This window comes from Zalophus californianus, chromosome X, assembly GCF_009762305.2.
Source record: "Zalophus californianus isolate mZalCal1 chromosome X, mZalCal1.pri.v2, whole genome shotgun sequence".
In the NCBI taxonomy this organism is placed as follows: Eukaryota; Metazoa; Chordata; class Mammalia; order Carnivora; family Otariidae; genus Zalophus; species Zalophus californianus.
This window is the reverse complement of record NC_045612.1, coordinates 81,571,083-81,643,171: the sequence shown is the minus strand read 5'-3', so window position 1 is coordinate 81,643,171 and position 72,089 is coordinate 81,571,083. Positions and strand designations below refer to the sequence as shown.

The 72,089-nt window shown below is 42.0% G+C and overlaps 2 protein-coding genes across 4 annotated transcripts; one reads left to right on the top strand and one right to left on the bottom strand.

Moving 5' to 3' along the window:
• Positions 1-1,882: 1,882 nt before the first annotated feature.
• MAGEH1 (MAGE family member H1) lies at positions 1,883-3,307 on the top strand. The gene has a single exon (XM_027608253.2). It carries the CDS (start codon positions 2,136-2,138, stop codon positions 2,793-2,795), a length of 660 nt encoding a protein of 219 aa, XP_027464054.1. The 5' UTR covers positions 1,883-2,135; the 3' UTR covers positions 2,796-3,307.
• A 39,293-nt stretch (positions 3,308-42,600) lies between these two features.
• On the bottom strand, positions 42,601-46,337 carry USP51 (ubiquitin specific peptidase 51). 3 transcript variants are annotated; one of them, XM_027608408.2, is made up of 3 exons: positions 46,132-46,337; positions 45,446-45,669; positions 42,601-45,270 (listed from the first exon to the last, which is right to left on the bottom strand). In XM_027608408.2, the coding sequence occupies exon 3, from the start codon at positions 45,219-45,221 to the stop codon at positions 43,113-43,115; it is 2,109 nt and encodes a 702-aa protein (XP_027464209.1). In that variant the 5' UTR covers positions 45,222-45,270; positions 45,446-45,669; positions 46,132-46,337; the 3' UTR covers positions 42,601-43,112. The 3 variants fall into 3 exon arrangements, with proteins under 3 accessions (XP_027464209.1, XP_027464208.1, XP_027464210.1); XM_027608407.1 differs by lacking the exon at positions 46,132-46,337 and adding an exon at positions 45,842-46,107; XM_027608409.1 differs by lacking the exons at positions 45,446-45,669; positions 46,132-46,337 and adding an exon at positions 45,842-46,107.
• Positions 46,338-72,089: the final 25,752 nt, after the last annotated feature.

Genomic DNA, 72,089 nt, shown 5'->3' with positions numbered 1-72,089 from the left:
AAGAGAGAAAATGAAAAAAAACCCTGAACCTAGAGGAACCTGCTTTCATCCAGGATCACTGGCATGTACTGTTGGATATCCAGAGAGCCTGACAAAAGGCCTGGTAGACAAGGTTGGAGAGATTAGCCTTTTCCTGTTTGTTCAGAGAACAAATCACAGGACAGAGATGGTAAGTGAACTCATCAAAGTCAAAGAGCTTGTAAGCAACACGGGCTGGGCCAGAATTCATGTTCCAAGGTTTGAGTTCAATGCTCGTTACTCTATACCAGGCATCCCCTTTCTACACATGTATAGGACTGGACCTTGTTCGGTGCAATTCAGCTGGCAATCTGCTTTCCAAATGGGACACACTGTCCCATCCTGGCACTTATTCACTAGGTGTAGCCATATCCTGTTCCACAAACTCTATCGAGGTCTGGGAGACATCAAGAGGCTAGACAGAGCCCCTTCCCTCAATGGAATTACAATATGAGGTTCTGTCAAGCAAGCATTTAATCTCTTCCAGCCAAAAAGGTATAAAGTATTTGCTTGCTTTTAAAATGTTCAGCTAAACACATGTGCAAAATCTTTTCCATCATGTATTCCTTCAACATGCATTTATTAAATGCCATTCTCACACACTGCTTGAAACACCTAAGAGGCAAAGGCTGTGCTTCCTGTGTGATAAGTGCTTTTCATTTGTTATCTCATTTAATTCTCACAATCCTATGAGGACAGCACTTAATTAACCTCACATTATAGATGAGACCGAGGCTCAGAGAGGTGAAGTGACTTATGAAAATAGTATCTTTGGAATGACATAAGAAAGATACAGAGTGCTTGCTATAGAGACTCCTCCCTCAGGGGAGTGAACATGGACTCACTATTCATCCAGGAAGACAAGCTTCATGGAGGAAGAGGCTTGTGAGTCGGTAGACGGAATTTAGATAATTGGGGATGAGAGGAAAAGCAATTCAGACCAAGGAACTACTGAGCAAAGACCCAGAGTGGATAACCCAGAGCATTACATTTGGATTACCAAATGAATGAAAGAACCAAAATAAATCAGGCATTCAGGTGGACTGGAGCCTAGAAACCTCAGAGCCAACCTGCACTTCCACAACCTTCTCCCCATCCCCCTCTTCCACACAATCAGTCCCTAAAGCCTGTCCAGGATCACCCTTAGAATGCCTTTACGCCTCCCCATCCCCATAGAAACTGCCTTAAGGCTCACTTTCTTTTCCTCTTGCTTCTTATTTTAATTGCTTCCTAAGTGACCTGGGAGACACCAGTCTGTACAGCCTCTGTGAAGCTCTGCAAATGCAAGTCTGATCCAGTCAGTGACCTGCTTAATAATTCTGTGAATATAGAACATTTAAATATTCTGCACCTCTTGCACACTGTTCACTGCTTTTGCGGTCCCACTTCCCCTCATCACCCAGCAATTCAGCCATAGGCATCTTATCTGGGTCCTAGATGGGTCCACGAATCAATTAGTATACACATAAACTATTTCTGAGAACAGGGATGGTAAATTAATGTGCTGTGTAAGCCAAGACAGGAAAGGATAACTGAGATCACTGATAATCTCCACAAATACACTCCTCAACTCCATTCCCCCACACCCTCCACCACCACCCCTTGACACACATACATGTACATGCCGCATTCTGTGAGAATTCCTTCCCAATACACGCGAGCAAATGTACCAAACTGAAAAACACAGGAATCCTATGGTATTCATTTCTCCCGTGTATTCCCCTGCCCTTGCCAATCTCTAGCTGTCATCTCTGCCCTAGTCCCACCCCTGCCTTGTTGAGCTTCTTTTCCTATCTGACAGCGGAAATCTGGGTGGAGGAGACGCCCACTTCCTCTTTGGAGTTCGGAGTGCGTGGCAGAAAAGGCGGAGTCAGTTCTGCAGAGCATTCGCGCGCGCTTGCGGCGGGAGCGAGTGCAGATGGCGGTTGCTCATGCATTTCAGCTTCCCTGGGAGTGAGCTTTCTCGCTGAGAACGTCTGGTTTGTTGCTACAAAAACGATTGACATTGCTGGCTCCAGCGACAGCCGCTTCTTAAGGTAGAGGTAGTTGCGTTCTGCAGAAGTTGCAGGCATCTTTCCCTAGAATTGCAATAAGCTCAAGAGCCCATAGTAGGAGACATGCCTCGGGGTCGAAAGAGTCGGCGCCGCCGTAACGCAAGGGCCGCAGAAGAGAACCGCAACAACCGTAAGATCCAGGCCTCAGAGGCTTCTGAGACCCCGATGGCCTCATCTCTGGCCCCAAGCACCCCGGAGGACAACCTGAGTGGCCCTGAGGAAGACCCTAGCACTCCGGAGGAGGCCTCTACCACGCCTGAGGAAGCCTCCAACACTGCTCAAGTGCAAAAGCCCTCGGTAGCCCGGAGCAATTTTCAGGGCACCAAGAAAAGTCTCCTGATGTCCATATTAGCCCTCATCTTCATCATGGGCAACAGCGCCAAGGAGGCCCTGGTCTGGAAAGTGCTTGGGAAGTTGGGAATGCAGCCTGGCCGGCAGCACAGCATCTTTGGAGATCCAAAGAAGGTCGTCACAGAGGAGTTTGTGCGCAGAGGGTACCTGATTTATAAGCCGGTGCCGCGTAGCAGTCCCCTGGAGTATGAGTTCTTCTGGGGACCTAGAGCACACGTGGAATCCAGCAAGCTGAAAGTCATGCATTTTGTGGCAAGGGTGCGTAACCGATGCTCCAAGGACTGGCCATGTAATTATGATTGGGATTCTGAGGATGATGCAGAAGTTGAGGCTATCCTCAATTCAGGTGCTAAGGGTTACAGCGCACCTTAGGGAAATCTGGGGCAGACCCTTGAGGGGGGTTGGAAACAATATCAAAGTTACCCCAAGGAGTAGATTAGCTGGGTCCTGAGTTGAATATGATGGGAAAAGGGGGGCATTTGATATTTGTGATCAGTGCTAATTGTTTAACTGCAATATAGAGCGTTTGCTATGGATATTGTACGATTGTATACATTTTAATATAGTGCTGATTAAGGTCAAATTATGATTAAGATACGATTGCAGAAAATATTTTTTTCTTTTTTCTGTCATTGAGATTTAGTATAACAGTTTTGCTAACGTTGTAAAATGAGTCCATCATACTCTGTGATCTGATACATATTTTAAATACTCTATTCTTGAAAGTTTGAAATAACCAGTAATGTGAGAAAGGATAGGGGAATTCTTTTATGTCTGACCTTTCTGAAACCTTTGTTTCTGCTATTGTGTAAAGAAAACTGACAACTACCATGAATTTACTTAGTTACTGTGCAAGAAAAAAAATAAAAGCATAATGACAAGGACACCTTGTTCATTTATTGACCACCAATTATGTGTGAGGCATCAGTCTAGGTTCTGGGGATACTCCGTGGCACACAGCCCTCAGTTCTAAAGAATGTTCGAGATTACACAGGAGAGACAAATATGTAAACTGGCAGTGTGGTAAACGCTGTAATAGCGAGTGAGTATGGCGTGCCATAAAAATGTAGAAACACTTATGTGACCTGTCTTGGGGGTGGGACGGGAAAGAAGGGACATCACAGGATTCTATGAGAACCCAAGAGATGCTTAAATAAGTTTGGGGGAATTTGAAAGGGGCAGCAAAGCATTCTGGGAAAATACTGTGTATTAGGTATTTTTGGATACCTAACCGAGCTTGGAGGGAGGGGGCATTGGCAAAGGGAAGGGGTTATCATGGGGTACTGTAGAAATAGAAAATACACTTAAATCGGCTTGAGAGGAGGGCCGGGGAGAGAGGGGTGGTTGCAGTAAAAAGAACGTTGTGGGGTACTACAGAAATTAAAAAGATGGGGACTGTCAGAAAATTCTTGGTGAGATGACAACCTGAGGTCTGAAAATAATATTGAAGATGGGGAAGGGAGTGATTATGGAGGCAGTAAAGGCAGCGTGGACATTAGGGAAACAACAAATTCTCCACTGAACGATTAAGGTTATGTCAAGGGGAAAGCGGAGAAATAAGGCAGAGAAGAGGTGAGCAGAAGCTAGAGCCTCAAAGGGTGGAAGCTATGGCTGATTTTAATGAGAACAAAGATGGTTAATAATAATGATAATCCTGGAATAATAATAATTTAAAAAAGCAAAAAAGCAGAGCCTCTTGGATGAGTCAGAGAGAAGACTTGACCTGTGGCATCTCTGGAAGGTAACCTGGCACTTCTCTCAGAAACTACAGTTTGTTAAGGTGTGCCAATTGTTTTAAAAGTGTGTGTGGGGGGGGGAATGCATTTTGGGGTGGGAGGGGAGCAGAGCTAGCACTTTGACTCTCTCCTTCAGCCAGGGTAGGGAGTCCAGAGGGCTGCCTGGCATGGTGGCCCATGGTGCACAAGCATGTGGTATTATCAAGTTTCTGCCCACCTCCAGGAGCTTTCACACTTTCTCACCTCATTGTACCAAGGAGCTCAATGCCCTTCCAATCTACTCTATCACCAGGGAGTTCTGAATTCTCTATCTCACCCTACAGCAAATCTGGAGATGTAGGAGTCATCCTTCACATTCTTTTCAGCTATAGGCAAAGAACATGCATAAGATGTTCTGGCCACCCCCAAAGTCTACCACATCTACCCTTAAAACTAAACACTGTGTGAACTAAGTCCTCTAATAGGGAACCCCAAGGAGAGGTGCCTCACCTAGCTTTGTGCGGCTCAGAGGGAGCAGCTATCATACACAGGAGAGTGGCCAGGGTACCTTCTTTCTTTTGCCTCTGGTCAGTCTTATCCTGTCTCCAGCTGTGTGCAAGGTAAAGTCACTGGAGCCACGGTAGGCTAGCAAATGGCTTTCTGGCAAAGGCCCAGGGACCCATAGGCATCAGCCTGCAGACAAAGGAGGCTTCAAACAAAAGTGGGAAGTATGACACCTCAGCAGCTCCAAATTCATTCAGCAAACAAGAAAGGAGTGAGAACCTTCCATGATTCAGGCGGTGTGATAGAAACTGGGGCTGCAGAAAATGAAAAGGCATGTTTCTGGCCCCAGAGGAGCCCTATTTGTCAATGCCACTTCCAGAGGTAGATAAGGTATGAATCTGAGGTTCGGATTACTAAGTGACTTTCCTGTCTAGAGCCACAAGGGTGGCAAATGACAGATCTTAGGCAAGACCCCCACATCTGGTCCCTGCAAATCCAGAGTGGTTTTCCATAGGCCACCCTGCTGCCCATGTCTGCCTGCCGATGCACTCACAAGGTCTCTGTCTTCAAAAGAAACATGCAAAGTCCATGGGACAGGTCTCAGTAACCCCAAATGCATCCTCAAATCCTTTGCGGGACAAGGCTGACTTTAAATTCTCTCCCTTTTATAGAAAAGGGGCTCGTACAAATCAGTCAGCACCAAGTCAGTCAGCTAGTAAGTGGGAGAGCCTGCAGAGCAAAGATTTATTGAGCATCTCCTCTGTACCAGGGGCTTGCCACATATCTCTGCCAGGTCAGTAAGATTACCCCTGTTTTACAGGAAGCTCCAGCTAACTCAGGGGAAGAAATAATGTCCTTCCAAAACCTGTCTGAATCTATGTTTTCTTTGGCTCTGGTGAGGAATAATCATCCAATTGTCAAAAATGGTTATTTGCAAGTGTGGGCCAAGGAGCTTAATTCAGTCAGAGAATCAGTAGTACCCAGTATAAAGGGAGAAAGAGTGGGAGTATACTGCAAGCTGCACTGTAAAAGAGATGACTGCTGGAATCCTGAAGGCCTCAGGCAGGAGGCTCCACAGGGAGGCACAGAAGATTGGGTGACCTGCCTTAGTCCAGCAAGGAAGCAGTTAATGACCCAGACTCACTCATCCCTTGGCCTGGAGGTTTAGTGTATTTCCCACCCCTTTGCACGCCTCCCCCCCCACAACACACTACTTTGGTACTGCAAAGAGTTAATCCTCATTTGATTAGGTAAAAGCTGAGCAAGGGTGGGATTTCCGGTGGCTGTGAAATGAATGACAGGGCTGAGGGAGAGGCAGGGAAAGGAGCTTCTGGAAGGTGGTGAGAAAAAGAGAATATTCATTGTTTCATTTACATAAATTCTTTGAGCTTTGAGCAGTATCCAGAGGGGACACAAGCTGGGAACCTCTTGCTGTGTAAGTCAGCAACCTAAGCTGGCCCTGTCCCAGCAGAGTTTCCACACAGTGAGTGGAAAAGCTGCTGTTTTAGTTGCCAGAATGCCTCTGACGTGGATTGAGTTTCTGGGTCCTAGAATACTCCAGTTGTTTAGGGGGCTCAGGGATAGAGAGCTCAAAAGTCCCCAGTACATAGCAAGAGTGGCAGCTGCCATTTCCTGAGTGCCTAAATCATGCCAGGCACTTTGACAGTTGTTTTCATACATTGTCTCTAATGTTTGCAGCAGACTAGCAAGGTAGACCAAGTTTACAGAGGAGGAAACTCAGGGTCAGCTATCAGAAGCAAGTTGCTAGGATCACCTGATTGGTCAGTGACAGCCTTGGACATGAACCCAGGGCCAGGGCCAAGCAAGTCTGAAGCCCACACTATTATAGTAAAACAACAGACTGCATCACCAGGGTACCTGGGGCTCCACCTGGCCTTGGGGAAGTCCTCTGCCTTCAAACTCCACCACAACCCAAGGGTAAAAGTGAGAAGGAGCATGCTGGGGTGGGGTGAGGAGGCATGGGAGAATAAGGTTAATAAGGCATTTGGGGATTAGCTGTGGGTGTTCCTTCACTCTGAATTATTGTGGCCCCAATTGCTGGGCATCTTTCAGGGGCTGCTATGTGTAGAATGAATATTTCCTTTCAAGACAAATGTATCTTCTCCATCACAGCACATTGCTCAGAAATGTCACCACCCTGAACATACCATCAATCCTCAAATCCCAGGTCCTGGCTATCACACAGTGAACCAACCAAACAGCAACCTTTCTGGGCCTGCAACGTTGCTGGCTGATGCCGTTTCCAATCCGGAAGGTATGATGGGTCACCAGAACTCTACCTTGAGCAGAGTAGAGTGTCTGAGATAAGACACAAGCAGCAAACAGTTGGCTATCTGCCCGTTCAAGAAGACAGGCTGAAGGGGGCGGGGTCTTCCTTGGGCCCAGTGTTGTGGCCATGGCCCCAGCAGTCAGGCGCAGAGCAGACCATGACCATGGTGAAAGAGAGATATGGATTCTGCCTGGGTTCACATTCACCCCGTGAGGTGGGTAGGGGCCGGGATCCCTCCGTCTCCTTCCTTTGGCAGAAGCAAAGAATTCCAGTGTTCTGAAGGAAATGATTTTGAAAGCAGTGGTGGTGGTGAAGAAGGGTGATTGCTATGAAGATGTACTGAGACCTATATACAGGTTACTCCAGGGCTTGTGAGCCATGAAACAGTTAAACATCAAGGAGTTAATGGAATTTCTTTGAAAATCTGTGTGAGGACGCTTGCACAGAGGAAGGTCTCAACTCAGTCAGAGTTATATTAGAAGAACAGCTCTGGAGCAATCCAGGGCTTGCAGAACAGATTTTGGGAGGGAAAGTGGACTCTAGGTTCATACTGCTCATCACTCAGCAGACATAAAGCTCACACAGGGTGGTTTGGAGGGGAAGGTAGAGCCCATAAACAGCTGGTGAAAATCAGGCCCACTTCTATTCTCAGTTCCTTGTGACAAATGACACCCTTGCCGATGTTATCTCAAAGTGTGCAATGTATGAGAAGTGCCTGAAATCCCTCCTGTAACTATGACCAAGGAAGCCCTTGGATTCATTCTCGGCCTGTAAAGTTTCAAAAATAACCAGGCCTATGTTATTTTGGACGTTGTGATTATCTGACAATTCATCCATTCACTCGTTCGACACACATTTACAAAGGTCAGTTTGTGCTGGTCACTGTTCCAGTCACTTGGGGTACATGAACAAATCACAAGCTCCTTTGCAGGGAAAAAAAAAAAACCCAAACAAACAGAAAATAAAAGGTAAACCTTTTAAATAACAAATTAGGCAGTACCTTCGAAGGTGATACTTACTGTGGTCAGCAGGGGTGGAGGGGGCAGGGCTAAGCTCACACAGAACAGGGTAAAGGTGGATTGGAAATGCCAGGAAAGAAAGAGATCATTAAATTCTACTAAAGGGTAGGCTGGGTAGAAAGAAATGAAAAAGGTGAGGGTGTCCGCCTTGCTGATATATAAAGGAAGTATTGTTCCTGGCAGAAGGACCAGTTAGTGCAAAGGCTCCAAAGCCCAGGAGTGGCTAAGCACATTTGAGGAAGGGTGGACAGGCCAGTGTGGCTGCTGTGGAGTGAGCAAAAAGGACAAGAGTTGGAGACGAGGTCAGAGATTAACAGAAGCCCACATTACGTGGGGGCTAGTAGGCCATTTTAAGGAACTTGGCTCTTGTTTGCAGTAGAATGTGGGGGGGGGTGTGGAGAGGAAGGAGATAGTGAGGGACTGAGCAGAGGAGTGGCACCATCTGATTTATCTTTTGACTACTTACTATGTTAGGAATAGAGTGAAAACAGACAAGGATGGGAGCAGGAACACCTGGTAAGAAGTCAGGCTAGAGATGATGGTGGTTTGGATCATCTACAGGTAACAGTAGATATGGTGAGAACTGCTCAGTTTCTGGATACATTTTGAGGTTGATCTAACAGAATTCCCGATGGTTTGGATGTGGAGTGTCAGAGAGGAGTCAACACTGACTCCAGAGTTTGGGGGGGGGTTGTTTTGTTTTGTTTTGTTTTGGGGAGGTTTTGTTTTGTTTTTGTTTGTTTGTTTCCCGAGCAAAGAGTAGGATGGAACGGCTGCCAACTGATATGGGAACTGGCTGTAGTTGGAACAGGTTTTATAAGTGGGGGAGGGGATCAGGAACTCAGTTCTGGAAGTATTGAAGGAAGGTGTCTCTTTGACACTCAATGTGAGTTGAGTAGGCAGTTGTATAGAATTCAGTTGTATAGAAGTCAGGAATTTGGCTGAAAAGTTGAGCCTAAGATGTATAGAAGGCATTTATTTTTTATTTTTCTAAGATTTTATTTATTTATTTGAAACAGAGAGAGAATGAGAGAGAGCACATGAGAGGGGGGAGGGTCAGAGGGAGAAGCAGACTCCCTGCCGAGCAGGGAGCCCGATGCGGGGCTCGATGCAGGGCTCGATCCCGGGACTCCAGGATCATGACCTGAGCCGGAGGCAGTCGCTTAACCAACTGAGCCACCCAGGCGCCCTTAAAGAAGGCATTTAAAAGCCATGAGACTATATGGGATCTGTTAGGGAGTGAGTGCACATAAGGAAAAGCAGAAGATCATGGATAGAGACCTGTAGCATAAAGGGATCAGGGGGAAGAGGAGATGCCAACTGAGAAGACTGAGAACTTTCACCAGTGCTGTAGACCAAGAATGTAGTGTCCCAGGAGCCATGTGAAGCAAGGTGTATGAAAGGAGACTCAGTGGTCAACTATGCTCAAAGTGCTGAGATAACCAGGTGAGATAAGAGGAGAAGTGAGAATTGGCCATTGGATTTAGCAATGCATAGGCTTCTGATGACCTTGATGAGAACAGCTTCATTGGAGGGTTGGGTGATAGGGCCTGCTTTGGACAAGTTTAAGAGAGAATGGGAGGTGAGGAGTCTGTTAGTATACACAAGCCTTAAAAGGAGTTATGCTGCAAGGGGGAGCAAAGAAATTGGCCAGCATCTGCTGGGGGAAGAGAGAATCAAGAAAAGATGTACTTCAGACGGAAGAAATAGCAATGTGCTGAAGGGAAGTATGCAGCAGGGAGGAATGGAATCAACAGCACAAGGGAAGCAGACAGAATTGCTGGAGCATTAACTTTGAGTAGACAGGAGGGCACTTGGACCTTGCAAAAAGAGCAGGACTAGAGGATGCACAGGGAGTTGCAAATCATGTAGTTACCAGATTGGGTAGAGGTCAGCCAGGCTTTCTGTCCCCACTGAACTCCTCTAGCTGAGGTCAGGCACATGCTTATTTGTTGAGTCTCCATGTCTGCTGAGCATCTATTATGTACCACTTCAGAGCACCTTAGTAACATTTAATACTCCAAACAACTCAATAATGCGGGTTATATTGTGATCCCCATTTTATAAGTTAGAGATGTGCTGCACAAGCCGTTCAGATGGATTGGCCAAGGGTACTCAGCAAACAGTTGGAGGAGTAAAGTTTTGAACCCAAACAGTCTGACTCTCAAGGCAGTCTTATAACCATAGGCCCGAACCTGCTGGCAAGTCAGAGTGTGGAAGTACTTTTGCTTCCTCTTACATTGTTATGAAGCCTCCCCACTGAACGAACCACAGCTACTTGGAATGACCACATGAGAGCCACAGTCTGTAAGTGTGAGCACTTGCCCCAGTTTCCTATATGACACAGCTGGTGCTCTATTCAGTGCTGGCACTACATTCTAAGTCTGAGGCTGAGTAGCAGAGCCCCTGTGATCTTCACTTGCTTAAAACAGACCCCTCCTCTGAAGGCTGGCCCAGCTCCAAGTGGAACAGACATCCCAGAACCACAGAACTGACCTCTCCTTGACTTTTAGAACATCCTCACTACCTGAAGATCTGTTTTCCGACCAAGCCAGGAGAGTAGCTACCTGGGGACATTAACAACTCTGATCAAACTAAAAGGCCATTGTGCCATTCAGAACATTTGTGGGTATCCTTTAGGCTGTTGGTCACACACACACACACACACACACACACACACACACACACACGTACCCACACACAATCTGTTTGTTCTTGGTTGGGCTTCCTTCAGTTGGCTTCATTCTGAAGTCTTCCTACACCCTGCTAAACTTGTCTAGTAAATAATCCCATCTGATATGACCCGAAGGAATGAGCTTCACAATGATGTGAAACCCTATCTGTAGAGTAAGCCTGAGACTAGAAAAAGCTTTCACAGGATTGGGTCTCAGGTCACAAGGTCTAAGCCTATCCCGGGAAAAGAATAATCATATGGCTAATCTAAGCCATTGAGAATGAATTCAGACTCCATGAGAAAAAAAGAACAGAGGAAGAAGAGAGGGCAATGGGACCATCAGAGACCCAGATTTGGAGAGCAGCTTATTTTATAGATGAGTTCCTTCAGGGCACACACACACACACTCCAATAGCCCTGACCCAGAAATGGCAATCAAAGCCTTTAGGCACCCACCTCTCTGCAAATGAATATTTAGTATTGTTTTACTCTGTTTTCCCTTCAAACAGTGCTTCAGTTAACATGCTTGAAACTGTATCCTTCTTTTCCTCCAAGATGCTTCCCATCCCTGCTGCAGGGATTGCAATAAAAGCTGCCATTGAGTTGGTCCTCAGGCATCATTGGCCCATGTTGGTGGGTGGGGGGGGTGGTGGAGAGCAGCCACCAGGGTTAGGTAATCAGCATTTCTGAAGTCCTAGTAAGATAAACAAGTGCTGGACACCAGTGGATCAACAGTTGAGGTAAACTATGCAAGGCGAGTGGAAACATGCTGGCCCCAAACCCAAGGCTTCTACTTGAGGACCTAGTTGAAGCTTTCTAACTTGAATCAGCCTCCATGTACACCACCAAAAACATGAACAATGCCTCTTGCTTTATAGACATGCTGTGGAAAATAAATCACCTGATCTTCACAAAGCCCCTAGACTGCTGCTTCTCAAATTGTCTGTGGTGAGGGATGAGTATTTTGTTTTACCCCGAGTCAGTCACTCACGGATCAATACATTTGTATAACACAAGGAAAATAAGTGAATAGAAAGAAGAAAAATAGCAAAGACACACAAAATACAAGACCTGATTTTTGTTAACATCATAGAAACTCTCGCCATCATAAAATACAATGATGCTATAAGAACTTTCTAAACATGTACTTTCAAATTATGTACTTACCGTAGATCGGTAACACACTTTTGCAAAGCAGCAAGCGTCCGCGGACTACACATTCATCCCTTCAGCTCTGGCACAGTGCCTGGCCCATCAGACACATTCAATCGGTGGTTGCTATTGCAAGGGAATTATTACAAAATATGGTCCTTATCATGAAGGAGATTAAATAAAAAGAAATCACAAGTAAAAAGAAGAAATGCCAAGTGATTCGATTGCTGACGGAGTGTCAAGAGAGTTGTGTGCCCAAGAAGGAGTACAGGAGTTCAAAAAGAAGATATCACAGTGGTCAAGACTTCCGCTGGGTCTTGACGGTCAGGGAAGGATGGAACTTACTTTGTAGCTTTTTGTATTTTATGATTGTAGGAAAGCTTCATGGTCGTTGCACACATTTCTGCCAGTCCTGAAAGTATAAAGAGTTTGGGAAATATTTAGCCTTAACGCCACCATCCAGAAGTTAACTGTGCTAACATTTGTGGGTATACTTTCAGTGCATAGTCAGGAAGATGATACTGATGATAATAATAATAATAATGAATAGGATAAAAATTATAACTACAGATATAATATATATACATCTAATGCTATATACACATATTTATAAACATTTATACCAGTTTTCTGTATATCAGTACAAACAAGTACCATGACCCAGAGCCCTCTGTATTGTCACTGTTGACCCCATCATCCCTCTTGGCAAAGATTCCCACAGTTGTTGTGCCTGGGAGTCCCAGAAGGGTGACGTAAATTGCTATCAAGACCTGTCTGTTCACTATAGTCTCCAACAAGCAATCTTGAAGTCCTCTGAGAGAACTTCAGTATAGCCTCCGGGTAAGATGATTCCCCTCATGATGTTGACATTGCTCCCAGGCAGTTCGCACAGCTGCCAGGGCCCAGGTGCCGGAGCTGAGCTGCATTCTGTGTGGAGGTGCGTGATGTGGTCCTGTTCCCAACTCTGTATCAAATGTGGACTCTGAAGCAGCTCTGCCAAACCCACGCTGCCCTTCTCAGAATACCAGTCCCCCTCACCTCCTACCCTCCAATCAAGGTTATCTGAAACAGGTCCCCAATCTCCAACACAATGCACCTAGCAGTTGCAAACTCTAAAACCCTGATCTGGACAATTTATAGCATGCACACGCACACACACGCACGTGCATATACTCTTACACATACATAATTAATACATTGCTGAGGAGGAACTGCCTAGCTGGGGAGGGAACAGTTATCACAGCTGCCCCTCCCTTTGTGCACCCGAGGCATTTCAGAGGAGCTGGCTGTTCCAGAACTCTGGTCTCCCCACCCTTGTTGTGTAGGAATGAATCCCCTTGCTCCCCAGGTCATACAGGACACAATTAGTATTTTCCTTGAGGAATTGTACTAAGACCAAACAATAAGCAAAATAATACCCTCAAACATCAGGATAGAACTGCTCTTTGTCCCATGGCTGATCATCAGACTCAGTCCACATATCACCCTAGCCTGTCATCAGCCATCATCTGTGTCATCTCAGCCACACAGATCCGGGGCTTGGTTTGGTGCTAGTCCATGCAAGTGTGACCCTCAGGCTGAGGTAAGTGGAAAGAGGCACCACGGCCCAGCCTGCCAGGGGGTCTCCTTTCTCTGAGAACCTGTTTCCTTTTCTGCTGTCTGGCAGGGCCTACCCTCCCCCTATGCTCTTCTGCACCTTGCTACATACAGCACATCTTCCTGTTGTTTACTGCCCATGTCTGATCTTTCGTCTGGACTGAGCCCCTCACCCTCGTCCCTGAGACAGCTCACAGAAGCCGGGATACCATGGGCTGTTCTGCTACCCTCAAGTTTGCTCCTGACATGGTTGCTCTGTGCTCCCAGTCCTTGAAGTCTGTCTGACTACTCTTGTTTCTGTATGTTCCTCTGACCCTCCTGACCTTCCTGCTGTCCCCTCCCGTATTCAGCAGCCTCAGCTCTCATTCTCAGCTCATTGACTACTGACGAGTTCTGACAGACATGTCCTGGGTCTCAAAAGTGATAAAGTAAGCCTCCCTTCCCTCCAGCCGGTGACAACTCCACCTTCCCTCCCAAGTCATACGGAAACACAACAAACTCTCCCTAAAGGTACGCTCACATATTCCCATACCCACAGACAGCTGCCTCACACATGTTCAGACTCTCCTAGATGGGACATCATCCCAATCTTCACTTCTGAGTGTGTGCTTGTAGGCTTACATTCCCAGGCAGACAGACTCACACCCAGGTATACAGACATGATCAGGTGCCATACGTACACACTCGCCATATGCACAACCCATAAACACACCACATATACTTCCACACCCACAAACATATCTAAAAATGCACAGGAACCTTACAGTCACACATGCCACATGCAAGTACAGAAGCATATATATGTGCACATACAAGGAGAGAGAAAATCTCAGAGTGGGATATGACGCCCAGAAATACACATAAATGCGTGCACACACACACACACACACACACACACGCACCTAGAAACTAACACACATTACAAAAACAAGTATACTCACTGAGACAAACATACATGCACACATACATACACATGAGAAGAAGCAAGTTATGTCTACTAAAACTGTCCAAATTTCAAGAAAGAAAGTTAAAGAGGTATTTCTAAGCCTCTGGTTCTTCCCTCATCCCAGGCCTAGAATGCATAGATGTGAAGCTAATGATCTGACAGTCTCTATCTCTCTCTGTTTCTCTCTTTCTCTCTGTCTCTCTGTCTGTCTTTCTCACACACACACACACACACACACACACGCAAGCACACACAGGAACATGCAAGCGTGCTCTCTCTCACATATACAAACACGCACACACATGCCCTCTCACATATTCTCTCTCTTACACATACACACACACGCAGCCATGCAAGTGGGCTCTCACACACACAAACACGTACACACACACACACATGCTCTCTCTTTTTCTCACACATACACACACACATACACACTCACACATCTTCCACAGAAATGGTAGGGGGGAAAGTTGAGGGTGGGCAGCATGGTTCCAGGTCCTGAGCAATGGTTACTGTGAGTAGGTGGCACCTACATCTTCCCTAGAGCCCGGTTCACCAAGCCTGGTCAGCTTCAAAGGGCAGAGACATGGCAGCCTGCTTCTCAGCTCTTTCTGTTCACTGTTCCCTGCTTCTTCTCCCTGCTATGAGGCCTCCCTCTCCGCTGGCACGACCCTCTTGGAATGTAGCTATGAAGAGAAAGCAGATATACTTGCTGTTCTCTCCAATCACTAGTCTCAAGAATCTTGCCTCAGAAAGAAGAAGACAGAGTGCACGTGTGCAGAGGGTGATGAAGGAGTGCAAACAACCTGCATGCCAGGTCAGGGAATAGGAGATCAGCAGGCAAAAGCAGCAGGCAGGTATTTGGGAGGAAAAAGAGGAGTGGGAGAGGCATGGCAGTGGAATCCTACCCTGTGACCCAGAGCTGCCAACACAGCAAAGATTTCCTCAGAACTCCCAAGCGGTCTCCCAGCACCCCCTTTTACCCTCCAGCTCTGTAAAATCAGACTGATTCCCTGAGAAAGCCTCAGCCCATGGCATGATGACCTTTGACATGAGGGCTTGGGACATGTAACTAACAGATACACAGACTGAAAACCCTTAGAGAATGTCAGCAGCAGAGGGCCTCAACACAGGGCCCTGGTCATTGAACTCATGCTGTCCCCCATTCCCCTCACCATGTGGCTGATGCCCCCAAAGCCTTCCAGTCTCAGTCAGTAGACTCCCACAGGGCAGGGTACAAGAGCTCCAGCAGCCAGGAGTGGGGATGCTCAGGCCAGGGCCTGAGTTCCAAGGACCAGGAAGACTGTGACTCTCAATATTCTCCAGCCAGGCTTGTAATCAGGAACCATGTGCCTCTCTAGCCCTGGCAAGAACTGTGTGGGATCAGTGATGAGATTATGTGAGAATAAAATCAGCAATTAGACTTTGAAGAAAAAAAAAAAGGCCTCTGAATTGTCAGTTTTAAGAAAATTGTCAGAAGTGGGCATGCCAGGAAAGTAGAAGAAGCTATGTACCTAGAGCAGGAACCCAGTTAGACCACTATGCTAGGGTCTTCCTTGAAGTAGCTCACAGTCTATCTACACCAGCACCCATGTTCCCACATGTATACTGAAAACAGTTCCGTGAGTGCAGTTGTCACCAAAGTGGATCTAGGAAAGCGATGCGGGAACTAGTGGGATGTGCCATATTTACCACTCCAAGAACCCATGGACTGCAGTAGCCTTCCTCTTCCACTGTACCTTACTATGTCCTGCTTTGTTGCAGGGAGGACTCACCAGCCAAAAGTCATGTTCATGGCTTTTGGACACCAATAGTGGTAGCAAACCCAAGGGCTGTTGTGTCTCTCTGCTAAGGCAGAGAAGTCAAGAGTGGACTGGTTGCTGTGAGCTCCTTCCTCATATCTACCTCCCAACCCCACCCCAATTCTGGCAGACTATAGAGGATACTTATCTCTTAATAAGGATATGGATAAGAAATGATTATCTGTCCCTATCCCAGGCGATCAAGAGTGCGGACCTTGCTGCCAGTGAGGTCTCACGCATAGCAAAATTAAGCCTTGGGCGGGTCAGACGCTGTGATGCTTGGGAAGGGAGGATGTGGGCCATTCACCCTTGGACTGGTGGAGTCAACCAGCAGGCCATCAGGCATGGTGCTAAGTCCTTGGTCATGGGTGGGGACCCCCAGGGCTGTGGAAATATGACTCATTGCACTGAGGCAACTGCTTTTCATTCTTTGATAAACACTCTCTCTTTTGGTGACACACCCCACCCCAACTCACACCTCCCCCACAACACACACCCTGCCCTGCACATCCCGGTGTGTGATCATCCATTTTCTCAATCCTCAAGGGTTGGGGCTGCTCGTACTACATAAGCCCCTGGGGAAAGAATGGGATTTGGAATCAGAAGGTTTGACTTCCTCACTTTCACTGGGTTGTGTGACAGTGGACAAAGACTCATTTCTTTGAGTCTCAGCATCCTCAGTAGTAAAGTGGCTATTACAATGATAATACCTACTCAACAGGATGGTTAGGAAAATTAAATGAGGTACAGGGTACGCAACTGCTTTGTATAGTGCAAGGAGGGACTAAGCAGATATTATGATTCTTATCATTGTTAAACACAATAACAGATAGCAAAGTGTACTTATGAAGCTGGTCAAATTCCCACTAAGGTGGAAAAAACAAAACAAAACAAAAAAAACCCCAAAAAACAAAACTCTTCTGTCCTGTCTGATTTCTCTGGAAATTGCAGCAGTGTCTGTGGCCAGAGGTTTAGTCCAATTTCCCACTGTCATTTTACTGGAATGAAGAAAGCTCCATGGGATCAGGATTTTGTTTGTGTGTTTGCTCCATTTGCTGGTATATCCCAGGGGCTTGGAATGGTACCTTGTGCATATTAAGCATTCAAAAAATATTAGGTGTATGAGTGAATTAACCTTTTTGAGAGTCTAGTGGAAAATAATGTCAACAATAGTGTGATGAACACTTTCAAGTCAGTGAGGTACTCCCACAAAGAAATCAGCTGACATCAGAATATTATTTCACTCATCTTTAAATAAAAGACAGAATTACTTTAAAATATGAAGACCACTGAAGCTCAGGGGGGCCCGTGCAATGAATCATTAAGTTAAAGGTAAATTGTGCAATAGCAAAGCCAGAAAAGTTGTTAGGAAACTCTGAAGATGGTACCGGATTCTCCCCCAGTTCCCGGGGCAGATTTCTGAATGAGGAAGGAATGTAATTCATAGTTATAGCTCGTGCTAATTGAACATCTATTACATTCTGGGCATGTATTTATATTACCTATATCATATAATTTCCCCCTCACCACAACACTATGTGATAGGGTTTATAATCCTCCATTTTCCAAATGAGATATCTGGGATTCAGAGAGGTTAGGTAGCTTATACAGGGCCAAGCAAGGTTTCTACTAAGTGGCAGAATGAAGATTTGAAACCAGGTCTCTCCAAGTCCAAATTATGCACTTTGCTCTCAAATATTAAATGGCACTGCCCTCCATCATCTGTGAGCTGTTTCAAAATATTAATATGGGATATGCCAGTTTTTAGGTGATGTTTGAAACCCCTAGAGGGATATATAGGCACCATACATTGACAGGGAGGCACATTTACACAGACTGTCTGTTAACAGAATCTCAAATTTTAATACAGTATGCTCTGCTGTGCAGAGACAAAATGACTTATTTGTTTTCCATAACTAATCCTGCTTTTCCAGTACACACTCCAATGGATACTAAAGGTGGACAGGTAGACCACTTACATGTCATGATTAAAGATTCTTCAGGCTCTTCCAGTTGGGCTTCTTCATTTCAGGCAATTATTGAGTCAATTATAGCTTCTACTTACTTCTTCTCCTCTATAAAATGATGTTGTGGATTGAAGGACAGAGTATGGCTTAAGTGATGTCATGGTGGTGGCTGTACAGAGGTGCCCTCAGTCTGAGAGCTATTCTTTGGATTCTGATTATGTGGCAATGTGACTTGAATACTGCTTCCTTACTGGACTTTCCTCTTGCCAGACTTATGGATCCCCTTGCGATTTGGTTGCAACTCAAAGTTGACTCCAGTGTGGGTGCTCAGTATGACATTCGCTACAACAATGGTCTCTGATCATTTTTTTTTCATTACACACCGTGTACTAGGTTGAATAGCGTGCCCCCAAGATTCATGTCTACCTCAGATTGTGACTTTATTTGGAAACAGAGTCTTTGCAGATGTAATTAGTTAAGATAAGGCCATACTGGATTAGGGTGGACCTTAAACCCAGTATGAATGTTGTTTTCATAAAAAAAAAAAAAATAGAGAATACACAGAGACACAGACTCACATGGAGGAACCCACCATGCAAGGGTGGAGGCAGAGATTGGAGTGATGCATCTACAAGCCAAGGAAAAGCCAGGATTGCTGCAACCTTTCAGAGGCTAGGGAGAGGCAGGGAGGGATCCTTCCCTAGAGGCTTCAGAGGGAGCTTGGCCCTGCTGACACCTTGCCTGAGACTTGTACCTCCAGAACTGTGAGAGAATACATTTCTGTTGCTCTCAACTACACAATTTGTGGTAATTTGTTACAGCAGCTCCGAGAATCTAATACATGCACCAGTAATGAGATTTTGAGCACATACCTCCAACATGTGTGTTATTTATTAATTTACAGAGTATATACTGGCAACACTATATTAGTATGCAATGCTCATCATAAAACATATGTTAAAATTAGAAATTTAAAAAGATGTTATAAAAATAAATATGCGTAGAATTTCCAGTGTTTCCTTCCCATACCTCAATGCTCTTCTTACCCAACTCATGTGTACACACTCCACTTTGTAGACCAATGTGCTCCAAGATCCCTTCACCTCAGTTAGAGTCACTCTGATGTGTTCAACAACATTCAGCTGTCTTCTGTCCCCTTCCAGAAGGCTGGTGAAATAGTCTTAATCTCTTCCAAAGCAAATGGGAGCTGAGGAAGTTTTAGAAGTGTACACATGCGTCTGATCTCTCCATATCCACTCCGAGTGAAGTGTCTTCACAGACTACAATAAAGCTTTTGTCTTCCAACAGTCATACTGGCTCCAGTGTTGTTGGCACATGCTGCTTCTATATCCAGCTCTCCCACCCATCTAATACCACCACTTATGGGATTTTTCAGAAGATGATGTTAGGACACACATATCTAACTAATACTATTATATTCTCTCTCTCTCTCTCTCTCTGTCACTCTCTCTTTCCCTCCCTCCCTCCCTCCTTCCCTCCATCCTTACTTCCCTCTCTCCTTCACTCACCCCTCCTTCCCTCACTTCTTCTGAGAAAGAAACACTTTCATTTGCTTCTTCTTTCTAAGAGTCAGTGACCTAATTCTCCTATATCATACCATCCTTCTTCTCAAGGGGATATACACACTTTCCCCCACCCCAGGGCCATTATGACTATTGGAAAGTGAAAGCTTTATTGCCAAAATAATGAAAAATACTTACATTTATTGTTTCAAACTAGTATTGCAATTATACAACTTTGCTTCTGGAATTTATTCAATTCTGTGAGCAAAAGATGGTGAGACCATCATGCACACTACCCCTGGCCTCTGTCATCTCTACTGATCCTACTTAGATGAGAATTGTCAAGGTGGGACTGCTCCTTTCTTGAATATAAAACAAGAGGAGGGCGCCTGGGTGGCTCAGTTGGTTAAGCGACTGCCTTCGGCTCAGGTCATGATCCTGGAGTCCCGGGATCGAGTCCCACATCGGGCTCCCTGCTCAGCAGGGAGTCTGCTTCTCCCTCTGACCCTCTTCCCTCTCATGCTCTCTATCTCTCATTCTCTCTCTCTCAAATAAATAAATAAAATCTTTAAAAAAATGTAAAAAAAAATAAAATAAAACAAGAGGAAATGGCAGTTCACCCAGAGGTGAACATGATAGCTGATACACTAGTTTCCAATTTCTACTACTGTTCCTTGGAGAACCTAGTAAGAGCTGAATGGAGTGGGTCCAAGGGGCTTTTATTTCCTGGGAATATGCATGGACATGTTTAAGAATCTTCCCTTTTGGGTAGAGGAGAACAACCTTTCCAAGGGATCCTGCCAAGATTTACCACTCGTCTTCCAGTGTGCTAGTTGTAAGGACAGAAGGTAACTGACTGAGACAGTTCCCGGGACTGATGTGTATGTTTGCGGGTCGAAAATTGATGGGGAGAGATGAGCCCTAATTCCTATAAATGGAAGGTGGAATATGTACCCATTCCACAATGACAATAAAAACCAGGGCACGTGGTCTGACTAAGCGTCCTTTGTTTCTATTTACATCTCTATTTTTCCGCTATGAAAGTTATACATACTAAGCACATTAAAGCATTTTTTTTAATAGAAAAAAGAAGAAAGGAATGACCCAAAACATGCCCAGACCTGACCCTCTGACCCAAGGACCAGAAAAACTATGACTGCCATTATGCCCCAGCTGGGCTTTTAAACCAGGACCCCTTTGTTTTCCCAGTCCTGGCAAGAAAGTGAGCAGATTATACTTTCTTCAACAAATAAATGGCATGAACAAGATGAGGGGGAAATGTAAAACATTAAAAGACTAAGCCACATATCAACCATATGCAAAGTGTGGGACGTTTCAGACCCTAATTTGAGCAAACAAATTGTATAAATGCATAAATCATGTATAAATACAAGTCTGATGAGGCAATTGGGGAAATGGAAAAGTTATTGGGTAAGAGATGATGCTAAGTCAGTCTTGGTCATTTTCTTGGGTATGATGTTGTGCTGTGGTTCTGTTGAAACTGGTCCTCATCTATTAAGGAATATTTCTGGATAAAATGAGTTGATGTCCACATTTTCCTTAACAGCATTCCAGAGAAGCAAAACAAAACAACATTTTTTAAAAGTATGATGGGAGATAGATGAAACAAGAATTGAAGAAAGTTAATGATTGTTGAAGTTGATGACTCTTGAACTTAATGGGTACATGGAGTGCATTCTTTCTGCTATTATGTGTTTGCAATTTTCCATAATAAAAAGTTAAAAATAAAAAATGAAATGCTTGGATTACTGAGGGTAATGTGTGTGGGGGGGTAAGAGATGAGGGACAGAAAAAAATAAGAAATAGTCACATTTGTGGGCAATGAAATATGAAAAATGCCCATGAAATATCAGTCACATATTTACAGACTTTGTGGCAATTGCAGATTCTGGCAGATATAAGCCATCCTTAAACAAATGGTGCTGGGAATAGCTCTGCAATTCTAAACAATGGTTATTTACTCAGAGAAAGAACTTTGAAAGGAGGGGATGTCTTCTTGATTCCTTAAACACATTTTAATTTAGAGAAATCACTATTTTTCTGTTCTTATTGAAGGACATGTAAAGAAATTTTGTATGCAATAATACGCACTGCTGGTAAGAATACTGAGGGTGGTGTGTTTGAAATTTTCTTACGTAAAAGAAACCAGGTGACAGGAATTATTAACTCTCTTATATGTAAGCTTGGTAGAGAAAATAATTGAGGTGCAGAGAGGTTTTTAGGGGTTAGAACCAAGGGCACATCTCTTAACCAAAGTCAGCACCACCTGCAATGCAACAGCAATATAGCAAGGGAATCTTGCACTCTTTAAAACTGCCTAGGGGATCCTCTGTCTTTGGAGACCCATTACCCTGGGACAGGGGGTGGCAATCTTTCCATAGTTCTCCACCAAGTATCATACCTCTGTTCATTGCTGTGCTAGTGGTAGAACAGGGTGCTAACTGAGACAAGTTCCCAAATGTGTGTGTGTGTGTGTGTGTGTGTGTGTGTGTGTGTGTGTGTGTGTACATGGGATGGGTCCTCGCTGGAAAGGGGAGGTGAGCAGCTGTCCCATTCTACAGAAACTATATTTTAAAAACAAAAATAGAGAAATGTGCTTCGAAAAAAGTGTGTTATTATTTTCTTATCTTTTATTGAACATATAACATAGGCACATGACAACAATTTGTGGAAACAAAGAAAGAGAAAAGAAAGTCAAAAGTTATCTCATCACCACAAACCTCCACTGTCTGTACTGCGATAGATTTGCTCCCTTCTTGTAGTCTGTGCATATGCATGTTTTAGATGGCTAAGATCACACCATAAATAGGATTTTATGTCCTGACTTTTTTTGACTTGACTTTGATTTGTGAACATAGGCATATGACTCCGCATAAAGGTATAAAAATTGAATCACATTTGCCCACACTCTAATCAGACTGCGGTTTTCAAAATGACAAAATTAGATGTAATCAGACCTGTCCCTGAAAATCCAGAACATTTGATCTCCATAGGTCTGGTTGTCTCTGAAGGCAGACAGAAGGAGCCTCAAGTCTCATCTCACTGGCAAACTGTGAGATGGGGGCTGGCAGGAGGAGAGGAAAAGAGGATGGTCTGGGGTCACCACTTAATGCTGGAGTTACTTGCCCTTTTTAACCACCCAGCTCATACAGTGGGCCAACCCCTGCTCCTGGGCACTCAAGATCACAAAGAATGGAGCTGCAATAGATAAATCCTAATGGAGAATCAGGGAAGTGACTGAGAGCTGAAGAGCATCTATCCTGATTTCCAGAACCCTTTTCACCTCTAAATGAAAGCCTGCATGAGAAAGAAACCGTGAGACCACATACATGCAAAGATGATATTCAAAAATAATTTACAAACGGTACAGTCATTCAAATCAATACATGCATCAGTATAGAAATGGAAATTTTAAACATATTCCTTTTTTGGCCCTTGAATAAACTATTGATGATAAAACTTTTCAACACACAATAGAAGTTGTAGCTTGACAGCCAACTTCTATTAAAGTGTATAGACATTGCTTGATATGATTTCTAAGCATTTTTTGCAGCTCTGTCACTATAGGGAGCCTGTCGAGGTCCACATATTCTTCCTATTTTCATTATTTCAATGTCTAGTTTTTCAGAATGCTAATTCTCTCTGTTGGTTATTTGAAGTAAGGTGGTAAACATAAAGTTTATTGGGAAAAGACTTTCACATATTTACTTTACATCATTTTGTGGACCAGCCAGAGATCATTGAACATGATGACTTAGCACCAAAGTAAAACATTTGGGAAATTATCTGACAGGCCGGCTAAAATCTCGGACTTTCTCCCTAGCTTTAGACTGATAACGTCTTTCCAAATTCCAGCACATTTTCATCTGAATATTTTCTCATTAACTCCACTCTCTCAAGCACAGATAATAAAGTTTGGTAAATCACTTCCTATGGTGTTCCTTCCAAATTTCATATTTTAAACAAAATTACAGAGCTTTTCCGGTTGAAACAGTGGAAGGATAGGGGCGCCTGGTTGGCTCTGTCAGTAAAGCATGTGACTCTTGATCTCAGGGTCCTGAGGTCAAGTCCCACATTGGGTGTAGAGCTTACTTAAAGGGAAGAAGGACGGATGGAAGGAAGGATGGAAGGAAGGAAGGAAAGAAAGAACGAAAGAAAAGAAGCAAAGCAAAACGAGGCTGCTGAGAAACAGTGGAAGGGTGACCAACTGACCGGTTGGTTCAGGACTATCCCAGTTTTAGCACTAAAAACCTGGGTCCTGGAAAACCTCTCTCCAGGACATAAAAAGTCCTGTTTTCCACATTTGGATGCAAAAGGTTGGGGGAGAAAGTATAGAACTCTTACGGTGGCCCCCACAATTGGGGCTGAAGGTGACAGTGTTTTTAGTGTCAAATGGACATCACATGGATTACAGCCTTCCTTATTTGCTGTGGTTCTTTTGTCCCCTGACTGTTGATACTGACAACCATAATTTAGGGTTCACAACAATGATCATGCGTTTTGCATCACCTTGTGCGATGTTTCTTGAGAGTGCAGCTTAAGCATTTTGTAATCCTGAGCATTGAGTCCCTAGCCTGGCACTCAGGAACACTTAGGGAATGGCTAGTGAATAAATTTCCAGGCATTTGTCCCACTGATAGACACATAGATGTGTGAAATGATGCTGTACAAGTGTATTCTCCGCAGCATGATTGCAGTGACAGAAAGATGGAAATAACCAAAGTACCATAAAGAAAATTCACAACTTACACATTTTTTAAAATTATGAGTGTTTACAATCTGTGTTTATTTAGTTTGTTCACTAATTGTTGTTATTTTTATTGAGATAGTGTTAGTTTAACTTTCAACGTTGTGAATGCTGTGATCATGTTGTCTAAGAATGCAGATAATGAAAATGAGAATGATTACAATACCAATGCCAGAATGACCTGAAATAAGGCCTTTTGTATTATTTTAATGTCAGATTGAAGATTGCTCACCATTAGACTAGAGAAAGAATGACTAAAACAGAACATATTACACATATGGAGAAAGGAATTTTATGTCATCCATGGTGGACAAGGGGATGTGGAAGAAATTAAAATACTCCCCAAAATATAGTCAATAATATTGTAACAACTTTGGTATGGTGACAGTGACAGATGGTAACTAGAGTTATTGTTGTAACCATTTGATATAATATGTGTGTGTGTGTTTGTATAATCACTGTGTTGTACACATGAAACTAATACAATATTATGTCAATTATTTTTCAATATAAAGACTCTCCCAAAAGACAACAATGTCCACTTGTAAACAGAGGTTGCTGAGCTAGCCTGAGCATACTATTCTTAATCAACACACACTATTGTTTCCTTTCCATGATCTCTCTATAAAACTGAGTAAAGTTACATATTCAGATTCAGAGACTGTAACGAAAAGATCGGTGAACAAAAGAGGAACGTTTGATCATAGATGTTTTGAGTCCTTATAGTGGAGAGCTAATTCTGTCAGATCTTCCCATACTTTCTTAGTATGTCTCAATTTACAGCAACAACTAATAAAATGTTCCCCTTAGCTCTTATTTACTTTGATTTGAATAATGGAGTTTCACATAGTCTCCTTGAATCCTATGAAGATTTTAGTAAAATCACAGACAGATGTACAATGATTATTGATATATTGTCAAAATACAAACTAGATTTTGCTTATATATCTGCATATTACAAAGATAGGGAGAATGTAAAATTTCACAATTCTATTCAGTCTCCTAAATTCTTACCAAAGAAGGTAAAATGATCTTACTTGCTAAAATGTTCTGCACAATTTGTTCACAACACTGATAAAAAAAAAAGTGTGATTTGCTTACCTGCAACTTTGAAACTTACAAAATAAAATTTGTGGTAAATTTTTAATTTTCTCAAATCATGCAGAAGCATGTAATGAGATTTTAATGAGACACAGTTCTATAAGATGACTGTCATTGATGCCAACCATAGGAAAGATGCTAAAATGTCTACCTGCCCATAAAATCATATTTTCAAAGTTTGGAATAAGAAGAACATCCTTCTCATATTTGGAAATACACTGAAGATGAGAATGGAGAAAGGATTGCAATAAAGCAGAAATATGCTCTTTCTTCAAAAAAAATTTGAAGAGGTCATGAGGAGCCTAAAAAAGTATTGACTTACTGTACCTGATTTGTTCAATGTTATGTGTAGTTTGCAACAAAAACTCAATTAACTATAAAAATGACTTTTTTCCCCCAGAATAAGACTGCTTAAGAAGTCAAGAAATTTTTAAAAAGACACCAGCAAAGGGCAGCCAAGTTTAACAGAAATTTCTTGACTTCTTTACTGAAAATGTAATTTATATGGAATCCAACTTCAAATCTAAAAGTTCAAAATATCTTCAGAGCTTTAAAACATCTTTTCTGAGCAAAAATAATTTTACTTATGAAGACATTTAATGGATGTCAGAGTGTTTGGAAATTCTGGACATTTCAGACATGGGCAGCCTACAGGATAAACTTATTTATGTGAAAAACATGATTGACAGACAAAACAAGCCTAAAATATAAAGTGAATAGACATTTTTGGATACAGAAACCAATTTCTACAAATTAAAAATCTGCTCTTACTAGTAAGTAGAATCCTTGTTTAAATGGTTTTGTTGAGAGGATATTGATGCCATCACACTGGACTGACACACTAGGAATCAGTTTAATGGGGGCTTGGTAAGAGCAGAGTTGCAAGTCAAAGTAAATTTTAAGTTTCATTGTATGTTGTTTAACCACTACATAAAAGAGGGACAAAGAAAAGTATGTCCTGAAGGTTGTAGGCAGTTTAGGGAAAAATCAAATGAAAAGGAAACAGAATAAAAATACCATATTGTGGGACAGAAAGAAGCAAGTTAATTATTTGTTTTCACAAATTTAGGTAATATCTGTATAATTAGTCCTGCTTTGTTTGCATTCTCTTTCAATACAATCTAACACTTGGGGTGTCTGGGTGGCTCAGTCGTTAAGCATCTGCCTTTGGCTCAGGTCATGATCCCAGGTCCTGGGATCGAGCCCCGCATCGGGTTCCCTGCTCCGCAGGAATCCTGCTTCTCCCTCTCCTGCTCCCCCTGCTTGTGTTCCTGCTCTCGCTGTGTCTCTCTCTGTCAAATAAATAAATATAATATTTTTTAAAAATACAATCTAATACTTATGCATGTTAAGAATAAACAGTATAGCCAACAAATATAAAATATTCAATGAAGTTTTTATTTATTTTTGTTTGTTTCAAATTTTTATTTAAATTCTAGTTACTTAACATATAGTATAATACTGGTTTTAAGAGTAGAATTTAGTGATTCATCACTTACATACAACACCCAGTGCTCATCACAAGTGCCCTCCTTAATACTCATCACCCATTTAGTCCATCCGCCACCTGCCACCCCTCCATCAACCCTCAGTTTGTTCTCTATAATTAAGAGTCTGTTATGGTTTGCTTCTCTCTCTTTTTTTTCCCCTTCCCCTATGTTCATCTGTATTGTTTCTTAAATTCCACATATGAGTGAAATCATATGTTATCTGTGTTTGACTTAATTTGCTTAGCATAATACACTCTAGCTCCATCCACATCACTGCATATGCCAAGATTTAATTCTTTTTGATGGCTGAATATATATATATATATATATATATATATATATATATATATATATATATATATATACCACATGTTCTTTAACCATTCATCAGTCGATGGACATTTGGGCTCTTTCCATAATTTGGCTACTGTTGATAATGCTGCTATGAACATATAAACATCAGGGTGCATGTGCCCCTTTGAATCAGTATTTTTGTATCATTTGGGTAAATACCTAGCAGTGCAATTGCTGAATCATTGGGTAGTTCTATTTTTAAGTTTTTGAGGAACTTCCATACTATTTTACAGAGTGGCTGCACCAGTTTGCAATAAAGTTTTTTTTTTTTTAAGAGTTAAAATAAATTGCTATTTTAGAGGAAAGAACCATTATAAAAGTATCATTACATTTTTTATACATATTATGTAATTTTCCCTAGTATTAATTATTAATACTTGCCTTTGTTAACTAGTACTATTGTTGCTTGGTTTAAACAATAGCATTTCTGAAACAGAAAAAAACAAACAGAATAATATGCCACTGAAAGTTAACATCTATCTTTCATACCTTGTGTTAAAGTAATAACATACTGGGGGAAGAAAAGATGGCAGAGGAGTAGGGGACCCTATTCCAACTCCAATTCTGGTCCCCAGAATTGAGCTGGATATCTACCAGACCACTCTGAACACCCACGAAATCAGCCTGAGATGTAAGAAGATATATCTGGATCTCTACAAACAGGATATCACAGGCGGTTGGTCTTGAAGTATGAAGTGGGGAGCCCTGATTCCCCGAGCACATATTCAAAGATAAACAGAAGGGGGAGGGAGCCATGTGGATCCTGCACCACCACTGAGCGATAGCCTCCCATGCTGGGGACAGGGCAGAGACTCACATACTAGTAGCAGTGGGGAAAGGACTTTAGGGCAGTCCCCCGGACTGAAACCTGGAGCTGCAGGGCTATGCATGAGAACTGGGGGCAACTGGTGGTTTTAGAAGCACGGAGGGCAGAGAGGAGCCCCCGTGCCCCAAACAGGAGGTGAGGACTAGGAGCCCTGCTGAGGGGCCCAAAACCCAGAATGCAACAGTTTATAGCAGCACAGACAGAAACAGAGATAGTGTGGCCTGGAGAGCTCACTGAAGAACAGACTGCAATCTCTCTGCTCTGAGGCAGAGGGTTGGAAATTATTTCTTCAGCTCTGACTCTGGGAAGAGACGTGGGAAGCCAAGGAAAGACAACAGGGAAAGCCACCAGAGAACAAAAGCCCCCAAAATCCAGTTTTCACTGAGCCCATCCCCCCCACAGGGGACAGGGCAACTGTGCCCAAACAGGGTTGCCTGAGTAACATTGCTGCAGGCCCCTTCCACAGAAGACAGGCTGTGAGAACAAGAGGTGGACAACCTTAAGGTTCCTATTAAAAAAGTGCATCTTGCTTGGGTTGTAGTCAATAATTTGGACTCTGTACATTCCCTCAACAACCCCTGAACAGAATGACTAGGAGGAGGAACCCCCAAAATAGGAAAGACTCAGAGACTGTGACTTCTGCCACAGATTTTCAAATGGATACAGATAAAACCAAGATGTCAGAAAGGGAATTCAGGGTAGCAGTTGTGAAGACAATAGCTAGAATGGAGAAATCGATTAATGGCAACATAGAGTCTCTAAGGGCAGAAATGAATGCTGAACTGGCAGAACTTAAAAATGCTATCAGTGAGAACCAGTCTAATCTAGATAATCTAACAGCTGGGTAAGCAAGGCAGAAGAACGAATTAGTGATCTAGAAAACCAATTAATAGAAAAAAAAGGATAAAGTGGAGGCCAGGGAGAAACAACTCAAAATCCATGAAAAAGAATCAGAAAAATAAGTGACACCATGAAACATTCCGATGTCAGAATTATTGGGATCCCTGAGGGGGTGGAGAGAGAGGACTAGGAGATATATTTGAGCAAATCATAGCTGAGAACTTCCCTAATCTGGGGAATGAAACAAACATTTGTGTCTTAGAGGCAGAGAGGACCCCTCTCAAGAACAAAGAAAATAGGCCAATGCCCCGGCATGTAATAGTAAAACTCACGGATCTTAGAACCAAGGAAACCATCTTAAGGGCAGTTAGGGAGAAGAGAGTCCTTATATACAGAGAGAGGAACATGAGAATAAAGTCAGACCTATCCACAGAGACCCGGCAAGTCAGAAAGGGCTGAGAAGACATATTCAGGGTACTAAATGAGAAGAACATGCATTCAAGAATACTTTATCTGGCAAGGCTGTCATTTAGAATGGATGGAGAGATGCAGAGCTTCCAAGAATGGCAGAAACTGAAAGAATATGTGACCACTAAGCTGGCTCTGCAAGAAATATTAAGGGGGGTCCTATAAAAGGAGAAAGATCCCAAGAGTGATACAGAATGGAAATTTACAGAGACAACCTATAGAAACAAAGTCGTCACAGGCAACATGATGACAATAAATTCATATCTTTCAATAATCACTCTCAACGTGAATGGCCTCAATGCTCCCATAAAATGCCCCAGGGCTGCAGATGGGATAAAACAACAGGACCCATCCATATGCTGTCTATGGGAGACTCATTTTGAGCCTAAAGATATATCCAGACTGAAAATGAAGGGATGGAGATCCATCTTCCATGCCAACAGACCTCAAAAGAAAGATGGGGTAGCAATTCTTATACCAGACAAATTAGATTTTAAGCTAAAGCCTATAGTTAGAGACACAGAAGGACACTATATTATTCTTAAAAGGGCTATCCAACAAGAAGACCTAACAATTGTAAATATCTATGCCACCAACATGGGAGCAGCCATCTACATAAGCCAACTGTTCACCAAAATAAAGAGTCATATTGATAACAATACATTAATTGTAGGAGACCTCAATACTCCGCTCTCAGCAATAGACAGATCATCTAAGCAGAAAATCAACAAAGAAACAAGAGCTTTGAAAGACACACTGGACCAGATGGACCTCATAGATATATACAGAACATTCCGCCCTAAAACAACAGAATACTCATTCTTCTCAAGTGCACACAGATCTTTCTCCAAAATAGACCACCTACTGGGTCACAAATCAGGTCTCAACCAATACCAAAGGTTGAGATTATTCCCTGCATATTCTCAGATAGAATGCTTTAAAACTGGAACTCAATCACAAGAAAAATTTGGAAGAAATTCAAACACTTGGAAGCTAAAGACCACTCTGCTCAAGAATGTTTGGATCAACCAGGAAATCAAAGAAGAACTTAAACAATTCATGGTAACCAATGAGAATGAAAACACATCGGTCCAAAACCTATGGGTTACTGCAAAGGTGGTCCTAAGGGGGAAATACATAGCCATCTAAGCCACACTCAAAAAAATAGAAAAATCCTGAATTCACCAACTAACTTTATACCTTAAAGAACTGGAGAAAAAGAAAGAAATGATGCCTAAGCCACACATTAGAAGAGAAATAATTACGATTAGAGCAGAAATCAATGAATTAGAAACTAAAAACACAGTAGATCAGATCAACAAAACTAGAAGTTGGTTCTTTGAAAGAATTAATAAGATCGATAAACCACTGGCCAGACTTATCCAAAAGAAAAGAGAAAGGACCCAAATTAATAAAATTATGAATGAAAGGGGAGAGATCACGACTAACACCAAGGAAATAAAAACAATTATTAGAAGTTATTATCAACAACTATATGCCAATAAACTGAGCAATCTGGATGAAATGGATGCCTTCCTAGCAAGCTATAAACTGCCAAGACTGAAACAGGAAGAAATTGACAACCTGAATAGGCCAGTAACAGTAACGAGATTGAAGCAGTGATCAAAAACCTCCCAAAAAACGAGTCCAGGGCCTGATGGATTCTTGGGGAATTCTACCAAACATTCAAAGAAGAAATAATACCTAGTCTCCTGAAGGTGTTCCAAAAAATAGAAACAGAAGGAAAGTATCCATTCTATGAGGCCAGCATTACCTTAATCCCCAAACCAGGCAAAGACCCCACCAAAAGGGAGAATTTCAGACCGATATCCCTGATGAATATAGATTCCAAAATTCTCAACAACATCCTAGCTAATAGGATCCAGCAGTACATTAAAAGGATCATCTACCACGACCATGTGGGATTTATCCCCGGGATATAAGGGTGGTTCAACATTCGCAAATCAATCAGTGTGATAGAACACGTTAAGAGGAGGAGAAAGAAGAACCATATGGCCCTCTCAATTAATGCAGAAAAAGCATTTGACAAAATACAGCATCCTTTCCTGATTAAAACTCTTCAGAGTATAGGGATAGAGGGTACAATTCTCAAGTTCATAAAATCCACCTATGAAAAACCCACAGCGAATATCATCCTCAATGGGGAAAAGCTGAGAGCCTTTCCCTTAAGATCAGGAACACGTCAAGGTTTCCCACTCTCGCCACTGTTCAGCATAGTACTAGAAGTTCTAGCAACAGCAATCAGACAACAAAAAGAAATAAAAGGTATTCAAATTGGCAAAGAAGAAGTTAAACTCTTTCTTTTCACAGATGACATGTGGAAAACCGAAAAGACTCCACCCCCAAATTACTAGAACTCATACAGCAATTCAGTAATGTGGCAAGATACAAAATCAATGCACAGAAATCAGTTGCTTTCTTATACACTAACAATGCAACTGTAGAAAGAGAAATTAGAAAAATGATCCATTTACAATAGCACCAAAAACCATGAGATACCTCAGAACAAACCTAACCAAAGAGGTAAAGGATCTATACTCTAGAAACTACAGAACACTCATGAAAGAAATGGAAGAAGACACAAAAAGATGGAAAGACATTCCACGCTCATGGATCAGAAGAATAAACATTGTTAAAATGTCTATACTACCCAGAGCAATCTATACCTTCAACACCATCCTGATCAAAATTCTAATGACATTTTTCAATGTGCTGGAACAAACAATCCTAAAATTTGTATGGAATCAGAAAAGACCCCGAATCGCCAATGAAATGTTGAAAAAGAAAAACAAAGCTGGGGCATCACGTTGCCGGATTTCAAGCTATATTACAAAGCAGTGATCACCAAGACAGCATGGTACTGGCACAAAAACAGACACATAGACCAATGGAACAGAAAAGAGAGCCCAGATAAGGACCCTCAACTCTATGGTCAAATAATCTTCGATAAAGCAGGAAAAAAATATGCAATGGAAAAAGACAGTCTCTTCAATAAATGGTGCTAGGAAATTTAGACAGCCACATGCAGAAGAATGAAATTTGACCATTCTCTAACACCATACGCAAAGATAAACTCAAAATGGATGAAAGACCACAATGTGAGACAGGAATCCATCAAAATCCTAGAGGAGAACATAGGCAGTAACCTCTTTGACATCGGCCGCAGCAACTTCTTTCAAGATTCATCTCCAAAGGCTAATGAAACAAAAGCAAAAATGAACTTTTGGGACTTTATCAAGATAAAAACTTCTGCACAGCAAAGGAAACAGTCAACAAAACAAAGAGGCAACCCATAGAATGGAAGAAGATCTTTGTAAATGACACAATGGACAAAGTGCTGATTTCCAAGATCTATAAAGAACTTCTAAAACTCAACACCCAAAAAATAACTAATCAAGTCACAAAATGGCAGAAGACATGAACAGACACTTCTCCAAAGAATACATACAAATGCCTAACAGACATACGAAAAAATGTTCATCATCATTAGCCATCAGGGAAATTCAAATCAAAACCATAATGAGATACCATCTTACACCAGTTAGAATGGCAAAAATGGACAAGGCAAGAAACAACAAATGTTGGAGAGATTGTGGAGAAAAGGGAACCCTCTTATACTATTGGTGGGAATGCAAGTTGGTACAGCCAATTTTGAAAACAATGTGCATGTTCCTCAAAAAATTAAAAATAGAGCTACCCTTATGACCCAGCAATTGCACTTCTGGGTATTTACCCCAAAGACACAGATATAGTGAAAAGAAGGGCCAAATGCACCCCAATGTTCATAGCAGCAATGTCCGCAATAGCCAAACTGTGGAAAGAGCTGAGATGCCCTTCAACAGATGAATGGATAAGGAAGATGTGGTCCATATATACAATGAAATATTACTCAGCCATCAGAATGAATGAATATCCAACTTTTACATCGACATGGATGGGAGTGGAGGAGATTATGCTAAGCAAAATAAGTCAAGCAGAGAAAGTCAATTACCTTATGGTTTCACTTATTTGTGGAACATAAGGAATAGCATGTAGGACATTAGGAGAAGGAAGGTAAAAAAGGAAGAGGGGGAAATGGGACAGGGAGATGAAACATGAGAGACTCTGGACTCCAAGAAACAAACTGAGGGTTTTAGAGGGGAAGCGGGTAGGGGGATGGGTTAGTCCCCTGATGGGTATTAAGGAGGGCACGTACTGCATGGAGCACTGGGTGTTATACGAAAACAATGAACCATGGATCACTACATTAAAAACTAATGACGTATTTTATGGTGACTAACATAATAAAAAAATAAAATTTAAAAAAGGTAATAACATACATATGTATCATTATTTATTAAATTGTGCTTTTATAGCTCCTATGGTCATGTCCAAGGTTAGCAACCTAGGAAAACTGGTCACCCAAAAGTTTATTTTATGATTTGTAAGATTTTTTTAAAGTTGCCTTTTCATTTCAGAAGACAATTTTACAAGAAAGACTATGAGTCTATATTGTAAAGATATGCAAAAGATAATGAAGTTCCGTTAATATTTCATGGATAACAATTATGATTTTTTTATAATATTCTTCAAAATTCTGATATTTTCTGAGTACTTTTTCATCTATTCTTTGAACACTCAGATGAAGTATTTTTTGAAATTTCTATTATTTCAAATGCATGATTGTACAGATCTCATACATGATGATTATTTAATTTGTTCATGATTGATGACTGTAAATTTTACTTATCTGATCCACTAACATAACAGTGCATGACTGTCAAATATGAAATGTGTGTGTTTAGCAATTTCAACTTTTAGCTATAATTTCTGAGGACCATTTGCATCTAACATTTACATCATATGCAAAAAGAAAATAATTCTGGCTTGAGAGTGGGTTTTTGTGTCACATGGCTCCATTATCTATTAGCCTGTGACATTAACAAATGACTTCACCTCGCTTGTAAAATGGGGAAGATAACAGTAACCACTTCATCAAGCTACTTTTTCATTTAGTTAACAGATGATTTTGAAGGTTTGATATGTGTAAGGCTTTCTTCTAGACACCAAAGATATGGCAGTAAGCAAAAGGAAAACCTCCCTTCCCTTGGGCCACTTCGATTCTACTGAAGGATGCATGACACAAATGCATATTATAAAGTGGGTAATAAAGAAAAATAGAATACAAAAAAATCCAGGAAAAGGAAATTAGATTGAAAGGGTTTTGCTACCTTAGATGGGTGCTTACGGAAGCCCCTTCTGGGTGATATCTGAGCAGAAATATGAATGAAGAAAAGGCAAAATACGGGGGAAGACTGCTCCAGGGAGAGTAACATGTACAAAGACCCTGAGATAAAAATAAGCTTATGTTTTGAAAGGAGAACAGAGCTTACATATATTTCACCTTTACTATGTAGCAGGCTCTGTTCTGAGCACTTAATATTTATTATTCATTGAATTTTCTCCATAACTCTAAAAGTGAGGTGCTACTGTGATTATCAGCCTCATTTTATAGACAAGGAATTCAAGACAGAATGTGTTTAAGTAACCTGTTGATGTCACACAGCCAGTGATGGAAAGTCAGGATAAAAACCCAGGTTTGAATCCAGAGCCTGTAGTGTGACCTACCAAGCTACTCTTTTATGCCTATGGCAGCTTCCGTGTAACTGATGAAGGAAGAAAGGTCCAGAAAGGGGCCCACATTTGTGTGATGTGCCCACATTCACACAGCAAGTCAGGACAGATGTTGGGACCAGCATCCAATCTCAGTGCTAGAACTGAAGGCCTAGTCATTCCTTCCCAAAATGCTCACTGAGCCTCCTGTTATGCCAAATCCTATGCCAGGCACCAGGGACAGATGAATAAGGGCGACCCAGAGAGAAGAATTCCCTGATATCATGTCAGAAATGTAACTTATGCAGCATTACTCTAATTTTTGCGGTTAGTGTCTCTCCCCTGCTATGCCCTGTCTTTCCCCATACTATTCTTGTCTTTTCCTGGCCATCTCTGTCTGGTGACATATCTGTCTCCCCTGCTGAACTGTGAGCTCCTTGATGGTAGGGAGCAGGATTGTCTCAGTCAGTCCTCAGCCTAGCATCTAGTAGACATAAAGGGAACAGCTTTTGAATAAATTACCAGGTATTTGTTCCACTGATAGACGTATAGATGTGTGAAATGATATACAATATATTCTTTGCATCATTGATCACAATGACAAAAAATAAGAAATAACTGAAATATTTAAGGAACCGGTTAAAGCTATCAAGGCCAGAAATTTTATGCAGTCATTAAAATATAAGACAATTTTTATTTTTAAATAATTATTATGCTATATTTTATTTTTTCTTATAATTCCTGCTAAGTTGCCATGAGATTATAGTTAAGAACTGCTAATAGCTCATAGTGTTTTAAAGCTTATAAGGAACTTTGGGGACAATCCAAACAAACCATCTCTTTTCTTACTTGGGCAAAGTGAGTCAAAGATGATGTATAATTTGCACAAGAACACCTCTTTGGACTCCCAGGCAGTCATAATATGCCCTATATTTTGAGGACCAGGAAGCGTTGGTAATAGGGGAGCAGGTAAACATATAGGTGAGACTTTGGCTGCATTTGAGAGGCTTTTTTTCTCATACTTTTCAGCAAACTGTGCCTCTTCCACAAATAAATTTGCTTGTTTGATCCAGGCACTGATGCAATTCTTCAGTGGGGAGTGTGATCCAAGGCTTTGGGGCTAAATATCATTCTTTGAAGGCCTGGGTCTTCAGTGTGGGGATGAGCTGGAGGGTTTCTCCAGATTACTAGCATAAGAAGAGCCCTGAAAGACAAGCAGCTTCCCCAAAAGCTGTATTTCATTATGGATAAAGAATCAAGACCCCCCCCAAACAGGTAAATTAACAGATTTCTCATATCGCAAATAAGGCAATTATTAAGAATTACTCAACTTCCCCTGTTCCATCAACCTATTTAGGACTGGATGTTGCCCTGTATATCAGGTCATTCACCCAATACCAACCATATACCTCCACTCATTGCCAGGTCCAGTCACAATTTCTCTGCTGCCTGCTGCCTCCCTGAGACCAGAATTATGGACAGGTTTCCAGTGCCCTTGTTACACTTTTGTCTTTGAAAACAATTCTGTTGGCAACAGCTAGAGTCGCCTATTTACTGATCTCTCTGGGCACTGTTGTCTTTAGGGACCTAACCCAGCATAGGAGAATGTAGATTCTGAGATGGGATAGGCAATGGAGATAGAATATTTACAGAGAAACTTGACAGTCAGAAGGCCTGGTATGCAATAAGAAAATCCCAGGACCTCAGTTCTGCTCCTGGTTCTGCCACCAATCCCCTGTATGACCTTGAGCAAGTCATTCCATCTCTCTCCAAGCCAGTGTATCCTTAAAACAGTGAGAAACCTGACAGCTAAAGGCACTTTAGGGATCCTCCCAACTCTCAGATTCTAGAAGTCCATAAATTTCATGGATTCAGAGTATTACCTGGCTGTTATTCCAGTATAAGTAGAGGAATCAAATTAGTTCCTGGGTTGCAGCAAAACTTGATGGTTAAGGGCCTAGACTCAGTACTCTGTGTCCCAGTTCTCCTTCTTAATTACTATGTGATTTTGGGAAAGACATCTGAATTCTCATATTCCATTGTCAAGTAGAGCTGACAATAAGACAGACCCCATTGGAGTGACTATAGCACAGAAGAAAAACTCAGTGATGTAAGGAGAGATCTGGCCAAGGAGGATTTATATAAAGAAGTCTACTTAGGTGATGTCCTTTTTATATGTGTGAAAATGGACTTCCAGAGAGATAGCAGTTATCCTTTTCTAAAAATACCTTGGGGACAAAGGGACTATTTGGACACTGAAAAGTGGGGCTAAAAATATTTTTATCCAACTGTGTGCCCTGCTTTGTACTAAATGCCTTATAACAATGTTACATTTAGGCCTCCCCACAGAGGGCTGAGTACCAGGTTCTGTTACTGGCTCACTGTTACCTGTTAGTAAGTGGTAGATTTGGGATGTGATTTCAGTTTAAGTCTGTCTGGTCCCAAAGTTATTTTCTCTTCATGCCTAGGCCTACCTCATCATACCTCCCCCATCACAGAGAAATGGAAATTGCAGGTCAGTCAGTTTAATTCTGTATCAGAGGTATGGCATGAAAAAAAAAAGCTTTAAATGATGTTTGCAAGTAGACTACAGGTGTGTCTCTTTTTAAGTATAGCATTCTAAAAACAGATCAATTAGGGCACGATTAGATTCTTAATAAGGCATACAAAAAGGATTCTTTACACCTGTCCTTAAAAACACCAACTCCTCTGGTACATTTAAAATACAATACAGATTTCTAAAATTGTATTTTCTCTACCTCAGCTTCACTGGCTCTACCCCTAGCCTGAGTCCCTTTTTCAGATTTGCTATACCCTCCTGGTGTAAGAAAAAGGGAACTTACCCTGAGTGGTTGCCAACATGACAAAATCATGACCTGGATTTGCAGGGAAAGTTTTAACATCAAATATTCCGTTTGTTGTTCCACTGTCTTTAATTATCATATATCTCTTTAACAAATGGGATAAAATAGCAAAATAAAGAACTTAGTAAAAATAAGTCACTTTGTACTTAACCAAGAGTAGTTTTAATAGAGTCATATAGGCAGAAGTTATGTGGGGAACTAAAAGTGATGTAGGAGGTAAGTGGGAATGATGTAAGATAAACACATGTAGAAGAGCTTGACAGTGAAAGGAAGGACATAAATAATACCACAGACAGCAGTTATCATGTGAAGGTTATGAATTTTTGTTTTAAACATGAACCCCAAGTCAGGACCTTACAAAAGACTGGTCTCTTCTGTGACAATATACACTCTAGGAGGAAGCACTGGGAATTGAGGAACACTCCTTATATCTTATAGGAATGATGGGGAAAGTTTTTGAAGAACCATTGTAGAAAACCTAGGATATCTAATTGCTGAATATTATGTCTAGAGAAAACATGACAGTTGCTGGAATACTGGGGAAAGTGTGGGAGTAAGCCCTCTTGGCTTTCAGGAATGGGTCAGAGAAGGCTAGTGGTACAGCATCCAAAAGAAAGCAGGATTCCTTCTCTAAAAGTAGAGTGAAGGTGTGGAGGATAGATGGAGATAGAAGTGTGTTGATGTGGGTGGTATAGGTAAATCAGGCACTCTTACAAGTATTTTGACTTCAGAAGAAATAAGATAGGAAGTTAACTACTAAAGCTGAGTGTAGGATGGAATTCATTTTGTTTATTCATTTGTGCATTCATTCAGCTAGCCTATTAAGAATCTACCATATAGTGTGATTGGCCTGAGGGGTTTACAGACACATAGTTCCGGCCCTGGCCCAGAGTAGATATAATTGTATGTTTGGAAGGAATAAAGATAAGGAACTGAAAATAGTGTAGAAACAACAGAATTGGACATTGCAAGTCGGTATCAGACCACCTAGGAAATAGATCCTAATAGGCAAGTCCCTCTGCAATAGGCAGGTGGGAAGGATCTATGGTTGAGGAGCTGGCATTGTGGGCACTCTGGAAAGACCAGGGGGAAGGTCAGTGGTGAAGGTGATTAACAAAGTATTGGTCACAGTATTGAAGCTAGAAAGGAAACCTGGTGTAACTAGAGAGAGCTGATGGTTTCACAGACTGTAAAAAGGCAAGCATATGGCATTGAGTGAAGCTATATGTCTGGTAATGGAGTAGGATTTTGGCCTCATCCATTCTGGGTATCCTTAAGAAAGTCATTTAGCCTGATGTGACTATCCTAACCAGCTATTGCCACAGAGACATATTCACCTGGAGCATGGGTAATTTTGTGTTATCAGTTGATAGATTACTCTCCAAGTTCCAGGTTATCTGCATCCAGGTTTGTCAAAGGCTGTCTGCCTTCTGTGCCATTTTGGTCTATTGTGACTTCCATAGCAACATCAGGAAAAGCAAAACAAAAACATCTTTGAATTACCTGTACTGAATTATAATAGAATACACACAAGCTTTGGGGACCTGGGTTTGAATACTGGCCCCACTGCTTAAAACAGTAAAGTGAACTTAAGCAAACCACTTTTCCATTCTGAGTCTTACTTTCCCAATCTGTGAAATATGTTCAGGAATGATTGTCTTCCAGGATTGCTGTGCCAATTCAGTGAGATAATAGAGGTAAAGCAGTCACCATAGTGCCTGGCCTACCTATTCATGGTACTCATGAAACATGATTGCCTTATTCTCTTTAATTGGGAATACTCACATCATTGCTGTAAGGTTTGAAGCCTAGCACAGGTCAGTAGCTGAGCTAAAGACATGGAGGTACCCTCTCTGGTTTCTCAATCTTCTATGACAGAGTTCATTGAAGGTTACCATTCTCTTCCTTCTTCCTTCTCTCCGTTTGTGGCCCTAGGAACAGGATGCCCCCAACTAACCATATAGCATATCTAATGTGTTCAAAACACTTGGCTACAAGTGACAGGATCCCAACTCAAACTAGCTTAAGCAAAACAAAGGACTTTAATGGCTCGGATAGCTAGGAACTTTGGGACTTCAGGCATATCTGGATCCACAAGTTTCAAATTATGTTCTCCAGGCTCTTTCTCCCTATCTCTAATTCTACTTTTCTCCTCATGGTAAGAATATCAAACCCCTAAGATTCTCAGATTAATGTCATCCTAATCTAGAGACTTCAGCATGGAGGGGGAGCAAGACACTTCTTTCTCCCACTGTCTACATATATTCAATCTAGCAATGGACTCTGATTGGGCCTGCTTGGGTTCTATAGCCATCCTCAGAATTGCTCTTGTGGGGTGGGTGTGGGTGAAGGAGTGGAGGAATTGAGAACTCTTATCTGGCCTAGGCTGTGGGACATGGTCACTCTGGGGAAGAGTGAGAGGAGCACTGCAAGGTGGTCAATAGCCCCAGCAGAACCACAAGGAATGGGGGAAGGGCTAGAGTGCTAAGCAGACAACTACAGCTCCCCCACTAAATACAGTCACTGGACATCATTCCCCTGTCAGTCATGGTGTGCCATATGATATAAAACAGTGTGGAATGGTGAGGCACACAGTCTCCTGGGAAGGCAAACTAGTACAGTACACCATGGGGAGGTGTGGTACACAGTCATAAGATGAGAGACACTGTGGGGAGCTCAGGGACACTGGTGAGGAACAGCGTTGCTGCACACATACCAGAAAGCCCAGCCTCATCTTCAGCTTCTGCTCCCCCTCACCACCCAGTCTTTCATGACTACCAACTCTCACGCTTTGCTCTTTTCCTTGTGTTGTACCTTGTACTCTCTCCACACAACCTGGCTATTTCCTCACTGAGCACCTCCCTTCTTAAGCCATCCCCTGCAGCTGAGTAGCATTTCATACACTTCCTTTGGGGAAGATTCAACCCTGATCACACTGTATTATAGCACAGGACACTTATTGAGGGCTTGATGGATAAAATAAGTGAGATCATATTAATAGAGCAAATAACTGAACTCATCCTCATTCAACAAACATTTATTAACACAGAAATGAATAAGGCTTGGCCCCCTGTTCTCAGAATGCTTGGTGCAGAGGGGCAATCACAAAGCTCCAGTAGAATCACAGTAGAATATTACTGAGGTACAAAGTACTTTGAGGCACAGTGACAGGGATATAGGTGTGAGGAAGAAACAATTTTCCAACTTATACCTGCCTAGAGCATTCAGAAAAGTCTCCAGGGAAGTTATCTGTGAGTTGGGTCTTGAAGGAGGAATAGAAGCTACCAGGTAAACAGTCAAAGGAGCTCTACAGGATGGGATCAGAGATGGAGGTATGTAAGCGGTTCAGGGAACCAGGCATGAATGATGGAATAAGGAAAAAAGAGGGAGTAAAGGAATGAGTGAGACTGTCAAGCACAAACCCAAAGTTTTACTATATAAAGGTCTTGTTTCTCCATGGAGAGGGAAGTGGAAGAGAGGGTGGGATGTCCTCAGATATGGGTCCCTGCCACTTCCTTCAATCAGGCCATGGGGCTTGAACATCAAAGCCAGAACTTAAGTTGTAATCTAATACCCCTAAGCCACTAAATTGTTAAGAACCGCTTTTCAGTAGCAAAGAATTTATATGAATAATGCAGTTCTAAATGGGAGAGAGTCCCTACTATTTTCATCTTTCTCGGATGCAGTTGATTCTTCCTAAGAAACAGCTCTTTAGGAAATCAGATGGGGTGTGGAACTTGAAAAGGGAAGGTAGGCTAGAGTTCAGGCCTTGCACTGATCTCACAATTGAGTAGTAAAATGATGGTTGACTATTTTTTTCAAATTCTATTTATGTATCAAAATAAAACTCAAACAAATATTAACAAGCCTTTTTGTCTTGTTATTCCTATCTCCTTTTAGTTTTCATACCTGTATGAATTTTAATATGCTTAAATTTAAAAATAAAACTTTAAGTTTTTTAAAATATTAATATTTTTCTACTTGTTTTTAATTTAATTTTTTAATTTTTATTTAAATGTTTTTCTTTAAAAATTTTTATTTTTATCCTTCTTGTTTAAATATTTAGTTTTTATTTAAATCTCACAAATTGGATTTCCTTAAAGTTATTTATATATCTTAAAATTCTCTATTTTTCTCTTAACTTTTCCTTTTTAATTTTTTTAAATTAAAAAATTAAACAAATTGTGTCTGTCTTGAATTGTGCTAAATCTTTTTTCCTTTAAAACTTTTCTGTAAACTTAAATTTGAATTTTCATTCCATTCTGTATTTTTGGAAATTTTCTTAAACTGTTCATGAATTTTGCTAACCTCTCATTTTTCAATACATACATTTTATGGTCTAATTTAAAGAGTTATTTATATTAACATTTTATTTAAACTTTTAAGAGCTCCCCTCCCCTTTTAAAACTTTCTTTAACTTTTTTGTGAACTTTCATTTTTTATCTTTGTCCTTCTTTTATTCATTTTACCTTTTGTAAACTAAGAATTTCTAAAATTTATTTTAAGCCTTATTTTATTAATCATTTTGGAATTTTAAATTAAAAAACTTAAATTTTGAAACATTTCTTTTAAAAATATTTAACTTAATTTTTTTCAACATTTAAAACATTTTATTTTAAAATTAAAAAAACGTTTTTTTCTTTTTAAATGTTTTAAGGCTTTTTAAAATCTCTTTTACAATATTCTTTTTTCAAAATATTTGACTAATCAGTCACAGCTAGAACACTAATTGTGAAGTTTTTTGGTAATGTAGGAATACTCCCTGATTTCCCATGGTATTTTTGTAGAAACAAATGACATATAGCACTCGCAGAACATCTCCATTCCCACTCTTCCCACCTAAAGCATTCTGTTCATTTAATTATGCTTTATGTGACCATTTTCAACCTCTTCTCCCTCCTCCCATTTCTTAAGGCTGAATGGTCACTAGTTAGTATTTTCTTTTCCTCTTACAGACCCACAAGCCATGTAAAATAGGTTCTTCATATCAAGGTGCTACTTGTCATATAGGTGCTGTTGTCATTGTACATGCCAGGTAGGTTTTTGTGAAATTTCAAGAGGTGTTTATTGTTGTTTGGGTATTATCATCGTCCATTCCAGGGAAGTTTGTGTCACTTCTGGATCCTTGTATATTCATTTCTTTCACTTTTTTTCTGGTAAGTGGTCTTGCAAGACTAATCTTTCTCTAGACCCTGCTTGTGATAGAATAGTAAATACCCTTCACTGTAGAGTAAGTCCTCAATGGTAGCCTTGGTGATGATGGCATCATCACAGCTAAACCATTGGTCTTTTTGTTGTCGGATAAAGCTGGTGTAGTGTCCACTTTCCAAAGTTCCATGGTGATTAATCACTGCAAACAAGGAATACTTATTCTCATTGGATGTACAGTCTGTTGGTGGCTGGCCTTCTTTCATTCTGCTCTCCTTAGTGGAGGCCAAAAATGGAGTCATGTCCAGCTCCAAGGGAAAGGAGATAAAAGTATTAATCTTTCGCCTCTGTTTACCTACATGTTCAAATCGCTTGAGATGAAAACAGGCCACAATAGGTAATTTCTTCATTGTGAGTTGTTTGGTAGATTCCTGATAGCTTTGGCAACTACTACATTTGATTTTGGAACTGCTTCCTAGGTACTCTGGCCTTGTAAACCACTGTAGGCAGTCTGTGAGTGAGGGAATTCCTGGTATGTGGTCATCCCTACTCACTGTGCTGTCAGCTCTTTCTGGACTCTGGGAACTGAATGTGGCACAAGAGCCAGGCAAGTCCAAACTGATGTCCCAGCATGGGTCTATTGTGGTAGAGACACTATGGCAAGCTTGACATGTGACATCTGACTGCAAGCCACCTGTAAAGATTTGGTCTATGATGCAGTTACAGCAGTTGGGGTTACTGGCCTCCTGCGCAACACTATCATCTTTGCTGTGTCTATGCAGCACATCTAATATTGCAATGAGGAACTCATGGGCATCCTGCTGCCGGTACCCTGCTAAGTGTTCTGCATGAATCCATATTAGATGCAATAACTTATAGGGAATGTGAGGAGTTCGGCTCCCAGAGTACATAGCATGAAAAAGAGAAGACATTTCACAGACAAGACACAAGCTGGGGCTTGTCATTATACATTTATGCTTGTCAGAGAGAAAGAAATCTTTCAATAGAGGAATATGGGTAAGTGCCTGGACAATACAATTCATAAAGCATGTGTTCCCAAGATTGATAAGCCCTCTCAGGCCTACAGTATAGACTGACTTTTTTCTCCTCTTTTTCTTGGGTTTCACCAATTTTGGCTCCTGTTCCTTTGACTCACAGGTTGAATGCTTCTCTTCAACACCTGATGCCATACACTGCTGTTGAGAAACATCTGTTGAGGTGGAAGTTAGTAATTTCAAATTTTTCTCTTTTGTTTCTTTGGCAATTCGTTCCATGTCTTTGTCATATACATAATCCTTACACATAAAGCAATATATAACCCCATGATAGAGGTCTACAGCTAAATTGTGCTGTTTTGTTTCTGCATGTTTGTGAATATGTTTCTCAGTAAAGCAGCCAAAAAAGACACAGGAGAGACAAGAGTGGAGTCTGTTCATATGGGTACTACATACATGACAGATGCACGACTTTGCCTTATGTTTCCTAGTTTCTGGGGTCCCACTCCATATGAAACGCTGGTAAATCAACCTCAGGTTCTTCCGCCAGTTCTTAGCCACTTTAAAGCTCTCCACATGAGAGCAGCCTGTAGGTCCCTGATCAAATTCCACCTCCAGCAACCAGTCCGCTAAACCACCTCGATCCCCAGAGCCACCTAGGTCACTAAAACAGCTGTGCAGCATCTGGGGCCTAGACCCCGGCCTGGATCTACGCCGCGGTCTGCGCCAGGGCTGGGGTCGGGTCAGAGGCGGAGGGGGAGGATGGGATGGAGGCTGGGGCGGGGCCAAGAGGCCAGGAGGGCCTCGGGAGCGGGCCCGGGGCGGGGGCCGAGGGCGGGGCTTGCGGCGCGGGCAGAGGGGCGAGGAGCTGCTGTAACAGCGAGGGGGGGTTGAGGGGAGCACCTTCTTATCGTCGCCGCTGTCACTCCACGTCAAGTTCTCAGGAGCAGGCTTACGCTCTTGTAACGGCTCCAGCTTCATCTCCTCAGCTCCCTGGCCTGAACACGCCTTTGCCGCCCCCACCGCCTCCTCCTCCATTTCCCCCGCCTTTTCAGCCGCCTCCTCGGGAGAGGCTCCTCCCCCACCTCCCGAGCTCCAGCGGACCAAAGAGCCGGAGGGCGAGTCCCGAACTTGGGCCATCAGCTCACCGCCCGGCCTGAGAAGAAGGGCGTCTGGAATGGAGCTGCGACTGTAGATGGAATGAGACAGGGATTTCTGTGAATGATCTGGCCAGCGTCATGGCCGCGGTGCGCCATTAGCGCCCCCGGGACCCCTCCCACCTTGAGCTCAGCCAGAGGCCGCTGCGTGCTCCACCCCCTCCACTCTGGAGCTCCCGGAGCTGCTGTGGAGACCAAGGCGGTTACCTGGTTTAAAGGCGATCCGATCGTGCCAGGAGGGGGGCTGGGGTGGGGGAATAGGCGGACAGAGGGAGGAAAACGTGTGTGTGTGTGTGTGTGTGTGTGTGGTACGGCCTGAGCTTTAGGGTGAAGATAGAATCTTCTTTAAAAAAGGCGCCACCCTCTGCCTTTCCTGCGCCCTGCGCAGCCTCGCTTTAGTACAGCTTCCTCTGACGTTCTTTCCTTATATTCTAAAAAAAAACAAAACAAGAAAACAAAAACAAAAAGAAACACACAAAACAAAACCCCAAAACAAACAAGCAAAAATAACTGGGGCCAACATTTTACCTTAAAAATGGCTAAGGGGACCACCTATGGAAAATGGGCTCAGGGAAAGAAAGTGTCCTTCTGCTCCCACCTTACCTATGCTGCTGGGGCTGGGTGTGTTCCACCCTTGCCCCTACCTCCAAGCGCACTTTTGGTCAGCCAAGCTCTTGCGCCCTCTCATGCTCTTTTCGCGCTTGTGTTCCTTCTCACACTTCGTTTCTTGTTTCCTTCATTCCCTATTTCTCAGAGAATTCGGACTCCTTCTCATGCCCTCCACGCGTTCACCGCCCCTGTCTTAAGTGTGCGACCCCCAAAGTCTCTGCCCTTTCCCGCCTCCGTCCCCGCAACGGTCCCGGCCCCGCTGTTTGTTTAAAGGTCTGGGTTACCTTGGGCCACAGGCTCGTGATACAGAACGTCAGCAGCTGCTGCTGTACAGGCGCTCCTCAGCCAACGTTCTTTCCTGACCTCTCCTCAGGGCTGGTCACAAGGGGGCCGCCCCCTGGCCCCTCCCCTCTCGACGTGTGGCCCCCAGCCCCGGATTCTTCTCTCCTGCAGTCATGAATGTCACCGCTGTCCTGTTTGGTCAGACCTCTTCCTGAAACAGATTCTACTGGAGGTAACCACAGCGACAGATTCTAGAGAAAGCCCCTGAAATGGAGGTTCTGGTCTCACCTGGCTCCAGGCCAGCACTCCGCAGCGCGGGGGGGGGGGGGGGGGGAGATTCATTAGAGTGGGGGTTGGGTGGTTGCAAGGATGGCAACTCTCTGGCACAAATCCCTCGGACCCATCAAAATCTGATCTCTGGGAGTTGAGAGAGGAATATTATTCTGAAGTGTGGTGAGAGGAAGCATTAGTAAGGGCTTCAGACTCAGATAGGAGAGCCCAGGCACTCACTAGCTGTGTGAGCTCAGATCAAACACCTAACCTCCTTGAGCCTTAGCTGTGTCGTCTATTAAACAAAAGTAGGGATAATAATCCTAACCTGTTATGAACACTAAATCATAGTATATATAAAGGATCTTTGTGGCACCTGTTTCACATCTGTTTCTCAGTTCCCATCTTAAAATCTGCCTGTAGCACAATGCCTGATACTTACAGTAGAGAAAAAGAGAACACTTGTGTCTTTCCAAATTCTGAGTTATTGCTCAGTTCACCAGATTATCCCTCCTAAACAGTTCATGTTTGGGAACACCCACTCAACAAGTGTACATGGATCCCATAACTGTCTTACTGTGCTAGGTTGTGCTGTGAGAAATACAGAATAAATTTATTTGTGTCCTCCAGGAGTTCATAGCCCAGGAGATTTTTCCTTCTCTTTAACAGACACAGCATCCAAGGCCACAACCCCTGTAAAAGCTGCTATCTCTAGGGCTTCTTGCCCTTCCTGTCCAATCCCAAGGATATTCCTGCTCATCAGTGAAGATGTTTAATGCTACATTTAATCTCTCTGGAACAGTCGGGTACCTCCTTTCTAAACCTCAGGATTAAGATTCAGTTCTCTCAGGCTCAGGGGTGGTATCATAGGTTCCTTCCCAAAATGAATGTCAGCGATTTTAGGACATCAAAGAGATTCAATAATCTATATGAATTTTCAGAGCAAGCACAGATTATCATGATCTTGGAGAGAAAAACCACCATAACTGTCCTGTAGCCCAGAGTGACTATAGGTTGAGACAATTAAATGAGAGTTAGTCTTCAGATGAATGTTTGCAGGAATATTTGCCTGGGAGACAAGACAGCAATGCTCTTATACTTTCCCACCATTATTAGTTGTGTTTGTAAATTTAAGCAAGCTACATATCATTTTTACAGTTCAGTTTCCCTAAGTAAGAAAAGGTTTGGTTTGACCTGTTAGCAGTTCTTACCATGAACTTAGCAGAAATCCTAATGAGGTTTCCAGTTCAAAGATACTTGACCCCCAAGTCAGCTAATGACCATGTGGCTGACTGGAAAGGCCACTGCTACTCTCATGGCTTTAACTGCCATAACTTCACACCAGAGAGGGAAGGCTTACTGTTTTCAGGGTAGAATGTTCAGTTTCTCTGGATGTGACTAAGCTTTCATTAGAGGAGCCTCGGGAGTTGGGATGACCTATTTAAACCAATATGCCTTTTGGCAGATTAGTTTGTCTTCCTCTAGAGTTTCCAAAGGACTTTTAATTAAGTAATAATAATAGCAAGGATAGCAGAGTTTTCCAACACCATGGAACTTGGCTTTGTGTAATATTAGAGATTTTAACTTGGGATTTAGACAGATTGTACCAGAGTATGGAAGAGCACACATACAAGGAGGCAGTAGTTGAAAGAAGCAGAAATGGAGTCACCACTGAATACCCAGGAGGATTTTGAGGGAAGGCAGGGTCAAAGAGAGGAAATGGCATGCCCTCTTGCTGGTAAGTGGTTGAGTGGCACAGGGGAAGGTGAAGGCCTCTCATGGCTTGAGAGGAAGTCCCTCCTATCTCCCTCACTTCCCTCCATCTGAATTACCTTTTGTTTTGTGTGTCCTCCTTTGGCCAAAATCTGGAGTGGGATAAGGAGAGAGCTTAGTGGCCCTGTAAGTCCCAGCAGTGCCACCCTTACCTGAAAAACAGCCGGTCATTGCCTCCACAAACTAGCCTGTTCTACCCAGACCAAACCTTGTGATTCTAATCCACTTCCTGACAATATAGCCCTGAGGGATACAACAGGGAGAGGGGGCAGGTTATCAGGATTCCCTGAAAGTAACCCCAGAGGTTCTGCCCCAATTCCATCCCCAGAGTTGACTTTTGCCTGGACCCATCTCCAAGGATCTGGTCACCCTACTGATTTCCCCCTGTTTTATACCTAGCTCAAGTGTTCCCTCCTCCAGGAGGCCTTCTCTGATCCCCCAGATCTGGAGGGTGTCCCTCAGAATACAGCAGCCCTATACAGACAGGGCCCTGCTGGACCCAGCCTCTTATGTATGTATGTATGTATGTATGTATGTATGTATGTATGTATTGAGAGAGAGCATGAGAGAGCATGGAGAGAAGGGGGGAGGGGCAGAGGGAGAGAGAATCTTAAGTGCGCTCCACACTGGGCTTGGAGCCCAAAGTGGGGCTCAGAGCCCAATGCTAGGCTGGATCTCATGACCCTGAGGTCATGACCTGAGCTGAAATCAAGAGTTGGATGCTAAACCAACTGAGCCACCCAGGTGCCCCTGGACCCAGCCTCTCTCTCCCTCTCTTTTTTTTTAAGATTTTATTTATTTGACAGAGAGAGCACAAGCAGGGGGAGCAGCAGGCAGTGGGAGAGGGAGAAGCGGGCTCCCCCCCGCTGAGCAGGGAGCCCGATGCAGAGCTCAATCCCAGGACCCTGAGATCATGACCTGAGCCGAAGGCAGATGCTTAACGACTGAGCCACCCAGGCACCCTCTCTCTCTCTCTCTCTTTTTAAAAGATTTAATTTATTTATTAGAGAGAATGAGAGAGAGCATGAGATGGGGGAGGGTCAGAGGGAGAAGCAGGCTCCCCAATGTGGGCTCAATCCTGGGACTCTGGGATCATGACCTAAGCTGAAGGAAGACACTTAACCGACTGAGCCTCCCAGGTGCCCGGACCCAGACTCTCTTAAGAAGGGTCTTTTTGGGTCCTTCAGTTTGGACCCTGACCCAGCCCCCCTCACCCTCTCCTAACCCTGCCCCTTTGTTATAAAGACACCACCTGATAAGAAAGGTGTCCTGTGGAAGTATAGTTGGAAAACATGTTCAAATCTCAATCATGTAGAAGTACCTGGAGGGAAACCTCTTTGGAACTATTGACTAATTTATGAAGGAAATTTTTTTCTCTAGGTAAAGGCATTTGCTCAGCCATGGCTAAAAAAAGACTTGCTTATTTCTGGGTTAGCCGACGTAGATGGAAATGCTGACTGCTAGCTGTGTAACTACGGTGAGGCCCAATAGTTTCTTTTCTGACAATTAACCACCTAATGCTGGTGCTGAATGTTGATGCTGCTGGTATAGGGACCAGATTTTGAGAACCACTGTTGTGGGTTAATGTATAAAGAACAACAGGTCAAGGCCATTTGGCCTTAGTAGAAGAAACATAACTATCATAATTTCAAAATAGTGATGAGCATAAAGGATACTTGGAGAAATGTGAAACAAATGTAATGTGATATGAAAATCTTTATTGTCGACATTGTACTAATCATATTATTGTGGTTTTTTGCCTAGGTTAAATAATTGAAGGACATGTTCAAATTAAGTTAAAGGTAAGTGAAAATAAAGGCATAGGTCTTTTCCCTGTTCATATGCCCAGACCTCTCTGAATTCCATATCCTGACTGCTCTTGCTTCATAATGCCCTGAGTACTTTGTTTGTTTAGTGGGCAAATTTGTTACAAGCCAGTTATTAAGTGCATATTATGTGCTCTTCTCTCTACACCCATTAGAATGTATCCTATCACTTGTGGTACAAAGTAGGTATTGTTATCCACACCTTACAGATAAGAAAACTGAGGGATCATTTCACATTGACCCAAGATCACACAGATGAGAATAGGGACTGCTAGCCCTGGAGCCTCCAGAAATTTTGACACAGGGCTATATTCTCTCTCTGTATCATTTATTTGCTTCAGCTCTTTGTTTTGTTTGTTTGTTTGTTTGTTTAGTTTTTATTTGAATTCCAGGTAGTTAACATACAGTATAATACTGGTTTTAGATGTACAATTTAGTGATTTAACATAAAACTACCAGTGCTCATCACAAGTGCACTCCTTAATCCCCATGACCCATTTAACCCATCCACCACACACCTCCCCTCTAATAACCATCAGTTAAGAGTCTGTTTCTTGGTTTGCCTCCTCTTTTTCACCGTATGATCATTCGTTTTGTTTTGTAAATTCTACATATGAGTGAAATCATATGTTATTTGCTCTTTGGATGGTAGAATATAATTGGAGCATGTGGCTCAGTTCACTGTCTTTCCACACAATTCTTAGTAAATTACTGAGTATCTGTGTGAGGCAGTAAAGAAACCTCATTGACTAAAGAAGCCAACAGACTGCATGTTCCAGTAGGGGAGTGACAAAGGTGCTAGAGCTATACCTGGAGAGCCCCTCAGGTCTGACTATGAAAAGACTCTTAAACAGGGGTTTGCCTGGGGGCTCAGCAGAAGGGCATGAATGTGGAGTTGATATTCAAACAATACACAGATTAGATGTCATGCAAAACCCTGCTAAATGGGCATCCTATTGCAGTGGTATCTAAGAAACATTCATGGAGCTTATTGACTACAGATTTGACCTGTCTTCTGATAGCCAGTGCAGTTGTGCTTTCTGTTTTCTATGAAGTACTCAGTGCTTTAGAACAAGTCACTACTCCCCCATTATCCTTAAATTACATTATTGGTACTAGTACTGAATACATTAGCTTTTCTGTTGATTCTTTTTTCTTTTAACTTCTTAGTTCTTTTTGAAGTGGTCAACGGGTACAGTATTTTGATATCTAAAATGCTAAGATTTTTAAATTAAAAAATCAAAAACATACAGAATCAAGAGACCACCATTTTTTAATACTATTCCAACTTTGCTGTTAAATAAAAGAGTTGTGAGTCTTCTGAATCTCTGGGATGATAAAAGAGATATAAAAATGAATGGCTAAAAAAATGAACTGCTACCTGGCCCATCTTATAGAATTATAAGAAATGATAAAGTAGTCTATGTCATCTCTGAACAATATAAGAATCTGTAAAACATAAAACTATGTATCTGACATTAAAATCCACCAATTATATAATTTTGAGGAGTGATTTATTTAATTGATATTTTGAATAGATAATATGCACAAGGAAGAAAATTCAAAAAGTATAAAACTTTATATTATGAATGTTTCCCTCCTTCTCCTGACCTCAGCCTTAACCTTCATCCTGCCAGAGGCAACCACTATTCCTAGATTCATGTGTATCCTTAGAGAAATATTCTGTGGAAATACAAACCTAAATGGGTATGGTCTAGTTCATTTTTAACACAAATGACAGCAATAATATAAATATTGTACTTCCCAGTGTTCCTTAAACTAACAATATATCCTAGAAAGCATTCCAAACCAGAGCAAAGTGATTTACAAACTTGCAGTTGTATAGGATGTGTAAGTCTTGAGACCTAATGTACATGAAGAATATAGTTAATAATAGCATATGAAATACTAAAATATTGCTAACAGTAGATTTAAGTGTTCCCATCACACACAAAAAATGGTAACAATGTGAAGGAATAATGTGTTAATAAGTTTCATTGTAATAATCATCTCAATATGAATATGTATATCAAATAATCATGTCCTTCATATTAAATATATACAATATTTAACAATGTATTTTACTATTGCAGAATGAAAATTAGGGTTGTTATTGTTCATTTATTTTTATTTTTTTTAGAAAGGGATGGGTAGGGGCAGAGGGAGAGGGACAGAGAGAATATTAAGCTGCTCCACACCCAGCATGGAGTCCAACACAGGGCTCAATCCCACCACCCTGAAATCATGATCTGACTGAAATTAAGAGTTGGATGCCTAACCAACTGACCAACCCAGGCACCCTGAAAATTAGAGTTTTTAAAAATAAGAACATCAAGAGAAGACTTATTGGGCTCCTGGGTAGATTAGCCAGTTAAGCTTCCACTCCTGATTTTGGGTAAGGTCATGATCTCACGGTCATGTGATCAAACCCCATTGGGGGCTCTGTGCTCTGCTGGGAGTCTGCTTGAAATTCTTTACCTCTCCCTCTCTTTCTGTCCCGCCCCCACTTGCAAGCCCTTGCTATAAATTAATTAAGTAATTAATTAATCAAATCATTAAAAAAAGAGAGATGACTTATATTCCTATGGCTGCATAAAGTTTCTGACCTTGATAACTTTAACCAGTTCCTTTATGTTACAGTTATTGGTTATTTCCTTCTTTCTATCACTGCAATCATGCTGTGGAGAATACACATGTACAGCATCATTTCACACATCTATGTGTCTACCAGTGGGACAAATGCCTGGAGATTTATTCAGTAGCCATTTGCTGTTTCCTGAGTGCCAGGCTAGGGACTCAACGCTCAGGATTACAACATGCTTAAGTTGCACTCTCAAGTCACATTGCACAAGGTGATGGAAAACGCATGATCATTATTGTGAACCCCAAATTATGGTCGTCAATATCAACAGTCAGGGGACAAAAGAGCCACAGCAAAAAGGGAAAGCTGTAATCCATGTGATGTCCATTTGACTCTAAAAGCACTACACCTTCAGCCCCAATTGTGGGGGCCACCGTAAGAGTTCTATCCTTTCTCCCCCAACCTTTTTAAATTTCTTTTGCATAGTGTTTTCTTTTATATATATATATATATATATATAATTACCTTATGTTAATCACCATACATTATATTAGTTTTTGATGTAGTGTTCCATGATTCATTATTTGCATATAACACCCAGTGCTCCATGCAGTACATGCCCTCTTAAATACCCATCACCAGGCTAACCCACCCCCCCCACCTCCCTCCCCTCTAGAACCCTCAGTTTGTTCTGAGAGTCCATAGTCTCTCATGGTTCATCTCCCCCTATGATTTCTCCCCCTTCATTATTCCCTTCCTGCTATCTTCCTTTTCTTTTTTTTAACATATAATGTATTATTTGTTTCAAAGGTACAAGTCTGTGATTCAACAGTCTTCAACAATTCACAGTGCTTACCCATAGCACATACCCTCCAGAATGTCTATCACCCAGCCACCCCATCCCTCCCAAACCCCACCACTCCAGCAACCCTCAGTTTGTTTCCTGAGATTAAGAATTCCTCATATCACTGAGGTCATGTGAAACGTCTTTCTCTGATTGACTTATTTCGCTCAGCATAAGACCCTCCAGTTCCATCCACGTCATTGCAAATGGCAAGATTTCATTCCTTTTGATGGCTGCATAATATTCCAGTGTGTGTGTGTGTGTGTGTGTGTGTGTGTGTGTGTGTGTGTACACATATATATATACCACATCTTCTTTATCCATTCATCTGTCGATGGACATCTTGGCTCTTTCCATAGTTTGGCTATTGTGGACATTGCTGCAATAAACATCAGGGTGCACGTACCCATTCAGATCCCTACATTTGTATCTTTGGGGTAAATACCCAGTAGTACAATTGCTGGGTCATAGGGTAGCTCTATTTTCAACTTTCTGAGGAACCTCCATACTGTTTTCCAGAGTGGCTGCACCAGCTTGCATTCCCACCAACAGTGTAGGAGGGTTCCCCTTTCTCCACATCCCCGCCAACATCTGTCATTTCCTGACTTGTTAATTTTAGCCATTCTGACTGGTGTGAGGTGGTATCTCATTGAGGTTTTGGTTTGGATTTCCCTGATGCCGAACAATATTGAGCACACTTTCATGTGTCTGTTGGCCATTTGGATGTCTTCTTTGCAGGAATATCTGTTCATGTCTTCTGCCCATTTCTTGATTGGATCATTGGTTCTTTGGGTGTTGAGTTTAAGAAGTTCTTTATAGATTTTGGATACTAGCCCTTTATCTAACATGTCATTTGCAAATACCTTCTCCCATTCTGTCGGTTGTCTTTTGGTTTTGTTGACTGTTTCTTTTGCTGTACAAAAGCTTTTTATCTTGATGAAGTCCTAATAGTTCATTTTTGCCCTTACTTCCCTTGCCTTTGGCGATGTTTCTAGGAAGAAGTTGGCTGTGGCTGAGGTCGAAGAGGTGGCTGCCTGTGTTCTCCTTTAGGATTTTGATGGACTCCTCTCTCACATTTAGGTCTTTCAACCATTTTGAGTCTATTTTTGTGTGTGGTGTAAGGAAATGGTCTAGCTTCATTCTTCTGCATGTAACTGTCCAATTTTCCCAATACCATTTGTTGAAGAGACTGTCTTTTTTCCATTGGACATTCTTTTCTGCTTTGTCGAAGATTAGTTGGCCATAGAGTTGAGGGTCCATTTCTGGGCTCTCTATTCTGTTCCACTGATCTATGTGACTGTTTTAATGCCAGTACCATACTGTCTTGATGATGGCAGCTTTGTAATAGAGCTTGAAGTCCAGAATTGTGATGACACCAGCTTTGCTTTTTGTTTTCAACATTCCTCTGGCTGTTGGGGTCTTTTCTGGTTCCATACATATTTTAGGATTATTTGTTCCATTTCTTTGAAAAAAGTTGATTCTATTTTGATAGGGATTGCATTGAATGTGTAGATTGCTCTAGGTAGCATTGACATCTTCACAATATTTGTTCTTCCAATCCATGAGCATGGAACGTTTTTCCATTTCTTTGTGTCTTCCTCAATTTCCGTCATGAATATTTTATAGTTTTCTGAGAACAGATGCTTTGCCTCTTTGGTTACATTTATTCCTAGTTATCCTATGTTATTGGGTGCAATTGTAAATGGGATCAACTCCTTAATTTCTCTTTCTTTTATCTTGTTGTTGGTGTATAGGAATGCCACTGATTTTTGTGCATTGATTTTATATCCTGCCACTTTACTGAATTCCTGTATGAGTTCTAGCAGTTTTGAGGTGGAGTCTTTTGGGTTTTCCACATAAAGTATCATGTCATCGGCAAAGAGTGAGAGTTTGACTTCTTCTTTGCTGATTTGGATGCTTTTATTGTCTGATTGCTGTGGCTAGGACTTCTAATACTATGTTTAATAGCAGTGGTGACAGTGGACATCCCTGCTGTGTTCCTGACCTTATGGGGAAAACTCTCAGTTTTAACCATTGAGAATGATATTTGCCTGGGTTTTTTGTAGATGACTTTTATGATATTGAGGTATGTACCCTCTATCCCTATACTCTGAAGAGTTTTGATCAAGAAAAGATGCTGTACTTTGTCAAATGCTTTTTCTGCATCTATTGAGAGGATCATATGGTTCTTGTTCTTTCTTTTATTAATGTATTGTATCACATTGATTGATTTGCGGATATTGAACCAACCTTACATCCCAGGGATAAATCCCACTTGGTGGTGGTGAATAATCCTTTTAATATACTGTTGGATCCTATTGGCTAGTATTTTGGTGAGAATTTTTCGTCCATCTTCATCAAGGATATTGGTCTGTAATTCTCCTTTTTGATGGGGTCTTTGTCTCGTTTGGGGATCAAGGTAATGGTGGCCTCATAAAATGAGTTCAGAAGTTTTCCTTCCATTTCTATTCTTTTGAACAGTTTCAGAAGAATAGGTATTAATTCTTCTTTAAATGTTTGGTAGAATTCCCCTGGGAAGCCATCTGGCCCTGGACTTTTGTTTGTTGGGAGATTTTTGATGACTGCTTCAATTTCCTTAGTGGTTATAGGTTTGTTCAGGTTTTCTATTTCTTCTTGGTTCAGTTTTGGTAGTTTATACATCTCTAGGAATGCATCCGTTTCATCCAGATTATCTAATTTGCTGGCATATAGTTGCTCATAATATGTTGTTATAATTGTATTTCTTTGGTGTTGGTTGTGATCTCTCCTCTTTCATTCATGATTTTATTTATTTGGGTCATTTCTCTTTTCCTTTTGATAAGTCTGGCCAGGGGTTTATCAATCTTATTAATTCTTTCAAAGAACCACCTCCTAGTTTCGTTGATCTGTTGTACTGTTCTTTTGGTTTCTGCTTCATTGATTTCTGCTCTGATCTTTATTATTTCTCTTCTCCTGCTGGGTTTAGGCTTTATTTGCTGTTCTTTCTCCAGCTCCTTTACGTGTAGGGTTAGGTTGTATATTTGAGACCTTTCTTGTTTCTTGACAAAGGCTTGTATTGCTATATACTTTCCTCTTAGGACTGCCTTTGCTGCAACCCAAAAATTGTGAAAAGTTGTGTTTTCATGAATTTTTTAAATACTTCTTTAATTTCCTGCTTGACCCATTCATTCTTTAGTCGGATGCTCTTTAGCCTCCATGTATTTGAGTTCTTTCCAACTTTCCTCTTGTGATCGAGTTCTAGTTTCAAAGCATTGTGGTCCAAAAATATGCAGGGAATGATCCCAATCTTTTGGTACCAGTTGAGACCTGATTTGTGACATAGGATGTGATCTATTCTGGAGAGTGTTCCATGGGCACTAGAGAAGAATGTGTCTTCCATTGCTTTGGGATGGAATGTTCTGAATATATCTGTGAAGTCCACCTGGTGCAGTGTGTCATTTAAAACCTTTATTTCCTTGTTGATCTTTTGCTTAGATGATCTGTCCATTTCAGTGAGGGGTGCATTAAACTCCCCCACTATTATTGTATTGTTGTCAATGTGTTTCTTTGCTTTTGTTATTAATTGGGTTATATAATTGGCTGCTCCCATGTTAGGGGCATAGATAATTACAATTGTTAGATCTTCTTGTTGGATAGACCCTTTAAGTATGATATAGTGTCCTTCCTCATCTCTTATTATAGTCTTTGGTTTAAAATATAATTTGTCTGATCTAAGAATTGCCACCCCAGCTTTCTTTTGGTGTCCGTTAGCATGGTAAATGGTTTTCCACCCCCTCACTTTCAATCTGGGGGTGTCTTTGGGTCTAAAATGAGTCTCTGGAAGACAGCATATTGATGGGTCTTGTTTTTTTTTTATCCAATCTGATAGCCTGTGTCTTTTGAGTGGGGCATTTAGCCCATTTACATTCAGGGTAACTATTGAAAGATATGAATTTAGTGCCATTGTATTGCCTATAAGGTGACTGTTACTGTATATTGTCTGTTTTCCTTTCTGGTCTATGTTACTTTTAGTCTCTCTCTTTGCTTAGAGGACCCCTTTCAATATTTCTTGTAGGGCTGGTTTCATGTTTGCAAATTGCTTTAGTTTTTGTTTGTCCTGAAAGCTTTTTATCTCTCCTATTTTCAGTGACAGCCTAGCTGGATATAGTATTCTTGGCTGCATATTTTTCTCATTTAGTGCTCTGAATATATCATGCCAGTCCTTTCTGGCCTGCCAGGTCTCTGTGGATAGATCTGTTGCCAGTCTAATGTTTTTACCAATTTAGGTTACAGATCTCTTATCCTGAGCTGCTTTCAGAAAGGATTTTCTCTTTGTCTCTGAGACTTGTAGTTAGGTATTGACTATTTTTATTGATTTTGAGGGGGGTCCTCTAGGCCTCCTGGATTTTGATGCATTTCCTTCCCCAAATTAGGCAAGTTCTCTGCTCTAATTTGCTCCAGTATACTCTCTACCCTTCTCTCTCTCTTTCTTCTTCTTCTGGGATCCCAATTATTCTAATATTGTTTCATCTTATGGTATCACTTATGTCTCGAATTCTGCCCTCGTGATGCAGTAGTTGTTTATCTCTCTTTTTCTCAGCTTCTTTATTTTCCATCATTTGGTCTTCTATATCACTAATTTTCTCTTCTGCCTCATTTATCCTAGCAGTTAGAGCCTCCATTTTTTATTGCACCTCATTAATAGCCTTTTTGATTTTGACTTGGTTAGATTTCAGTTCTTTTATTTCTCCAGAGAGGGATTCTCTAATATCTTCCAAGCTTTTTTCAAGCCAAACTTGTATCTTTAAAATCATCATTCTGAACTCTAGTTCCGACATCTTACTAATGTCCATATTGATTAGGTCCCTGGCGGTCGGTACTGCCCCTTGTTCTTCTTTTTTTTTTTTTTTGAGGTGATTTTTTTCCATCTTGTCATTTTGTCCAGAGGAGAACAGATGAATGAGAGAACAAAATGCTAACAGGGTAACAATGACCCCAGAAAAATATACACTAAACAAATCAGAAGAGACCTGAAACTGGGCAAAAAGAAAGAGAAAGAAAGAAAAAGGGAAAAAAAAGAAAAAAGAAAAAGATAAAAACAAACAAAAAACCGAATATGTTCAAATATGATCAGGCTGGTGTATAGATCAGTGCCACACACTAGAATTTGGGCATATTTTGTCTGTTAGAAGAAAGTGCCTCCCAAAATTTTGAAGAAAGATACACTTATATATGTACAAAAATAAGAGTAATTATGATGAAGGGATGGAATATGACTGTAAAGATGAAAATTATAAAAGATTTTATAAAGGAATTGATAAGATAAGTTGGTTGAAAAAAGAAAGAAGATAATGTAAGAAAAATGGGAGAGAATGTGATAAGGCCGGAGACTAGAACAAGGCCATACAGTAGAGATTTAGGGTATATTTTGGTCTGTTAGAAGAAACTGTATCCCAAAATTTTAAAGAGAGTACAACTTATATATATATATATATATATATATATATATATATATATATATATACACACCAAAAATAAGGTTTACTACTATGAAGGGATAGAATATGACTCTAAAAATGAGAAATAAAATATTTTTTTTAAAAAAGGGATTGATAAGATGTTGGTTGAAAAAGAGAAAAAGAAAAATTCAAAAAAAAAGAAAAAAGAAAAAGAAAGTTAAAAAAATTCACTTTGAAAGACTAATGAATCATGGGAAAAAAGCCATGAAGTCTATGTGCAGTATTCCCCTAGTGCTGAAGTTCTGCTGTTTTCATTGATTGGTAAACTTGGTCTTGGCTGGATGTTCTTGCTGATATTCTGGGAAGGGGCCTGTTGCGGTGGTTCTCAAATGTCTTTGCCTGAGGCCAATTTCCCCCCCCTTGGCCGGGCTAAGTGATTTGCTCAGGTTTGCTCTCGAGAGCTTTTGTTTCCTGCAAGCTTTCCGGATAACTTTGGAGGACAAGAGTGAAAATGGCGGCCTCCCAATCTCTGCCCCGGAGATGCCAAGAACTCGGGACCCCACTCCTCAGTGAGCCCCGAGAGAAAAGCAGTCAAACACTCCCATCTCCCCAGTCTCCGGCCACACTCCATGCTCACCTGGCCTGTGACCGAGCATTTCTATCTCTGGCACCCAACCCTCTTTTGAGTCTCCAAACCCAACAAATCCCTGCAGTGCAATTCCACGCCACTCATCCTGGGAGAGGAAGGGGAGTCTCCCCAGATCTGCCACTCGTTGGTTCCCTGCTGGAAGAGCAGTGGCCAGACTGTGCCTCGGATCATGGTTTCTGGCAACCCTGAGCTGAGAGCCCACTTCTTGGCACTGTCTCTGCAGCCAACTTCCCCGCTCCAATACCTGGGAGCTCTGCTGCACTCAGGCACCCCTGGTCTTTCTGTGACCCTGAGGGTCCTGAGACCAAATCGTCCCAGAGAGGGTTCTACCCGCCCCCCCTTAGCGACTGGAGTGACGTCCCTCAGCAGAGCTGACTTCTAAAAGTTCCAATTTTGTGCTCTGCTGCTCTATCACTTGCCAGTAGTGGCTGATGGAGGCCCCCTCCCCCGACATCTATCTTCCCAAATATCGCCTTGGATTCACTTCTTTGCACGTCCTACCTTCTGGAAAGTGGTTGCTTTTCTATTCAGAGAGTTGCTGCTAATCATTCCTTTGATCTCCTGTTGAGTTCGTACGTGTTCAGAATGGTTTGATCCCTATCTAGCTGAATTCCTGGGACCAGGAAAATTTAGGTCTCCTACTCCTCCACCATCTTGCTCCTCTCCCCCAACCTTTTGTATCCAAATGTAAAAAAAAAAAAAAACAGGACTTTTTATGTCCAGGAAGAGGTTTTCCAGGACACAGGGTTTTTACTGCTAAAACTGGGATAGTCCTGAGCCAACCGGTCAGTTGGTCACCCTTCCACTGTTTCTCAGCAGCCTCGCTTTGCTTCACTTCTTTTCTTTTCGATCTTTCTTTCCTTCCTTCCTTCCTTCCTTCTTTCCTTCCTTCCGTCCTTCCTTCCTTCCTTCCTTCCATCCTTCCTTCCTTCCTTCCTTCCGTCCTTCCTCCCTTTAAGTAAGCTCTACACCCAATGTGGGACTCGACCTCAGGACCCTGAGATCAAGAGTCACATGCTTTACTGACAGAGTGAACCAGCGCCCATACCCTTCCACTGTTTCAACCGGAAAAGCTCTGTAATTTTGTTTAAAATATGAAATTTGGAAGGAACACCATAGGAAGTGATTTACCAAACTTTATTATCTGTGCTTGAGAGAGTGGAGTTAATGAGAAAATATTCAGATGAAAATGTGCTGGAATTTGGAAAGACGTTATCAGTCTAAAGCTAGGGAGAAAGTCCGAGATTTTAGCCGGCCTGTCAGATAATTTCCCAAATGTTTTACTTTGGTGCTAAGTCATCATGTTCAATGATCTCTGGCTGGTCCACAAAATGATGTAAAGTAAATATGTGAAAGTCTTTTCCCAATAAACTTTATGTTTACCACCTTACTTCAAATAACCAACAGAGAGAATTAGCATTCTGAAAAACTAGACATTGAAATAATGAAAATAGGAAGAATATGTGGACCTCGACAGGCTCCCTATAGTGACAGAGCTGCAAAAAATGCTTAGAAATCATATCAAGCAATGTCTATACACTTTAATAGAAGTTGGCTGTCAAGCTACAACTTCTATTGTGTGTTGAAAAGTTTTATCATCAATAGTTTATTCAAGGGCCAAAAAAGGAATATGTTTAAAATTTCCATTTCTATACTGATGCATGTATTGATTTGAATGACTGTACCGTTTGTAAATTATTTTTGAATATCATCTTTGCATGTATGTGGTCTCACGGTTTCTTTCTCATGCAGGCTTTCATTTAGAGGTGAAAAGGGTTCTGGAAATCAGGATAGATGCTCTTCAGCTCTCAGTCACTTCCCTGATTCTCCATTAGGATTTATCTATTGCAGCTCCATTCTTTGTGATCTTGAGTGCCCAGGAGCAGGGGTTGGCCCACTGTATGAGCTGGGTGGTTAAAAAGGGCAAGTAACTCCAGCATTAAGTGGTGACCCCAGACCATCCTCTTTTCCTCTCCTCCTGCCAGCCCCCATCTCACAGTTTGCCAGTGAGATGAGACTTGAGGCTCCTTCTGTCTGCCTTCAGAGACAACCAGACCTATGGAGATCAAATGTTCTGGATTTTCAGGGACAGGTCTGATTACATCTAATTTTGTCATTTTGAAAACCGCAGTCTGATTAGAGTGTGGGCAAATGTGATTCAATTTTTATACCTTTATGCGGAGTCATATGCCTATGTTCACAAATCAAAGTCAAGTCAAAAAAAGTCAGGACATAAAATCCTATTTATGGTGTGATCTTAGCCATCTAAAACATGCATATGCACAGACTACAAGAAGGGAGCAAATCTATCGCAGTACAGACAGTGGAGGTTTGTGGTGATGAGATAACTTTTGACTTTCTTTTCTCTTTCTTTGTTTCCACAAATTGTTGTCATGTGCCTATGTTATATGTTCAATAAAAGATAAGAAAATAATAACACACTTTTTTCGAAGCACATTTCTCTATTTTTGTTTTTAAAATATAGTTTCTGTAGAATGGGACAGCTGCTCACCTCCCCTTTCCAGCGAGGACCCATCCCATGTACACACACACACACACACACACACACACACACACACACACATTTGGGAACTTGTCTCAGTTAGCACCCTGTTCTACCACTAGCACAGCAATGAACAGAGGTATGATACTTGGTGGAGAACTATGGAAAGATTGCCACCCCCTGTCCCAGGGTAATGGGTCTCCAGAGACAGAGGATCCCCTAGGCAGTTTTAAAGAGTGCAAGATTCCCTTGCTATATTGCTGTTGCATTGCAGGTGGTGCTGACTTTGGTTAAGAGATGTGCCCTTGGTTCTAACCCCTAAAAACCTCTCTGCACCTCAATTATTTTCTCTACCAAGCTTACATATAAGAGAGTTAATAATTCCTGTCACCTGGTTTCTTTTACGTAAGAAAATTTCAAACACACCACCCTCAGTATTCTTACCAGCAGTGCGTATTATTGCATACAAAATTTCTTTACATGTCCTTCAATAAGAACAGAAAAATAGTGATTTCTCTAAATTAAAATGTGTTTAAGGAATCAAGAAGACATCCCCTCCTTTCAAAGTTCTTTCTCTGAGTAAATAACCATTGTTTAGAATTGCAGAGCTATTCCCAGCACCATTTGTTTAAGGATGGCTTATATCTGCCAGAATCTGCAATTGCCACAAAGTCTGTAAATATGTGACTGATATTTCATGGGCATTTTTCATATTTCATTGCCCACAAATGTGACTATTTCTTATTTTTTTCTGTCCCTCATCTCTTACCCCCCCACACACATTACCCTCAGTAATCCAAGCATTTCATTTTTTATTTTTAACTTTTTATTATGGAAAATTGCAAACACATAATAGCAGAAAGAATGCACTCCATGTACCCATTAAGTTCAAGAGTCATCAACTTCAACAATCATTAACTTTCTTCAATTCTTGTTTCATCTATCTCCCATCATACTTTTAAAAAATGTTGTTTTGTTTTGCTTCTCTGGAATGCTGTTAAGGAAAATGTGGACATCAACTCATTTTATCCAGAAATATTCCTTAATAGATGAGGACCAGTTTCAACAGAACCACAGCACAACATCATACCCAAGAAAATGACCAAGACTGACTTAGCATCATCTCTTACCCAATAACTTTTCCATTTCCCCAATTGCCTCATCAGACTTGTATTTATACATGATTTATGCATTTATACAATTTGTTTGCTCAAATTAGGGTCTGAAACGTCCCACACTTTGCATATGGTTGATATGTGGCTTAGTCTTTTAATGTTTTACATTTCCCCCTCATCTTGTTCATGCCATTTATTTGTTGAAGAAAGTATAATCTGCTCACTTTCTTGCCAGGACTGGGAAAACAAAGGGGTCCTGGTTTAAAAGCCCAGCTGGGGCATAATGGCAGTCATAGTTTTTCTGGTCCTTGGGTCAGAGGGTCAGGTCTGGGCATGTTTTGGGTCATTCCTTTCTTCTTTTTTCTATTAAAAAAAAATGCTTTAATGTGCTTAGTATGTATAACTTTCATAGCGGAAAAATAGAGATGTAAATAGAAACAAAGGACGCTTAGTCAGACCACGTGCCCTGGTTTTTATTGTCATTGTGGAATGGGTACATATTCCACCTTCCATTTATAGGAATTAGGGCTCATCTCTCCCCATCAATTTTCGACCCGCAAACATACACATCAGTCCCGGGAACTGTCTCAGTCAGTTACCTTCTGTCCTTACAACTAGCACACTGGAAGACGAGTGGTAAATCTTGGCAGGATCCCTTGGAAAGGTTGTTCTCCTCTACCCAAAAGGGAAGATTCTTAAACATGTCCATGCATATTCCCAGGAAATAAAAGCCCCTTGGACCCACTCCATTCAGCTCTTACTAGGTTCTCCAAGGAACAGTAGTAGAAATTGGAAACTAGTGTATCAGCTATCATGTTCACCTCTGGGTGAACTGCCATTTCCTCTTGTTTTATTTTATTTTTTTTTACATTTTTTTAAAGATTTTATTTATTTATTTGAGAGAGAGAGAATGAGAGATAGAGAGCATGGGAGGGAAGAGGGTCAGAGGGAGAAGCAGACTCCCTGCTGAGCAGGGAGCCCGATGTGGGACTCGATCCCGGGACTCCAGGATCATGACCTGAGCCGAAGGCAGTCGCTTAACCAACTGAGCCACCCAGGCGCCCTCCTCTTGTTTTATATTCAAGAAAGGAGCAGTCCCACCTTGACAATTCTCATCTAAGTAGGATCAGTAGAGATGACAGAGGCCAGGGGTAGTGTGCATGATGGTCTCACCATCTTTTGCTCACAGAATTGAATAAATTCCAGAAGCAAAGTTGTATAATTGCAATACTAGTTTGAAACAATAAATGTAAGTATTTTTCATTATTTTGGCAATAAAGCTTTCACTTTCCAATAGTCATAATGGCCCTGGGGTGGGGGAAAGTGTGTATATCCCCTTGAGAAGAAGGATGGTATGATATAGGAGAATTAGGTCACTGACTCTTAGAAAGAAGAAGCAAATGAAAGTGTTTCTTTCTCAGAAGAAGTGAGGGAAGGAGGGGTGAGTGAAGGAGAGAGGGAAGTAAGGATGGAGGGAAGGAGGGAGGGAGGGAGGGAAAGAGAGAGTGACAGAGAGAGAGAGAGAGAGAGAATATAATAGTATTAGTTAGATATGTGTGTCCTAACATCATCTTCTGAAAAATCCCATAAGTGGTGGTATTAGATGGGTGGGAGAGCTGGATATAGAAGCAGCATGTGCCAACAACACTGGAGCCAGTATGACTGTTGGAAGACAAAAGCTTTATTGTAGTCTGTGAAGACACTTCACTCGGAGTGGATATGGAGAGATCAGACGCATGTGTACACTTCTAAAACTTCCTCAGCTCCCATTTGCTTTGGAAGAGATTAAGACTATTTCACCAGCCTTCTGGAAGGGGACAGAAGACAGCTGAATGTTGTTGAACACATCAGAGTGACTCTAACTGAGGTGAAGGGATCTTGGAGCACATTGGTCTACAAAGTGGAGTGTGTACACATGAGTTGGGTAAGAAGAGCATTGAGGTATGGGAAGGAAACACTGGAAATTCTACGCATATTTATTTTTATAACATCTTTTTAAATTTCTAATTTTAACATATGTTTTATGATGAGCATTGCATACTAATATAGTGTTGCCAGTATATACTCTGTAAATTAATAAATAACACACATGTTGGAGGTATGTGCTCAAAATCTCATTACTGGTGCATGTATTAGATTCTCGGAGCTGCTGTAACAAATTACCACAAATTGTGTAGTTGAGAGCAACAGAAATGTATTCTCTCACAGTTCTGGAGGTACAAGTCTCAGGCAAGGTGTCAGCAGGGCCAAGCTCCCTCTGAAGCCTCTAGGGAAGGATCCCTCCCTGCCTCTCCCTAGCCTCTGAAAGGTTGCAGCAATCCTGGCTTTTCCTTGGCTTGTAGATGCATCACTCCAATCTCTGCCTCCACCCTTGCATGGTGGGTTCCTCCATGTGAGTCTGTGTCTCTGTGTATTCTCTATTTTTTTTTTTTATGAAAACAACATTCATACTGGGTTTAAGGTCCACCCTAATCCAGTATGGCCTTATCTTAACTAATTACATCTGCAAAGACTCTGTTTCCAAATAAAGTCACAATCTGAGGTAGACATGAATCTTGGGGGCACGCTATTCAACCTAGTACACGGTGTGTAATGAAAAAAAAATGATCAGAGACCATTGTTGTAGCGAATGTCATACTGAGCACCCACACTGGAGTCAACTTTGAGTTGCAACCAAATCGCAAGGGGATCCATAAGTCTGGCAAGAGGAAAGTCCAGTAAGGAAGCAGTATTCAAGTCACATTGCCACATAATCAGAATCCAAAGAATAGCTCTCAGACTGAGGGCACCTCTGTACAGCCACCACCATGACATCACTTAAGCCATACTCTGTCCTTCAATCCACAACATCATTTTATAGAGGAGAAGAAGTAAGTAGAAGCTATAATTGACTCAATAATTGCCTGAAATGAAGAAGCCCAACTGGAAGAGCCTGAAGAATCTTTAATCATGACATGTAAGTGGTCTACCTGTCCACCTTTAGTATCCATTGGAGTGTGTACTGGAAAAGCAGGATTAGTTATGGAAAACAAATAAGTCATTTTGTCTCTGCACAGCAGAGCATACTGTATTAAAATTTGAGATTCTGTTAACAGACAGTCTGTGTAAATGTGCCTCCCTGTCAATGTATGGTGCCTATATATCCCTCTAGGGGTTTCAAACATCACCTAAAAACTGGCATATCCCATATTAATATTTTGAAACAGCTCACAGATGATGGAGGGCAGTGCCATTTAATATTTGAGAGCAAAGTGCATAATTTGGACTTGGAGAGACCTGGTTTCAAATCTTCATTCTGCCACTTAGTAGAAACCTTGCTTGGCCCTGTATAAGCTACCTAACCTCTCTGAATCCCAGATATCTCATTTGGAAAATGGAGGATTATAAACCCTATCACATAGTGTTGTGGTGAGGGGGAAATTATATGATATAGGTAATATAAATACATGCCCAGAATGTAATAGATGTTCAATTAGCACGAGCTATAACTATGAATTACATTCCTTCCTCATTCAGAAATCTGCCCCGGGAACTGGGGGAGAATCCGGTACCATCTTCAGAGTTTCCTAACAACTTTTCTGGCTTTGCTATTGCACAATTTACCTTTAACTTAATGATTCATTGCACGGGCCCCCCTGAGCTTCAGTGGTCTTCATATTTTAAAGTAATTCTGTCTTTTATTTAAAGATGAGTGAAATAATATTCTGATGTCAGCTGATTTCTTTGTGGGAGTACCTCACTGACTTGAAAGTGTTCATCACACTATTGTTGACATTATTTTCCACTAGACTCTCAAAAAGGTTAATTCACTCATACACCTAATATTTTTTGAATGCTTAATATGCACAAGGTACCATTCCAAGCCCCTGGGATATACCAGCAAATGGAGCAAACACACAAACAAAATCCTGATCCCATGGAGCTTTCTTCATTCCAGTAAAATGACAGTGGGAAATTGGACTAAACCTCTGGCCACAGACACTGCTGCAATTTCCAGAGAAATCAGACAGGACAGAAGAGTTTTGTTTTTTGGGGTTTTTTTTGTTTTGTTTTGTTTTTTCCACCTTAGTGGGAATTTGACCAGCTTCATAAGTACACTTTGCTATCTGTTATTGTGTTTAACAATGATAAGAATCATAATATCTGCTTAGTCCCTCCTTGCACTATACAAAGCAGTTGCGTACCCTGTACCTCATTTAATTTTCCTAACCATCCTGTTGAGTAGGTATTATCATTGTAATAGCCACTTTACTACTGAGGATGCTGAGACTCAAAGAAATGAGTCTTTGTCCACTGTCACACAACCCAGTGAAAGTGAGGAAGTCAAACCTTCTGATTCCAAATCCCATTCTTTCCCCAGGGGCTTATGTAGTACGAGCAGCCCCAACCCTTGAGGATTGAGAAAATGGATGATCACACACCGGGATGTGCAGGGCAGGGTGTGTGTTGTGGGGGAGGTGTGAGTTGGGGTGGGGTGTGTCACCAAAAGAGAGAGTGTTTATCAAAGAATGAAAAGCAGTTGCCTCAGTGCAATGAGTCATATTTCCACAGCCCTGGGGGTCCCCACCCATGACCAAGGACTTAGCACCATGCCTGATGGCCTGCTGGTTGACTCCACCAGTCCAAGGGTGAATGGCCCACATCCTCCCTTCCCAAGCATCACAGCGTCTGACCCGCCCAAGGCTTAATTTTGCTATGCGTGAGACCTCACTGGCAGCAAGGTCCGCACTCTTGATCGCCTGGGATAGGGACAGATAATCATTTCTTATCCATATCCTTATTAAGAGATAAGTATCCTCTATAGTCTGCCAGAATTGGGGTGGGGTTGGGAGGTAGATATGAGGAAGGAGCTCACAGCAACCAGTCCACTCTTGACTTCTCTGCCTTAGCAGAGAGACACAACAGCCCTTGGGTTTGCTACCACTATTGGTGTCCAAAAGCCATGAACATGACTTTTGGCTGGTGAGTCCTCCCTGCAACAAAGCAGGACATAGTAAGGTACAGTGGAAGAGGAAGGCTACTGCAGTCCATGGGTTCTTGGAGTGGTAAATATGGCACATCCCACTAGTTCCCGCATCGCTTTCCTAGATCCACTTTGGTGACAACTGCACTCACGGAACTGTTTTCAGTATACATGTGGGAACATGGGTGCTGGTGTAGATAGACTGTGAGCTACTTCAAGGAAGACCCTAGCATAGTGGTCTAACTGGGTTCCTGCTCTAGGTACATAGCTTCTTCTACTTTCCTGGCATGCCCACTTCTGACAATTTTCTTAAAACTGACAATTCAGAGGCCTTTTTTTTTTTCTTCAAAGTCTAATTGCTGATTTTATTCTCACATAATCTCATCACTGATCCCACACAGTTCTTGCCAGGGCTAGAGAGGCACATGGTTCCTGATTACAAGCCTGGCTGGAGAATATTGAGAGTCACAGTCTTCCTGGTCCTTGGAACTCAGGCCCTGGCCTGAGCATCCCCACTCCTGGCTGCTGGAGCTCTTGTACCCTGCCCTGTGGGAGTCTACTGACTGAGACTGGAAGGCTTTGGGGGCATCAGCCACATGGTGAGGGGAATGGGGGACAGCATGAGTTCAATGACCAGGGCCCTGTGTTGAGGCCCTCTGCTGCTGACATTCTCTAAGGGTTTTCAGTCTGTGTATCTGTTAGTTACATGTCCCAAGCCCTCATGTCAAAGGTCATCATGCCATGGGCTGAGGCTTTCTCAGGGAATCAGTCTGATTTTACAGAGCTGGAGGGTAAAAGGGGGTGCTGGGAGACCGCTTGGGAGTTCTGAGGAAATCTTTGCTGTGTTGGCAGCTCTGGGTCACAGGGTAGGATTCCACTGCCATGCCTCTCCCACTCCTCTTTTTCCTCCCAAATACCTGCCTGCTGCTTTTGCCTGCTGATCTCCTATTCCCTGACCTGGCATGCAGGTTGTTTGCACTCCTTCATCACCCTCTGCACACGTGCACTCTGTCTTCTTCTTTCTGAGGCAAGATTCTTGAGACTAGTGATTGGAGAGAACAGCAAGTATATCTGCTTTCTCTTCATAGCTACATTCCAAGAGGGTCGTGCCAGCGGAGAGGGAGGCCTCATAGCAGGGAGAAGAAGCAGGGAACAGTGAACAGAAAGAGCTGAGAAGCAGGCTGCCATGTCTCTGCCCTTTGAAGCTGACCAGGCTTGGTGAACCGGGCTCTAGGGAAGATGTAGGTGCCACCTACTCACAGTAACCATTGCTCAGGACCTGGAACCATGCTGCCCACCCTCAACTTTCCCCCCTACCATTTCTGTGGAAGATGTGTGAGTGTGTATGTGTGTGTGTATGTGTGAGAAAAAGAGAGAGCATGTGTGTGTGTGTGTACGTGTTTGTGTGTGTGAGAGCCCACTTGCATGGCTGCGTGTGTGTGTATGTGTAAGAGAGAGAATATGTGAGAGGGCATGTGTGTGCGTGTTTGTATATGTGAGAGAGAGCACGCTTGCATGTTCCTGTGTGTGCTTGCGTGTGTGTGTGTGTGTGTGTGTGTGTGAGAAAGACAGACAGAGAGACAGAGAGAAAGAGAGAAACAGAGAGAGATAGAGACTGTCAGATCATTAGCTTCACATCTATGCATTCTAGGCCTGGGATGAGGGAAGAACCAGAGGCTTAGAAATACCTCTTTAACTTTCTTTCTTGAAATTTGGACAGTTTTAGTAGACATAACTTGCTTCTTCTCATGTGTATGTATGTGTGCATGTATGTTTGTCTCAGTGAGTATACTTGTTTTTGTAATGTGTGTTAGTTTCTAGGTGCGTGTGTGTGTGTGTGTGTGTGTGTGTGCACGCATTTATGTGTATTTCTGGGCGTCATATCCCACTCTGAGATTTTCTCTCTCCTTGTATGTGCACATATATATGCTTCTGTACTTGCATGTGGCATGTGTGACTGTAAGGTTCCTGTGCATTTTTAGATATGTTTGTGGGTGTGGAAGTATATGTGGTGTGTTTATGGGTTGTGCATATGGCGAGTGTGTACGTATGGCACCTGATCATGTCTGTATACCTGGGTGTGAGTCTGTCTGCCTGGGAATGTAAGCCTACAAGCACACACTCAGAAGTGAAGATTGGGATGATGTCCCATCTAGGAGAGTCTGAACATGTGTGAGGCAGCTGTCTGTGGGTATGGGAATATGTGAGCGTACCTTTAGGGAGAGTTTGTTGTGTTTCCGTATGACTTGGGAGGGAAGGTGGAGTTGTCACCGGCTGGAGGGAAGGGAGGCTTACTTTATCACTTTTGAGACCCAGGACATGTCTGTCAGAACTCGTCAGTAGTCAATGAGCTGAGAATGAGAGCTGAGGCTGCTGAATACGGGAGGGGACAGCAGGAAGGTCAGGAGGGTCAGAGGAACATACAGAAACAAGAGTAGTCAGACAGACTTCAAGGACTGGGAGCACAGAGCAACCATGTCAGGAGCAAACTTGAGGGTAGCAGAACAGCCCATGGTATCCCGGCTTCTGTGAGCTGTCTCAGGGACGAGGGTGAGGGGCTCAGTCCAGACGAAAGATCAGACATGGGCAGTAAACAACAGGAAGATGTGCTGTATGTAGCAAGGTGCAGAAGAGCATAGGGGGAGGGTAGGCCCTGCCAGACAGCAGAAAAGGAAACAGGTTCTCAGAGAAAGGAGACCCCCTGGCAGGCTGGGCCGTGGTGCCTCTTTCCACTTACCTCAGCCTGAGGGTCACACTTGCATGGACTAGCACCAAACCAAGCCCCGGATCTGTGTGGCTGAGATGACACAGATGATGGCTGATGACAGGCTAGGGTGATATGTGGACTGAGTCTGATGATCAGCCATGGGACAAAGAGCAGTTCTATCCTGATGTTTGAGGGTATTATTTTGCTTATTGTTTGGTCTTAGTACAATTCCTCAAGGAAAATACTAATTGTGTCCTGTATGACCTGGGGAGCAAGGGGATTCATTCCTACACAACAAGGGTGGGGAGACCAGAGTTCTGGAACAGCCAGCTCCTCTGAAATGCCTCGGGTGCACAAAGGGAGGGGCAGCTGTGATAACTGTTCCCTCCCCAGCTAGGCAGTTCCTCCTCAGCAATGTATTAATTATGTATGTGTAAGAGTATATGCACGTGCGTGTGTGTGCGTGTGCATGCTATAAATTGTCCAGATCAGGGTTTTAGAGTTTGCAACTGCTAGGTGCATTGTGTTGGAGATTGGGGACCTGTTTCAGATAACCTTGATTGGAGGGTAGGAGGTGAGGGGGACTGGTATTCTGAGAAGGGCAGCGTGGGTTTGGCAGAGCTGCTTCAGAGTCCACATTTGATACAGAGTTGGGAACAGGACCACATCACGCACCTCCACACAGAATGCAGCTCAGCTCCGGCACCTGGGCCCTGGCAGCTGTGCGAACTGCCTGGGAGCAATGTCAACATCATGAGGGGAATCATCTTACCCGGAGGCTATACTGAAGTTCTCTCAGAGGACTTCAAGATTGCTTGTTGGAGACTATAGTGAACAGACAGGTCTTGATAGCAATTTACGTCACCCTTCTGGGACTCCCAGGCACAACAACTGTGGGAATCTTTGCCAAGAGGGATGATGGGGTCAACAGTGACAATACAGAGGGCTCTGGGTCATGGTACTTGTTTGTACTGATATACAGAAAACTGGTATAAATGTTTATAAATATGTGTATATAGCATTAGATGTATATATATTATATCTGTAGTTATAATTTTTATCCTATTCATTATTATTATTATTATCATCAGTATCATCTTCCTGACTATGCACTGAAAGTATACCCACAAATGTTAGCACAGTTAACTTCTGGATGGTGGCGTTAAGGCTAAATATTTCCCAAACTCTTTATACTTTCAGGACTGGCAGAAATGTGTGCAACGACCATGAAGCTTTCCTACAATCATAAAATACAAAAAGCTACAAAGTAAGTTCCATCCTTCCCTGACCG

What these genes read in the sequence shown, in the direction of transcription:
- MAGEH1 (XM_027608253.2), top strand. Translation starts at nt 2,136, where the DNA reads ATGCCTCGGGGTCGAAAGAGTCGGCGCCGCCGTAACGCAAGGGCCGCA.
- USP51 (XM_027608408.2), bottom strand. Translation starts at nt 45,221, where the DNA reads ATGGCCCAAGTTCGGGACTCGCCCTCCGGCTCTTTGGTCCGCTGGAGC.